This window comes from Ahaetulla prasina, chromosome 3 (assembly GCF_028640845.1).
Source record: "Ahaetulla prasina isolate Xishuangbanna chromosome 3, ASM2864084v1, whole genome shotgun sequence".
Classification (NCBI taxonomy): domain Eukaryota; kingdom Metazoa; phylum Chordata; class Lepidosauria; order Squamata; family Colubridae; genus Ahaetulla; species Ahaetulla prasina.
Window position 1 is genome coordinate 179300792 of NC_080541.1, and position 72089 is coordinate 179372880.

At 40.4% G+C, this 72089-nt stretch overlaps 1 protein-coding gene and 1 long non-coding RNA gene across 2 annotated transcripts; one reads left to right on the plus strand and one right to left on the minus strand.

Annotated features, from left to right (window-relative positions):
* Positions 1-6829: 6829 nt before the first annotated feature.
* On the minus strand, positions 6830-28950 carry CSF1 (colony stimulating factor 1). Its single transcript, XM_058175114.1, has 9 exons — positions 28203-28950; positions 23401-23537; positions 15128-15190; positions 14120-14284; positions 13046-13211; positions 10238-11238; positions 8753-8814; positions 8386-8441; positions 6830-7769 (listed from the first exon to the last, which is right to left on the minus strand). Exons 2-8 carry the CDS (start codon positions 23524-23526, stop codon positions 8387-8389), a joined length of 1638 nt encoding a protein of 545 aa, XP_058031097.1. The 5' UTR covers positions 23527-23537; positions 28203-28950; the 3' UTR covers positions 6830-7769; position 8386.
* Positions 28951-50963: 22013 nt separating this feature from the next.
* LOC131194755 (uncharacterized) lies at positions 50964-54852 on the plus strand. The gene is made up of 3 exons (XR_009154299.1): positions 50964-51083; positions 52775-52832; positions 54737-54852. It is a non-coding gene; the product is annotated as an uncharacterized LOC131194755 (long non-coding RNA).
* The last annotated feature ends 17237 nt before the right edge of the window (positions 54853-72089 follow it).

Consider the following 72089-nt stretch of genomic DNA (forward strand, 5'->3'; position numbering starts at 1 on the left):
ACCGCAGGCTACTTCTGCAGTCTGCAGTTTGGCAGTTCGATTCTCACCGGCTCAAGGTTGACTCAGCCTTCCATCCTTCCATAGTGGGTCAAATGAAGACCCAGATTGTTGGGGGCAGTATCAGTGGTGGGTTTCTACCAGTTCACCCGAATTCAGGTGAACTGGTAGTGGTGGCGGTGGGAGGCTCCACCCCCCCACCTGGATGTCCTCACGGACACTCTATACATGTGCAGAAGGTTCTGTGTATGCGCAGAAGTGCCACGCATGAGCTCACAGTTCTGAACCGGTAGTGAAGATAAGTGGAACTCACTACTGGGCACTATGCTGACTCTGTAAACTGCTTAGAGAGGGCTGTAAAGCACTGTGAAGCAGTATATAAGTCTAAGTGCTATTGCTATTGTTAATTAGGGGACTGGAGGCTAAAACATAAAAAATGGCTGCTGGAATTAGGTATGTCTAGGTTAATGGAAAGAAAGAATAGGGGGTGACATGATAGCAGTGATCCATTATCTCAGAGGTTGCCACAAAGAAGAGGGAGTCAAGCTATTGTCCAAAGCACTTGAGGATAGAACAAGGAGCAATGGATGGAAACTAATCAAGGAGAGAGGCAACCTAGAACTAAGAAGAATTTTCCTGACAGTGGAAATCAGTGGAACAACTTGCCTCCAAAAGTTATGAATGAGATTGGACAATAATTTGTCTGAAATTGTATAACTTTTCCTGCCTGAGCAGGGGGTTGGACTAGAAGACCTCCAAGATCCCTGCAAATCTGTTTATTCTATTCTATTCTATTCTATTCTATTCTATTCTATTCTATTCTATTCTATTCTATTCTATTCTATTCTATTCACTCTGCTCTCCGCTCCACTCCACTCCACTCCACTCCATTCCATTCTTTTGTTCTTGGAAGTATGGAAACAATATGCTGTTATTGCTAAAGTAGCTGTAAAACAGATTGAATAAGATAGGATCTCTTTGTCATAGCGGACACAATTTTAAAGGCATGTGGGAATTACCTTGGAAGTGGGGGTGGGGAGATGCCACCAAGATAATGATCAGATAAGTGGACATAGTCCGGCAGCTGCATAATAGGCAGAGAAAAAAACATAGAAATGAACCTCCCTTATTTCACAGGCTGTAAACGAGACAGCAAGATATTTTACTATCAGACTTGCAAGTTTCTATTCATGATAAATTCTGAAATAATTCTGAATAAATAGAATATAAATTCTATTCTGTGATGTGCCTTACAATAGAGAAGAATTAACTCATCAGGTCATGTCTGGTTCATCTGGGAAGACTGAACCAATCTTTCTTCTCTCCAAGAAGATGATGGAAGATGGAAGAGTCAAGCTTTCAGGCTCTTTTCTATATTTTGTCTCATATAAGAGGAGACTAGTAACAGTAACAGAGTTGGAAGAGACCTTGGAGGTCATCTAGTCCAACCCCCTGCTGACTCAGGAGAACTGTACTAGGGATTCGAACCACCAAACTGCCGACCTTTCTGATCGACAAGCTCAGTATCTTAGCCACTGAGCCACTTAGTCGAGTTTTAAACTTTAAAACTGAATTTAGGATTACTTTTATAATCCCAGGCCAAGCCTCAGTTCTTGGTCATGCCAGAATACATAAAAGAGAGGAGATATAAGATTTTTTATACATGTTGAAGATTATAATGTATGGTGAGATGAATCAACCTCAGAAATATCCAACATTAGAGTTGATAGCTCCAACAGACAAGAGTCCATTGTACAGTATTACATTTTAATTCACTGGAAGGGTTCTTGTGGACCAGGCCAAACCATTCAGGATGTTTATAAATATGGGCTGAACGCTGATAGTTTACCTCCACTTTTATATTTTAGGACTTTGGATTTAAAATATGTAGCCCATGATTTCAATTTGTATCCCACCGTTTTACTCTGATCTATGAGCCAATATGGTTCAGCAGTTGCTTCAACTAAGGAACCTTGAAAGTATTTGCTGGGAATCATTGCGCGTTCTACCTGCAGTTATCAAGTCCCTTACCAGCAACTTTTTTGTAAACCAACATATCTTTTCTGGGGAATATATTGCAACTCCAGAGGGTAAATACAAAATCCCAGGAAAAAAGCAGTGTGTTTTAAGGAGTTTCCAACAGATACCTCGTGAGGGCTTCAGCATGTTTCAAAGCATCTTTGACCTTTGAATCTGAGGCACAGCATAGCTTTGGCGTATATATGTGTATAAGAGAGAAATGAAGAGAAAATATAAAAATCACACATTTCTTTCAAATTCCCTGAGGTCTTTTAGATCAGGAGTCTCCAGCCTTGGCAACGTTAAGCCTGGAGGACTTCAACTCCCAGAATTCCCCAGGCAGCAAGCTGGCTGGGGAATTCTGGCAGTTGAAGTCCTCCAGGCTTAACGTTGCCAAGATTGGAGACCCCTGTTTTAGACCATCTTGTAGAATCATCCAACTATAATAGTGCCAAAAGAATAGTAATGAAGTCAGGTTTTGTACCACTGAAGTGTTGGTTGACACTGTGAAGATGCTGTATGTCACTGCTGGAGAAATGGCCAAGCACCTTCATCTGAACATTATTAAAACATTTTTCTCTTCCGCAACTCATCTTTGCAACCTCTGACAGAGTTGTGAGAATCATTTCTATATACTGCAGACGATGTGGAATTGCTGATGCTTACCAGTGAAGAAAAGAGAAATATCAGAAGACGTTTCCTTTCCCATTTATTTACTAGATGGGTTGATTTTGTTTCCTTCCTACAGAGCTCCTGTCTGAGAAAACCCTCTTTTATCTGTTTGATTTTTTAAAAAGAAAAGTTTACAATATCCTGCAGATTTCCATAGTTTGAGGCTTTTCAAAAACTAAATCTAAGCAGTTACCGGTACTTTATATTGTTCCTATTCTGCCCAAATCCCTAAAGGCTTCTCTGCATCAGACTTGTGGCCTGCATCAAATCGACTTCACCAGCTTCACATGTTTAGGTTGAATTTTACTATAGGTTTATTTTTCATGGTAGAAGCAGCTATGCATCTTCTAGTGCTGTCAAAATACAGTTCCCAAAAGTCTGAGCCAGAACAGATTTGTAATCAGCAACATTTAGAGGATTGCACCTTCCTTATGGTACGTCTCAATATTAAATATCCCACTTGTATATGCTACCCTCCTAGGGTCTAAAAATGTATCCTCCACTGATTAACAGTGCTCTGAGCTGCTGCACTAAATAGTAAATAAAGACCATCTATGAGTAGGACAATCTAGTATCTTAAGCGAAGATTATCATCTGAAGTGTGCTGACATTTCTCCCCAAGTAAATATGTAGAAGGCTGAGATAGTATCTCTTTTCTGTTGCAGCTTTTTCTGAGCAATTGATTAGATTTTTTTTTTTGAAAAAATGGCAGACCACACATAGAATCTGTCAGTCTTATCAAGTAAGTTGATAAAACCTTGACCAACACTTCACCCAATCGGAAGGGCAAGAATCCAGCCTATAAATACAGAACTAATCTTATCAAGGGCCTGTGTGTGTCAAAACAAAGGCGATAAAACACCTGCCCTCTTGTCACACGACAATCTAGATATTCAGTGTTTGTGGCCGATATCTGATATCGGAAAAAGAATAAACAGTTTGTATAGAAAACATTTTTCACAGGGGGGAGGGGAGAGATGAAATGGCCTAAGAAGTTGGCAAGTGGGAGCTGAATTGAGGAGAAAAATAAAAATGGCTAGCAAACAAAGGTGGAATTAAGTCATATTGGACTGTAGAACAGGTGCTGGTTCCAGGATGATTCAAGACCACTGATGAGGAATTGGCATAAGGAATTGCCATGCAAACAGTATGACAGTGTGTGATCTATCTATCCTGCAGACTTAACCAGAAGAAAAAGATTAAATATTTTTTTCTTTGCGCAGATATATAGAGGGATAGAAAGAAGCAAAGACATAAGAAAAAATAATTAAGCACTCTTAATGTCAGCTGTCTACAAAATGTTGCTGAACTCTTGATTAATTTTTTGGGGAATTTAGTAGTTACTGTTATGATGCACACATGGTTCTTATAGCACTAGCAGTACTATTGCCAGCAGACAAGTCTGTAATTGTACACATTGGATCACAACTTTCTCAGTTTCCTTTGAAAGAAGACAAGAGGGAGGACAGAATTGTAGGCCCACCTGTTATTTGTCGAAATCCGTTTATTACCAAGAATAAAAGGTTCACAATGATTCACCCTGTGTGCTATATTTTGTCTGATTTTGTCTGAAGAGAATATTGTATTTATTTATTTATTTTTATTTTATTTTATTAAATTTCTATACCGCCCTTCTCCCGAAGGACTCAGGGCGGTGTACAGCCAAAATAAAACACAGAATATATACAATTAAAAGAATTTAAAATGAACTATTACTATGCGGCCGATAATTAAAACATTTAAAAATTTAAAATATTATTAAAACCCCAATTTAAAAACAACTATTTATGCCAGTCCTGTAGTGCGGTACAGCTTGGCTTACCAATTGCCTGGGTAGCTGAATTGGACATCCAGTTATGAGATCACTGCTACAACCCCATAGAACTTTTACTTATAATTACGTGGACTGTGTATATATGTTTACTTCTCTTCTGTCTTGTTCTCAACATACGCTAAATAAATAATAATGTGTAAAAGATTATCTACACTGCAGAAGAAGAAATGAGTATGCTGTGAATATAGGGTCAGTTAACATTAGAGCTCAAAGAAATTTGTTTTCTTTAGTCTCACGTTGCACTGATCAGGGTTTTATTTTTAGACTCAGCAGTCTACTTTTCTGTCCATTAGAAATCTCAATTCTAAATGGCTAGGAATCACCTGTAAGTCATCACAAAATCCCATAATTTGTATAAATATAGTCCTAGGTACATCTAAAACATCATACAGATTTTTAACAAAAAACATAGAAAGTTTTTAAAAGTGTTTATTAAATACATCATTTTCTATTTTTAAATAAACATTTGACATTAAAAAATTATATAAAATATTTGTTTGTAATATATATATATATTAAAAAGAACACAGTTTGAACCAGAATTGCAATTCTCTTAAAAAGCAACTTTAAAAAAAGACATGGGAATGTGGTTCTTAGGATCTGACTTTAATACTAAACATTTACTGTGCCAGCAAGCAAGTGCTTAAGATGGAGCAATTCAATTGCTGCATCCAAGCACAATGATAAACCTGGCTCAAAGTTGAGAGGGTGTGGGGGACACTGATCTTCCTTGGAAGCAAGCCAGAGCTGATCCTGTGCTATGGCTCAATGACCTATATAAAGCCCCTGCTAATGCTTAAACCTCAAAACCTCCGTTAAGTCCTACTGCAATAAAATTAAAAAGGAAACTGAGGCCTGCTCACGTCAATAAAGCAACTTACAATGCATTGTTTAGCAATTGTTCCTCACAGAGCCTGATTTGTTATATCCACATCCTCCTCTTTTTTAAAAAAATGTCTATCAACATTGATCTGGTTCATTAACTTTCAAGCAGCAAAGGCAGCAGCATTCCCAGAGACCAGCTCAGAACCATCACCTACCTTGCCAAAACAGGGAAGGGCAAAATGTCAGCTACAAAAGACAAAAAAAAAGCACATGGGTTGAAATGAAGCATGAGGCCAGAATGACTATCCCTTGAAGAGCTGGAATGTTCTCAAAAACAAAACAAAACAAAACAAAAAACCTCTTAAGCATAGAAAGTGCAACATTTTGCTTTGCTTCACTTCAAAATATGGCTGTAAATATGCAGCTCCCATTTGCTTGTTATAGCTCAACTCTCCACTACAACATGGAAAAACAGAATGAAGGGGTTTACATCCTGGGCAAATCCTTATCTATGAGATTCTGGGTCTAAAGCTTAAGAGGCAGAGCTACTTATTTCAAGACAAACACACAAAGCTCTCAACCTCACAGTTTTGTTGCTCTACTAAAGAAAATGCCTAGCCTTTGCAGGTACAAGCAATGGATAGGAAACCATGCTGCCTCCTTTAAAGACTAGGGATAGATTTACAACAAAGAATCTGAGTTTGTTTCTGCAGCCAAGTTCTAATACTGAAGGACATAGCCAGGCAACATACTTGCAGGAAAGAATCAGCAAAGAAGGGGGTTAAGGCACCCCAATCTTAGTCTGTGTCTTCCATGCAAGCACATTCTTAGTTTACATCTGCTGAGCAAAATATTATGGGAACACAGATCTACTGAAGTAAAAAGTAGGTTTGAAAGTATTTTGAGGAAGGGACACCTTGACCTGATGGAAAAATATAAAGACAGATGCCCCAAAGGCACAGGATTTCAGCCATTCTAGGAACATGCCCATACTTGGACTTTTGCATGCCGGCATGTTCGTTTTGTTGAAGAATTTCATTGGTGTTGGTGAGGTTTGGAAGACAGAAAATCTAAACAGCAATTCAGCACAGTACATTTCAAACATGGTTCCACTTACACTTGAAACCATTTCAGAAGAAAAACGGTTCCCGGGCATCTCTTATCAGTTAACAGTGCCTCAGTAATACTTCCTATGATGTCAGGGGAAACAAAGGAAATAAGGCTAATTCTCAATACAACTTGAGTCTGTTCCATGAGTACATCAGCTGGTGACTTGTACCAGCGATAAAATATAAGGCTCAAAAAGTTAATACTCCATGGCTAAAGTCTGCTTACAAAAGGCCAGTTGCCTCATTCTACAGCTGCTAACTGGAAGGCTGTTAGGAAACCCCACAAGCCAGCCATGACAATGCTCCTTCATATTCTTTACACCTATCCAGCTATTGGCATTCAGAAGCACATTTGTTTGTTCTCTGAACAGGGAGCCTCCATTTATCACTGATTAAAACAGATTAATACACAAAAGGAAAAGCCACAGCTCTGTTTTAAAACCATCCTAACCAGTACCCAGCACATTATCTTGTGTAGTATGGAAAGGTACTTATTTATTGGCTTGTCCTAAAAACTAAATAAAATCCATTTTATTATTAAGTTATTTATTTATTTATTTATTTATTTATTTATTAAATTTAAAATTTAAGGCTAAAAACTTCTCTCATTTTGTACGATAGGGTTAAAACTGGATCCTGGGAATAAAACTGTAAGCTCCTGGAAAAGTAGATAGCAAGTTTCACTGAACAGTTTGTTATATTATGCGGAGTCCTAACTGGATGGTAGAACTGTACTTTACAACCTACAAAGCTTAATAGATGGACAAAGTGCCTTAAAAATGAATAGCTGGCATGAGGCTGAAGTCCTGAAGTCTTCAGCAGTTCGAGAGGCCAGAAGCTCTAAAAGAAGTAAGGAGGCAATTTTCATTCACGTTCTTCAGCATGGCTGTTGGAACTGCAGAATCCACATCTAATAGATCTGAAGAGGATGCCATTTGTTCCCTGTCAGAATGGAATAGGCACAGTAGTTCTTAGTAGACCATCTCCATCACACACAGGATTTTGCAGTCCAAGTGACTATCTTCCTTTTCTCAAGCTCCAGTTTGTTGGCTGAATGGCAGAAAAAAGGCAACTTGTATAATGAATACCAATCTTGGCTACCGGAAATAAATAGCGTCCATTTTCCTGATAAATTCCTTCCCATTAAAAAAAAAGTATAAAAACAGTCTTCCTGGAAAAGTACTGCTGTGGCTTCAGTTCCAGAGTTTCCTTTGTGCAATTTCTCCCAATAATAGCAACAGATCTGTACTTTGAAAGTGGGGCTTCCAGTCCAAAACCCCAGGCAGTTTCTCATTTCAGAGGGAACAGTGCAACTGGAAATAAGACGATATAAAGAGCCATCATGTTTAATTCAAACAGTGTCAATGAGTTAAGAGGCCATTATTTTATTACAAATCACATAAGTTAACTTTTGCTAAGGCATATGCAAGATCCAACTCGGATCTTCTCATGTTCTCTCTCAGTTCTCATGCATAACCTTTGACTTCACAGAAAATGCAGTCACATAAGAATGCAGATTTTTTTCCCCAGACTAAGAATGGTTGGTAATCTGCTGCTACTAACCCTAAGGACATAGCTACATTCCATAACACCTACTTACAGTTACAGGAAACATGTACCTACGTAGAAAGGAGGTAGCAGGTTGCATGTGCCCATCAGCATCCAGCTAATCACGAAGAATAATACATGATCCTTGGGCACCTGCTAAGGCTTGACCTGTTTCCAACAAGGTACCAAAATATATCTACAATTCTGGACAAGACAGTAGTATTCTCCTTTCTGGCTCTAGCATTTAGTATTCATAACAAACTGTATTCAAAACTGCCTATCAAGTTTATGCACATGTATGGTGTAACTGTTGTAAGACAGACAACATAAACTCCTCCAAAGACCTTATTTCTCTCTGAGAAAATTAAAAAGATAACCTACCTCATACTTCCCTTTGAATCTGCAACTCCAAGTATCCCTCCCCTCCACTCAATGACCTACAAAAAATTAACAGGAATCTTAAAAAACAAAGAGGAAGAACTGATGATTCATTATTCAATATTTTGTACAACATAGTTGGAAATCAACACATTGGCACATTCACACAGTAGCCCAACAGATTCTATCCCACAGGAGTACATTCAAGACTCTGAGGGGCATTTCAGTGAGTTTAAACATATGAATTTGAAATATGTAGTGAGAAAGAGAGGATCTATAAGTCAGGAATGATTAATCTAAAATAGAAAGAGGCTAACAGATGAAAATCTAGTTATACGCAGGCAGGCTTCATGATCTTCTAGTTTCTTACCTTTGTTCTTCTGTTCTTTCTACATTATTTCCCATCTGTTGTGTCCGCCTCTTTCTTAGGATCTGTATGAAATAAAATAAGAATTGGGTAGTGGAACAGAGAACCCTGATTTGAACCAACCATGAGTGGGCTGAATTGCTGGTATAATTGGTACTGGATTTCCAACTAAAAGCTGTGTCTATCTTAAGCGGAAATGGAGAAACAAACTGAAGACTACTCCAAGAAAACACTTCTACCAACAAATGTAACAGCTATCTTTGCATATGGATGGCCTCCGTACTATTAATCACGGACCGACTTTTAATCAAGTTTAATTTTGTTCAGCACACTTTCACAGTGTGGTTTCTTGACATGCCATTTAAAAGTAAAGAATGCCTTTCAGGCCGCATATCAAGCTCAAGCCCAACATTAGATTCTATCCTCACCACCTCCAGGCTTTTCAAGATTACTCCATTTCTTATTGCACAGTGATAAATTACAGCATTAACAAAAAGATAGCTATGACTCTTCCTGTGTAGTCAAAGTCATTCCTTGAATGTATCTCTTTTTTTAAAAAAATTATATAAACTGTTTGTGAAACAAGCAGGAACAGATTTCAGCCTTGGAAGACACTGTGCCAACCCCATAAATCAAGAGATAACTTGTTTCCTCTTCCTTCCTATGAAGCAGTTCTTCTAAAATAATGTATGACATGCAACATGTTTAATCCCAGTGCAGGCCGACATTGTCTCTAGCATGCAACTACATCTTGCCTTGTTCAACCTGGAAAGATATTTATTGTATTTATAATTTTTCTTCAACCCCATAAGACTTTCATTCAATCTACTTAGGAACATTTTCCAATCCTATCTTGATTCTAGGAATCAAAAGATGAATCACAGGATGCGCTTCCCACTCATCAGCGACATCAGTTCTAAGCACTATACTTTTACAGCCAAGTACTTTTAAGAAGTTGAGTGGTGGTGCTGGGCAGCATGGGAAGTACTTGATCTTAAGCAATGCTTGCATCTTGTGGTGTAGGAAGCTCTAGGATTTAAGGTGGCCCAGGCAATCCAAGATAGAATTACCACTGCAAGGCATGCATGAGATAAGATGCACTGCACAAACCTAGCTATTTTTTTTTTTTGGCGTCCCAACGAAAACAAAAGGAGAAGGAAGATATTTTACAACAGCAAACAAAACGTAAGACGAGTTGCAGGAAATATTTAATGGAAATGCAAGGAAAGTGTTTTTGCCCAGGGACACAAGAAACTATTTCGCATCTAATGTTGCTGCTCATACCAAGCACTATTGGTTTTCCAGACCTGTATTGAGGATGGCAGGTATTGAACCTGCAAAGTTTATATTTTGCCAAGAAGCTACACTTCTCTCTAAATGACAGTTCTATGTTAACATCTGCAGGAAACTCTACGCCTCAAATTTGCCACCAAGAGAAAGAGGAAAGGAATGTAGTTGTACGTTTGTTAAGGCAGGACTCAACCTTACCCTGGATTTATGCAAGTAGAACAGCAGGCCTCCCAGGGCTAGCAGGATTCCCAGGACACTGGGTATCACCACATATGTCACAGACGTCCCTTGGATATTTCTGGGCTCTGAATTCTTGATGCGCTTCTCTGCGTTCGGAGGAATGAAGTTCAGATCAAAGCTGGGTCCCAGCAGGCTATCCTCCAATTCCCTGTCCTTGTGGGCCAGACCCTCTTCTCGTCTCTCCCGCAGCTGAGTGTTTTGCAGTGCTTTGGAGTTTTTATCTCTGCTACTTTGCTCCCCCCAGGAGTAGCTTTCATGGGATATTTGTTTGGGGGGTGAGGAATTCTCTGTAGTGGCCACAAATCTAGAAGGATCTTGTGTTGAAGAGACAGGATCTTTGTGGCCCAGGACATGGGGACTGCCACTGGAGGGCACACTAGAGCTGTCTATTTGCTCCAAATTGGAAGATGATGTCAGAGTTAAGCTGAAAGCACTGCTGGCAACAGTGATATCCTGATCTGATGCGAGTCCTGGAATGGCCTCAGTTTTTTCTTTTATCTCAAACCATTGCTGATTGAGAAAGGATTTGGCTAAGTCAGAGAGAGGGAGATGCTGAGAAGCTAACTCATCAGTTCTTTCCTGGCTTTCACCAGTTCTGGAATCCAGGGAGGGGGATCTGGTCCCCATGGATTCCAACTGTTTCTGGATAGAAAGAGAAGGTGAGGATGGTGATGGTAATATGACATCAACGCCAGCACCGAAATCCATGCTTTCAGTGATTTCTTGGCTTTCGTCAGTGCTTCTAGTCACCCTAGACCTGATATTGCTCTCTAACCCACTATGAATTTGAGTAGTATCTGGAAGCCTTAGTAGATGGAGAATGCTGGCAGCTGTCTTCCTGCTGTCCAGCTGCTCTGCAATGGAAGAGAAAGACTCAGAAGTTGGAACGAGATATGTCGAGCCTTCTAAATTGATCGGGCCTGCAGATGAACAGTTGCAATCCAGGGCAGTAACAACACCTGAAAAGATCCAGATAGAGAGAATGGCCATAGAGTAATCAGCTTCTTAAGATGCAAGAAGAACCAAAGGGTTGCATTAGGCTCAAATTAGACACTTTCTTTAAGCTACCATCATGCCAACACCAGATTTCAGCCTTTTTTTTCAAATCATGGCGAAAAGCAACAGAAGAAACTGCAGGTTAAAACTGAAACAAAGCAAGGCAACCAGCAGCAGGATCCAGAAAGAACTTTGAGGATGAAAGATTAATGAATGACTTGATGGATGGAGGAAACAGTGTAAGATTAGCTTGGGGTAGCAACACCAAGAAAGAGCTCATGCAACTAAAGTTTATGGCGAAATCATATGCAATTGAGACCAAGCACTGGATCAGGATTCAATTGTCCAGAAAATCAAAGCAAAGGGAATAATAATTTCTCCATAGGAATGGCGATATAGGTATTCATGGCCATAACAAGTGGCCATATTAAGTGAATCTACAGTATACGTCACTATAGATGCTGCATGCACAGACATAAAACATAAACTGCCACAAGAATACAGATGGACTCAAGACAGATTTTCAGGTCAGACAGTGACTGCATTCTCCTTGGCAACCATTCAGAAGGACTGAAGGCTTCATTATCTCATTGGATCTCAGAGTAATAAAACTAAAAATGAGGTTTATCTGGAAGTAGATTTAAGAAGTGGAGAAAGACCCAGCTATAAAGATTCCATTCAGTTCTGCCTGAATAATGCTAGGACCATTAGGAATTGAAGCATTTTATATGGACCTTCCAAGCTGATTTTAAAAAACAGAAGGATGGGTATGTAGACACACAGAGACACAGAAACACCAGTTAGATAAGAATGCAATGTCTTCTCAACTTATTCCCATCTTTGCAGCTTAGCCTTTCCATCTATTTGAGGTCCACCTCAGGAATATATCTGAAATTCTCTGCCATAATATTAAAAGACCCCATTTCTGGTGGTCGGGCACCATTCTAGGATTCTTGCATCTTTAAGCAGAACTACTGCAGTTTTGAAATTGAAGTTGATTGTGAAGATACTTAGAACAAAAGTAATATCTATTACAAAGGGTTCCGTGGTAGGCTTTTAGGCAGTCTTTATACATACTGCTTGAAGTTTCTCGCAACGCTAACCTAAGCCAAATATGTGACAGAGGGCAAAACAAAAAACCAAAAAAACCAGAAATATTAAAGTTGATTAACACAGAACAATGGGTAATGGGGAAGAGAAGAACTTCAACTGACATTGTGTTAAAATCCACATCATCCTGCTGTATAGTACTAGCAATACCACTTATACTTATATAAATGCTTTACAGTCCTCTCTAAGCAGTTTATAGAGTCAGCATATTGCCCCCAACAATCTGGGTCCTCATTTTAGTGACCTCAGAAGGATGGAAGGCTAAGTCAACCTTAAGCCAGTAAGGATTGAATTCCTGGCAGTGGGCAAAGTCAGACTGCAATGCTGCATTTTAACCACTATGCCACCACAACTGTTATTTATGCACACAAGAGTCAGGAATCTGTAGCTACATCAGACTTAAAACAGATTCAGTGTTTTCCTCACTTCAAACTAAAGAGGCCCACTGCATTTCCATTCAAATGAGATGACTTCTAAGGCTTGCATTCCAGCAGACAATAGACAACACACATATAAATGCACAGAGAAGCCTGCTCCACAAACATAAATGCACATATATAAACGCCACAAAATGCTTCACTCAGTTAAAAACCCTCACTCCCCAACTCTGTGCCAAACAATTGGCGGGAAATGCACACCTAAAAATCTTGAATTGTTTACCTGGAGAAACAGTCTCCTTTTCCTGGGATTCTGAACACTTCTGGAAGACTCCGCTGCAATCATCTGTGAATGTTTCCTTGCTCAGAAACTGCTTGGTTAAGCTAAAGTATTTGTGCACCAGTTGCAAAGTCTCCTCTGCAGTATGGGAGAAGGTCTTGATGCACTTCTTTCAGAGTAAACAGAAAACATGAGGGGAAAAGAAACAAAATTAGCTGCTATTATATCTATGACAGCATCAAAAATTATCACCAGCCAATCAACTACAAAAATAGTTTCTCTACTTCTATAAGCAAGGCCTATTCTCAACTCTATACTGAAGATCCTACAAGGAATATCCAACATATCAATAGGATTTTAAAGGTCAGTGGGATAGAGCAAGTACTTCCTGATCTCAGTCCCTTAGGAATTTTTAGTCACTAAAGATTAAGTGTAATCAAATACAATATATTACATATTCAATCCACAAACTCTGTTTCCAGATTGTAGATCCCATTGGTTAAAACTGCTAACCTATTTGAGAGATTTTCCTACAACTTCTTTTTCTCATTTTGGGGACATTTTAATTGATGAAGCGTTCTGGAGAATTTAGAAGAGTGCATGCCTTTTTGAGTAATTTTGATTGCTCCTAAATGATACCGCCCAGATGATACATTTTGCATATTTTGTCCATGGGCCAGCATAAGATAAAACCAACCAAAAATATAGCTATAGCTGTTAAGTTGTAAGCATTTCCTTCCCATTGTAGATAGCAAGCACTTGGAGGAAGAAGCAGCTGGCTGAAACCTATCCATTGCTTCAAAGGCCCCAAAGTAACCCCCTTTCTGCCCTGTTTTTAGGTACTTTAAAATTATGTACCTGTATGTGAAATCTAAAAATGTGATTAAGGTTATATCTGGTTCAATCCCAGCTTCTCTAAAAACAAGGCACATTCAAGGAAAGACACATCAAAGCATTTTTTTTTCAATTCTCTCCTCAGCTTTAAAATTTAGATGTCAGTTGTCAATCAGCTTCTCAGTCTCATTAAATGTATTAACATTATTTCTGAGGATTGCAAAACTGATCAGTAAAACTTACCTTATTCTTATCATCGTGAGGCTTAATGCATCTTGCAAGGTTCACATATAAGCCCTTTATCAGATGGAGTTTCTCATAGTTTGCAGTATTACTCTTGAATGTAATATTATCAATGATACCTTTCAGGGGATTATAGGCTGCTTTGAGAAAGCATTCAGTATTATCCTAGAAGATAATAAATATAGATGTCAGCAATGAAAATATTCAGTTTCGATGTGAAAAAGTAAGCATTGTTCAGATCAAGTACTATTTTTTTTTCTTGTTGCTACCACCTGTCCTTTCCAAAAACGGACAAGGGTAAAAATAGCCTTGAAGATGATCAATATAATTGCTCTTCTTCAATTATAAAGGGTCCAAAGAGGTAAGTCAATCAAATTAACAACAGCATCAAAGGCTCTTTAACTCCTCTTGGGGTAGTTTGTCTATGAGTTCACCATGGACCAGATGAAAAACAAGATGCTAATGACCTCTCTAGCATCTTACAGGACTCAAGTCTACTCAGAAGACACTGACTGCTGATGCAAATTCTAATGGCATACCAATTAATAATTCAGGCAAGATTTAATTCTTTTAAACCTTTTAAGCCTTTAAAAACAATATATTTCAATTGGGTTCCAGAGACTCTTAGGGTTTTCTCATAAAAGTTTTGAAAGCTAACTAAGTAGAATGATAACCTTTCTTTGGTAATTGTGGGGAGGAAATAATCACGATCCAGTGATTTTGAGCAATCCACAGTTTCAAAACCAGCTGGAATTCTCAAGATTTAACATGATAGAAAATTCTGGTTTGGAATCTCCTAGTAGTGACCATGCTAGAGGAAAAGATACGCAGAAGCCCAAAGCTAAACCAAAGGTCAGCACTACACTCAGAATTCCTCGTAGTGGGGGAAAAAAATCTTAAAAAATACATTGAAATCCAGTGCTCCAAACTCTGGACACTAGAAGGTCTTATATAAACTCTAATTGGCAATGTGACAAACTGAATACAGGACAAGTTCTTGCAACTTACTAGTTCCCTTTCATCCACATATTCAAAAGATCGCAGGCAGGAAGTTTCCATCTGGCTATCAATCTGTAATGAAAAAATACAGGGTAAATGTCCGTTAATATTACTCTGTTTTAGCTTTATGAATCCAAAGAATGTTCCAAGGAAGCCAAGATATCTAGGGCAAATGTAAACACTAGTGGCAATATAACAAGGTTAGAGAACTGAATTCCTTGCATAAACCTAGAACTTGTTTTAGGGAGTTGCAAGAAAAGCGAGACATAAGTGTTTGGGATAATAAATAAATCAGGGAATGGTTTCAGAGTTAACCACAGCAATTGATCAGAGTTGGGATTGTCAAAAAGGCACATCCACAGCCCCACTAGCAATGGCAACAATCACCAGCAATATCACAGAGCAACTCAGGAAAAGGCAAGCAGGAAATCAATGAGGGAAAAAGCTTGGCTCACTATCCCAGGAATGATAAACAGTTTAAGAGCATCACTTTCGGTTTTGGGTTTATCATCTTCAACGTGTCCCCACTTGCCCTAAGTATGGGGGAGTTTTTGATTCTGCCAAAATGGCTTCTAAGCCAGCACAGCAACAACTAGGCACTAACCAGTTAACCAAATAAAACTCTGACAATCTGAACCACAGTTTCTGCTTTCTGGATACTCTGCTGGAAGACTCTTTAAGCAACATCACCAGGGAAGAAATTATATAATTTCCACTATTCTGGGAATCACATTATCGATTTCACAGCCGTTCTCTTCCCTGGGCATATTTGACTATGAATTTACAATTTGCAGTGGTAGTCCTTGACTTATGATGGCAATTGGGACCAAAATTTTGGTGGCAAGTCATGACAGTTGCAAGTTGAGGCACCCACATGACTGGATCTAATTTTATGACTATTTTTACAGTGGACATTAAGCTTATCACATGGTCGTAAGTCTGAATTTATTATCTCAGATGGGCAATTTTTTTTGCCAGAAACTGGCCAAAAAAATAAATAAATCACAGATTACAGTCATGTGACTGCAGGACACTGCAACCAGTTGTAAATGTGAGCTAGTTTGTAAGTGCTCAAATGCAGTCATGGAAGTGTGTGTGTGTGTGTGTGTGTGTGTGTGTGTGTGTAACATTTTATGACTGCCATAAATGCTTTATGGGCTGTAAACCATCCTTTCTGTGGTCTTGGTAACTCCAAATGATCATTAAAACAACAATTATATTTGTTGGTTTGATTTAATTCCACCATTAGGGCTATTGTTAGGTATAACAAAGAAAATCACACTAGAATGAAAAAAAACAGCTTTACAAAATCAGGTGTCTCAGCTTTTGAAACAACTACTGAAATAGATGATGCAATGGGATTTCTGAATAAACATTGTTAAAACACGACAAGCATCATTAAAATTGCTTGTTCTGTCAATCTTGCAACTTTCCACATGATTTAAAGGCATTCAACTAGGGAATTCCCAGAGTTTTAAATATACGTTTTGTGAATCCAATCCTTTTTCTAGATTTAACTGGCATGAAAATCCCACTCTCTGTTCCAAAATCTGCATTCTCTTTAGGAGTAGGGAAGGGAGATTTTTATGATAGTAATGTACCATATACTGGATATAAATAGTGCCAAATGAGTACACAGTACTTCCATATTATTTGAAATTGGAATTATTAAAATTTTAATAAGTAAAGATCTACCAATTTAGTCATGACTGCAAAATTAATCAGCAGTACATTTTATTCGAACAATAAACTCCGTTAAGGTGTGGCAGCATAATATTTGAGAAATAGTATGAGTTACAAATGACTCATTCTCCTTGGCTTAGAAAAGATACTGAAAAATAAGGGCACTTTTAATAAACAAAGTGAATAATGTATTATTCCTTTCAAAGGGAGATTTAAAATAAAATAAAAATAAAGTTAAAAATATAAATTATTTCTACCAATTCAGATTATATTATCTGTTACCTGTTATTAAACTAAGGCCCACTCTCAATTCCAATACCTATTATTTATTTATTTATTGCTTTGTTTTCAGGATTTACAGGCTGCTCCAACTCCTGACAATGAATGATAAACAGGTTCACAATATATAAATGTAATTTTAAAAAATTCAATCAAGTAATCAGTGACTAGAGATGTTCCTATGGAACCTGAAGCCGAGACTGAAAATATTAACAGCAAGGGAGGCTTACTCTCCCAACCAAGAGAGCATTACAGCAACCCAGTCTCCCTGGCTTGATGGAACAACCTTGTTTTCATCAGATTTCTAACATTCAGAAGGGAAGGGGTCGATCACATCTCAGACAATATATTATTCCAGAGGAGAAGGGCAGCAACTGAAAAAGTACTTCTGTTGATCCAAAAATGTCAGTCTCTAGTTCAGGGGTGTCAAACTCAAGGCCTGAGGGCCAGATCCGGCCCATGGGGTGCTTAGATCTGGCCCAAGGGGCCGCCCTGGAAACAGCAAAGGACCTGCCTGTGGTGCCTCTGCCAGCAAAAACAGAGCTCGGGAGTGCCGTCCTCAGTCCTCCAGAGCTCTGTTTTCACTGACAGAGGGTTGCAGGAGGCTGTCACAACTGAAAATGGAGTTTGGGAGCCCATTTTCACTGGCAGAGCACTTGGGCCACCACAGGCGCCCCCGACACAAGTGACATCGAGCTGGCCACACTCACCCCGGCCCACCGAGCTCAAACACAACTCTGATGCGGCCCTCAATGAAATCAAGTTTGATACCCCTGCTCTAGTTGACAAGGCACATCAGAATTCTACCCTGCTGGATCTTATTGAAATAGGCAGATATTGTAAAGCAGGGTTTCTTAAACCTGTTGCCATCACACACCCCTTTAGTGTACACACCTTCCCTAAAAATCCAAACACCAAAATGAACACATATAAGCAATGAAAACAATACAATGAAAGGAATATTTATTTTAATGACGAAACTAAAAGGTTCTTCGCACTTCTCTTGGACTCTTGCTTGCACCTCCCTAAAAGGAGGTATACTTCACAGTTTGGGAAACCTTATTATGGGAAAAAGGTGCATCCAAAGATATCCCCAAGCCAGGAAGCATAATTACGGTAATGCCTTGAACTACACTCAGAAACCAACTGGAACCGACTTCTTGGAATAAAAGTGTCACAATAAGCTCCTTCAAAAGGATCCACCACTACCCAAGCCACCTCACTCTTCACAGCTGCAATTTCTAAATGCTCCTCAAGGGCAGTGCTACATAGTACAATATTCCAAATGAAAGGTGACTGAGGCACGAATGGCAGTGAGTAATGTCTGCGGTTCCAGGAAGAGTTACAATTGGCACCCTGAGATGTAGCTCAGCAAAAGGCTTTTAGCCATAGCTGCCACCTGCTCTTCAAACAGAAATTGTGAATCTAAGAGGGCCCCCAAACTAAATTTGCACAGAGAAGTGTAACTCTGCTTGAAATTGATCATGGAGTCCCACTGGAAGTGGCCTGTCTTTACTACTCCTACTCCATCTTATTGGGATTGATCTCAACCGGTTTCACTCCCATTCATAACTGGATAAGCTCTAGATTACTGGACAAACTTCAGTTATATCAGTTATTTTCCAGTAGCCAAGCTATAGAGTTGGGCATTGTCAGCATACTGGTGAAACCTGACTCCAGACAGCCAGATGACATCACCTAGCAGTTTCAGGAAGATCTTGAAGAGGACTGGGAGAGTAGCAAGCTCTGGGGAATTTCCCCACTTAGGAGAGCTAAGATTTAATTTCTCACCAGCATTATTATTGACCAAAACCATCTCTTTGGAAAGGCTGTGCCCTTTATTCCTAACTATTGGAAATGGATCAGAAGACTGTTCAATGATATCCAAAGCTATTGAGAAATCAAGCAGGACAAGGATTACATTATCCCTATCCCAGTCCTATGAGAGATCATCCATGGACACAATCAATGCTGTGCCGTGATGAATCTAGGCCTGAAACCAGACTGGTCAGATCCTCTTATTTTTTTCAGGGCCCAATGCAATTCCAGCCCAACCATAACCTTCCCCCAAAAGGGAAATTTGGAAAATAGGCTGAAAATTGCTCAGGATGTACGAGTTGAGAAATGTTTCTTGAGAAAGGGGCACGCCACTGCCCCTTCAAACATATGGTAACACTTTCTCTCTGAAGGATGCATTTCCCACCACCAGCTTTCTGACAGCTCCCTGGAAACTTTCACAACAAGGAGGGGCAGACTGCAAGTAAAGGATTCTATTTCCTTAGGAATGACAGAAACAGAACTATCCCAAATACTATTGCAATGTGGAACCTCAGTCATCTTCACTAGGCTTGCCCAGTGACCTATAAACCTATACATTGGACCTATACATTATTAAAAGATTAGATATGATAGCAGCAGGGGTGGGTTTCGGCAGGTTCTGACCAGTTCTTGAGAATCGGTAGTGGAAATTCTGAATAGTTCAGAGAACTGGTAGTAAAAATTCTGACTGGCCCCGCCACCATTTATTCTCTGCCTCCTGAGTCCCAGTTGATCAGGAGGAAATGGAGATTTTACAGTATCCTTCCCCTGCCATGCCCAAGCCATGCCCACCAAGCCATGACACGCCCACCAAGCCACACCCACAGAACCGGTAGTAAAAAAATTTGAAACCCGCCACTGGATAGCAGCATACCTCTCTGTCTTTAAAATCCCCAAAGGAGACAAAGAATGAATCACAAATACATCACTTTCCTTGAATATTCTTTGGCAACTAATACATGTGAGAGATAGCAGGTGTTTCAGCACTGTTTAATAGAAATATTACAATCAAGATGTTTTCAGACAGGCAGGAATTTGCTTCCCTAGGGAGAGAACTGAACTCTAGAAGAGGAACACCAGCAACTCAATATTCCTTTTTTAGGAAGGTTTATCCCAAAGTCAAAACAATAAAAACAATTTATCCTTAGAGGATGTTGTTAATAGGGACTGTTTACAATAAATATGGATAATCAAAACACTGAAGTATTATTCATCTTATGTTGATGCTTTATTCGTTTTTGCAGAATGTAGTAGTATACGGCACAAAGATATTAAGGCAGAAAAGCCATCTTATTAACATTACAGAGAGCACACTTTGGATGAAAAACTAGCTTGCTTTAGGCAAGAACTATCCTCCATAACTTGGATGGTGTCTAAGTGTATTGACAAAACTCCCACAATTATCCAACTAACATGGCCATAATTGCCTGGAATTATGGGATGACTAGGAAAGTTTGAGTTAGATTTTCAGTACTGGTCAAGGAATGATGGAGAATAGAGAGGATTCAGGATGGCAAAAAGACTTTAATAAAGTCACATGACCAATTCAACATTTGAAATCCTCATAGAGGATGTTCATCCCAGAAATGCATCAAAAATGGACAAGATAGAAACAAGACAAGAGAAAGTGTCCCTAAAACAATGCTATTTACATAGCATTGCTCCTGGTTGTAGATAGTTTGTCTTCATATTTTTGTTAGCTAAATAATAATTCTTGTGAATCTTTCCTATCTGAATCAGAATTCTGTAAAGCCTCTGGGAATTTTGTAGGCAAGAAAAGTATTGAGATTTTTAAAAAGTTAGTTATGGAAACAATTCTTGCAGCAGAGATTTCCTAATGTTTATTAATGGTTTAGGCAAAACCAAGATTCCAGGAGACTTTGCTCCTAACATTTTGCAGCTCTAGATCACCCTGACCATTAACTTGTCAGTTATGTTAGCTTTAGAAAATCCAGCCTGCAACAATTAAGTATATAATCTCTGGGCTATTCCTCCAACTAAAAAGAATAAAGAAAGTATCTAGGATGGAGGAATAACCCAGAGTGACGATTAGATGAAGAAATAGCAGCAAAATATTCAAGAAGGTTTTGCCCTAATCTCAGTGCATTCCAAGCTATGCTCAACTTGTCTGGTGGCTGTGTTTTATGTCCTGGATTTTTAATGCTGTAAGCCATCCGAAGTCATCATATGTGGCTTGGGAGGCCATATACATTTGTTTCATAAAATAAATGATTATGGCATGTCAATGAAAAGATAGCAAGTTGGATTAAACTTCAGTCCTGCATACAGCCAATTGATCAGACCATTCCGAAGTGGCTTTAGACGGTAGGATGTTTGCTCTCAGAGGGACAGGGATGAAGGAACTTCATACAGTTCTTATAACAATAGTATATATTTGGCAATTTCATTTTCTTGCAGCATAGAAGAGGTAATGGGTAACATTGCTAAAATGACATAATCCCACCTCCCAAAAAAAAACCTAAAAAACTAAATGAAAGTAAAATAAGCTTCCCAATAACTTGACTTTAGTGTCCCATGTAGGCAGCAGTGTCCAGCTGATCTTGGGTTCGTTATTAGGGTGAGTGATCACAAAAATACTGGGTGTCATGCACATCTTGGACATTTTATCTTTCTTTTTCATAGTTTTTCCATCCCTTTTAAAATTTGCCAACAGAGATCTTAAACAAATCAAAGGTTATACATGTAATATAACCAATTCTTTGGGCAGAATTCTAAGTAAGTTTTATTTATGTACAAACTCTTTTTTTCTTTCTGGTTTGCATATTCATTCTTCAGTGGTTTGGTACAGTAATCAAAGAAACTAAGCTACAAATGACAGTCCTGAGAGTTAAAACAATTAATCTGTGGTAAAACGTGGCTCCAAAAATTGTGAATACTCCAACACTGGAAAATTTTAAGATGATATTGGATAACCAATATCCAATTGGGTGAGATCATCAGTGGCTTCGGTGTGAGGTACCAGCTGTACGCTGATGACACCCAGCTGTACTTTTCCACACCGGGCCACCCCAATGAAGCTATCGAAGTGCTGTCCCGGTGTTTGGAAGCCGTACGGGTCTGGATGGGGAGAAACAGGCTCAAGCTCAATCCCTCCAAGACGGAGTGGCTGTGGATGCCGGCATCCCGGTACAGTCAGCTGAGTCCGCGGCTGACTGTCGGGAGCGAGTCATTGGCCCCGATGGAGAGGGTGCGTAATTTGGGCGTTCTCCTGGATGCACGGCTGTCCTTTGAAGATCATTTGACGGCCGTCTCCAGGAGAGCTTTCCACCAGGTTCGCCTGGTGCGCCAGTTGCGCCTTTCTAGACCGGGATGCCTTGTGCACAGTCACCACGCCTTGTGACGCCTCGCCTGACTACTGCAATGCTCTCACATGGGGCTCCCCTGAAGGGCATCCGAGGCTGCAGTTGGTCCAGAATGCAGCTGCGCTGGTGATAGAGGGAGCCTCGTGGCTCCCGAGTGACACCTATCCTCGCAGGCTGCACTGGCTACCTGTGGCCTTCCGGTGCGCTTCAAGGTGTTGGTGAACGCCTTTAAAGCGCCCATGGCATAGGGCCGGGTTACTTACGGGACCGCCTGCTGCTACCAAATACCTCTCACCGACCCGTGCGCTCTCACAGAGAGGGACTCCTCAGGGTGCCGTCGGCGCGACAATGTCGTCTGGCGACACCCAGGGGACGGGCCTTCTCTGTGGGGGCCCCCGCCCTCTGGAACGAGCTCCCCCCAGGACTTCGTCAACTTCCGGACCTCCGAACCTTTCGCCGCGAGCTCAAAACTTACTTATTTATCTGCGCTGGACTGGGTTAGTTTTTTAAGTTATGGGTTTTTAAATGGGTTTTACTTCCAAATTTTAATTATGGCCAATTTAAATAAGTTTTTTATTAGTATTTTAATTGTATGTATTGTGCATTTTACTTGGCTGTGAACCGCCCTGAGTCCTTCGGGAGAAGGGCGGTATACAAATTTAAATAATAAATAAATAAATAAATAAATAATAAATAACCACTTGTCCGAAGTGGTGTAGGGTTTTCTGCCTAAGCAGGGGGTTGGACTAGAAAACCTCCGAGGTCCCTCCAATTCTATTATTCTATTCTATTCATAAATTAGGAAGACCCCAGCCAACCTCTGTAGGAATCTCTAGCAAGTTGCTCTCAATCAGAATCTACACTGGCACTAGGGATATAATTCAAAACCATTTTACAGGTTTGTTGTGTTGAGAATGGCCAAGCATTTGCAAACATGAGAAAAGTGGCAAGATAATTTCAGAGTCCACTCTGCTTTCTTGTTGCCTGATACCACTTACTGTAAAAAAGAATAACTTTTTTCCTGAATCTAATAATAGATGGACTGGGAACAACATAAAACATTGGAAATTAGATACTACCAAGCTACCATCAGCACAGATACCCAGTCCATATCATGTTACTTCTTCACATCATTATTCTTTTAATATCACGTTCTTACTATATAATTTTTAAACTCACCAGATCAGTCAGGTTCTTAAGGTGGGATGCCATGATGAGCCGGTGGCAACCCAAACGATTCTGTTCAGTTTCATGGATACCGCAGGTTGTGAGAAGGAACAAGGCTAATTGCATATAGGCAACCATGTTTTCCTGGGCTGTGGATGAAGAAATAGTCTCATATTAGAGCCTTGCATTTTCTGCATCTTATAGATAGGACTGTCCTTAGCAAGCCTTTACATTTCATTGTTTTTCCTTTCTAATGTAAATCAACATTATACTTCAAAAATATGTCCTAAACTCATCCATGTCTGGCTAATGCGATGCTGTGTCTTCCCTCACCCTCTTTTCTAAACAAGTAGCCATAGAATTTCCTCAGCTTATCTAGAGGATTCCTCACTTGTTTCTCTCCTCCTGTGGTTTGCCACACATCTTCCTTCCAAACCGCAAGTGCTGGGAAATCATTCTCTCTTCTCCCACTGCCCTTTGCTATAGCATCTTACTAGCAAAGGCTGTGGTACTGTCTCAGAATTACCATCCGTTATTGCACAGAGGTTTGGTTAAAAAAAACTGTAGTTTTTTTTAAAAAAAGTCAGTGCTAAAATATCACAGTAATATTTCCTTCTACTATTTGTACTTTCCCACCGGGCCTTTGCTTCAGACCAATTTGTGCTTGGAACGGACCATATCAAATTACCACATATTGGGCATGGCTCCAACAATAACTCTTTTCCATCCTGCTGGCATCCATGACTGCAGAAATCTCTGGACTATATCTATTTCTCAAGCCCGCCACATTTATTTAGGAAAGCATGGCAGCACTGCTGCTAAGGCATGAATTTCCCAAGAGTGCTTTAAAGTGCAATTGATGGAACAATCCAGGAACTTTTTCAGGAAGTTCTTAAGAACTAACTCTGGTTTGCAAGCAATCTTTTCTCCCTCCACCTCCATTCTTGTGTTCTTATTAGGAAAAGAAGAGGTCAGACAAGTAGCCAAGCTGGGAATTTCCCCCATTGTTACAGCTCACATGGATTGCACATTCCCTGCTGTTCTGTGACAAAGCTGGTTTTTCCCTTCGTTGTGCAGATGAAAATACTTGCTCCAACATAATAAAGTATTGCAGCTCTCAGCTCTATTTCCCTAAGTTCAGTTTTTAGATGCCTATTGCAGTCCTGCTTCCAAACCACATTTATTTATTTAGAAAATATACTATATATATGCAGCAGTGAAAGCAAATATACAGAAACCAGGAGATTGTGAGTTCTAGGCCTGCTTTAGGCCTGAAAGCTAGATGGGCAACTTTCGGCTAGTCATTCTCTCTCACACAGCTCAACCCATCTCAAAGGTTGCTGTGGGGAAAGTAAGAGGAGGAATATTATGTATCTTTGTTGCCTTGAATTACATATAAAAAGTGGGATTAAAAATATAATGAATAATAATGGCTGCAAACAACAAACAAAAATACTATCAAATCATTAAAAAAATCATATACGATCAATATGTAAAACATTAAGAACTAAGCAAATCCTTAACAATAGCATGTTTTAGCCCAGCCATAGAAAAAGACAGAATTAATCCTTTAAGTCACAAATATTCAAGGTATTTATTTATGTGTATTCTGCCTTTATTCTTTTTACATATAACTCAAACTCAAACATATCCAACATATCTACTTCCTCCTATTTTTTCCCCACAACAACCACCCTGTGAGGTGGGATGGGCTGAGTCGGTGTGACTGGCCCAAAGTCAACCAGTTCCTCCTCCTCCATTTCTTTTCATTCTCCTAATTTTTGTTATCCAAGGAAATTGCTCAAGTCCCACAGATCAATTTGGAATTTCCCCTTCAGTATCTTCTGAAACTGCTGTTGTTTCAAAACAGACTGCAGATGCTAAAAATGGGTATTTATCTTTTGTTGCTTCCCAAAGCATTGTGTTCCAAAATTCCTTGCTGTGAAAACCCCCAGAAGTTATAGTCTTAACAGGACACGAAATGGTTCCAGATAGAGGGCAAATCTACAGAACAGCAGCGTGGAAAAAAGAAGGCTAAGAATTAAACATTAGAAGACCACCAAGTTGCAGCAACCACCAACAGACAAGGCAGCTCCAGGCTTGCTTGAAAAAGCTGGCTCTACAAACCACAGCTTTTCCCACAGGAGTCAGTCTAGATGTTGAGACTAACCTCTAGGTCCCCACTTAAGTCTCCCTGCGATTTAAGGCAATGGAAGCAATGATCCAAGATAGCCACCATCGTCTCTAAAAAGTTCACTTGCACTAAATGATTGGGAATCTCTGCAGGACATTTGAGACTTTTTTAATGTTCTCAAATACTTTAATATATATTTGCAACTGAAGATATAAATTTTTTTTGACTATTCTGCAGAGGATTTCCAATCTATAAATCTATTATCCATTTATAAATACTAGAAATAACAGAGGAAAGTGGTCCAGAACACACATTATTCTTCACAGATCAAAACCAGTTATTTGGGCTTCTATATCCAGACTGCAAAAATATGGGCAGCTACTAGAGGGCAGCAAAGATTCGGAGAGGTTTCACATGCTTTTTTCATTAGTGCCATCTGATGGTCATTTTTAGGGCCCTATGGTAAACCTATTCTTAGGTCACTAAAAGTATTTATTTGCCTACCAATAAACCTGGCAGTACCTCTCTAGCATGCTTCATATCAACTTTCAAGTTTGGGTAATAACTATGAAAAAGAATATCAGAATTTTCTGCAACTTCAGCCACTTATTTAGTTTAGTCCTTCCAAATACACTGGAGCACAACTCCTGTCATCCCAATGTTAGACAAGATTAAGAAGGCTCAATTACACCTTCCAGCTGTTCTTTCTTGTTGGTTTTCATAACTTCACTTTCGGATCCTGCGCACAGCTCTCTTCTCCTCTTGGCTGATGCCACTGCATGCTCCTTCCCCTTGTCATTGGCATCTTGTTGTCCACAAGCCCTGTTCCTCCAGAACAATATAGGGGTTATTTTATGCCCTAGCATTCCAAAGATATTGTTCTACAACCTTGAGGAATCTTTCAAAAGGCTTTCAATCATTTGTTCACTGAGCTTAGCAAAAGAGTCCACAGGGAAGGAAGACGAGAAAAAAAAAACAAAGAGGAAAGATTTGGAAAAGATTTTGAATCATGCTTTGTGATTAATATGCCCACTTGGAAAGCCCTGGGAGGCCTTTAATGCTGTATGTTCAGCTTGAAAGTGAAATAGATTTATAGGATCTTAACATTAATAGAATTCTTTCAAGCCTTTTTTTTTTTTTTAGCTTAACAGCCTGCAAACAAGAGCTGGCTGAGTATAGTGGTTAGTGGCACCAGGCTTAGAACAGGGTGAATTCTAATTCTGCATCAAGACAAAAATTCTGGGATGACTTTGGGCCAGTCACCCACTTTCAGCCTAGGGAGAAGGCAATGGCAAATCACTTTCAAATTGGGAACAAAGGCCTAGGAGCACCATTTAACCAGGAGACATTAAAAGTACACCACTAAATCATAATTTGCTTAATTGTGTCAGAACATGTGAGTGTAGTCAATTCTTGTTAAGCCATAAACCAGAACAGTTGCATTCACACAACTGAAGTATTTAGTATACTCTGCAAGTCAGGCCTACAAATTTCAGTTTCCATACTACAGGGGTAGTACTCTTACTCAATACACCTAAGGATGCAGAAGACTATTAACCATGTGTTGTTGCAACTTATTAACTTCCAACCTGCCATACACTACTGTTGGCTTACTTTGATGGTTCCCATTCTGAGTGACTGCTTTATAGGGGCTTGGTCACTGTGTATTGTTAACCATGGTTTCTTTTTCAGCATGCTCCCTTTTATTTTGTGACTCAGAGCAAAAACCTAGTCAAAAACAAGCTCAAATTAAGCTCTGAGAAATCAGAAAGGCTATGCAGGAAGAAAAGTTTCAACACTAGACGGTTTATCTACTTGAGTACGGTACAACCGAAAAGTCCTATGATGCTCTAAAACTTCCATACCAGGAGAAAACTTTACCCCAACATTTGATGGGGTCCCTTATCTGAAGCTATGCAATCAAGCTCCACTATGCAACCAATATTTAAGTTCAAGTTTCATGCTGGCTACATGCTGGTAGCACTAATAAAGCAATGGGAGTGCATTACAGTGCAGCTGATTTCAAAAGAAAACAGCAACTTATTCAGGACCACAATGTGTTCATTCGAAAAATGCCCTTTGGGCCTTCCTTCCAAGCAGCTGGAGCCGGAGGAGCAGTTCCTCAAGGAGGACTTAAATTTTTCTTCAGATTTTTTTTCTGACCAGCTTTGTGCAACTTGACAGGAGAGGGCGTGAAAGATGAGGGTGAACGGGAGGGAGGAAAAAAAAAGGGGGGAGGGGAACAAGCCTGGAGCCACCTACAAGCAGAGGTCTGTAAATGCCCCAGAGGAGGAGGAAGCCAAAGGGCAACAAGACCACCCTGCACTGCCCGCCTCAACCCTGAAGGGATAAAGCCACGGGCAAGCGCCGTTTTATCTTCACCGTTTCGTACACAGCCTGTTTGCAACTGCGGCTCACTTTTTCATTCTTACTCGGCAGTAACTGCTAAGCGGAATGTTCCCCCGCTGCCGCCCAAGACAAAACGAGCCAACTGTCAGAGCAACTGGGCCGAAGCTTGAGCGCCTGGGACGGCTGCAAAAGGAATTGGGGTGCTTTGCGCAACTGCTTGAAAAGCAACTACTATGCCGAGACTCCGCCGGCCCGGAGAGACAAGCACTTGGCTTGCCAAGCCTCGGTTCCCTTTACAACAAACGCCGCCGACCCCCCGAAGGGCTCCTACCTTTGCCGCGTGCGCGCTTGCTATTCCGGGGACTGCACTGCAAAGGCTCCGTGGGGCTTCAAGTCCTGCTTCGCGAGGGCCAGAGGGCGCGCCTTTTTCTTGCAATTAGTCCCGCTCCCGTTGGTAGGCGGCCGGCAAGAGCGGGCTGGTACTTCCACTTCGACACAACAATCCCCAGGAAAGACTGCCTGTCGACTGTTGGCTGCCTGGAGGTCGCGCTTATAAAGAGCTGCGCCGAAGCATGTGGTTTACGGGAAAGCACCTTGGATCGGCGCCAGTTTTTTTAGCGTTCGTTCCCTTCTCGCCCCACTTTTCTCCTCCGTGGACTGCTGGCTGCTCTGCTTTCCCGAGACTGTGCTGTCAAAAGCGGGTAACTCTCGGGGACAGCTGTGGTCGATCCTTGCCGCCGAGCCTTGCGCCACTCACCTCTCGATCTTGCGCAGCGGTACACCTGACAACGCCTTTGCTCCTGTCCCCCTGACAGCCCGATTCGTAGAGGCCTCGGGGGACAGGTGTCAAATATCTGCGCAGTCATTGAGAAAAATCCCTCCAATTCCTCGTTGGACTCTGGGTCTATCAGCGCGATCCAATGGCAGAGTTCAGAAAACCTTAATATAAGCCATCCTAGTTTGATTAAGCCACGGGTGGCTGCTTTCACAAGATATGCTAACCATCATATGGCCATCATAGCAATGGCCATAAACCACAATAGCTGGATTCATACAACATAACGAGCTACAGTAATGTAGGATGGGTTTCATTGAGTTTACCACAACTATCTTACATCTCTGTAAATCACTTATTCTAAAATAGTTATTCTGAAGTTTTACTTTAGAACAAATATGCATTGTACTTTGCAGTCAATTATGCATTTATATAATAATAAAGCTTCACTGCCCAGGATTATATTTATTAATACTGGAGTCTCCAATATGTCTGCATGGACATTTAAGGACCTGATTCACCCACTACACTAAGCTATATCAACAGCATTCACATGGCACAAAAAAAGCATACTAACTATATAAGGTTTGCACAATATACTGAACCACAAAGTAATCACCATCCACATTTCAGCCAGGCATTCTATGTATACTACAGATGTACGTGTTGATATTATAACAATGCACTCAACATTTATATAGAGAAGAGGCAATATTCTTTGCCCCAGGCAGCTGCTTGGTCTTGCTATAGAAGAGACAATATAAAACATGGACATGGGAGATTTTAAAGAGCAGCCTGAAGGACTCAGAAACATGGGAGAAACCTAGCTATGTGTACTTGGTACTCTCTGAGCTTGGTTGTTTGAACACATTTTATTATCTAATGAGGTAAAAGCTAGTGGACCATGGAGAGCTGGAAAATTGATCAATATGGTCGCTAAAGGATCAACATCAACTTGACGGCATAATCAATGGAGAGCTGAAAGCAGGGACATCTACAATGGACATTAAAAGGGGCAGAATTTTGATTGCTTGGTCATAGTTATAATTTTTACTTTTTTGACCTCCCACCTCCTGTCGATGTCCCAGCTGAGAGCTTGTTTTGCTTTCCTATAGCAGGTCCTATTCCTCCTTCAGCCCCAAACACTATATTCTTAGTATTGGGAGCCAGGAAGGGAGCAAAAGACTCTGAAACATGATGATGATGGTGGTGACAATGATGATGGTGGTGGTAGAGGTGGAGAAGATAGTCAGGAACAGCATCAGTTCACACTTTTGCAAAACATTGCTGATTAAATTTTCACATTGTGTTAAACTATGGCATATTTAATCCATGGTTTGTTGACTACCCCACAGTGGTAGGATCATACAACACTTTAAGCCATGGTTTCATATCAGAATAGCTGAGTTCATACAACAAACTAAACCAAAAGCAAACAAATCCCATACAGTAATGTTTAACTGGATATAGCAGCACTGTCACTTTAAGAAGGGAAGGCAAGTAATTTGTAGGCAGCTGAATAATTTGATTGAGTGAATCTACTTAATTAATAGGGCTCTCAATTCTGAAAAACTAATCTAAACTAATTTCTAAAATTTAAATTTTCCTTAGTTTAACTGTCAAAATGCTTTGTTGTATAGATGTTTTTATGTAAGAAATAAGATTCAGAATGAGTTAGATTAACATTGTAGATTAATATAATATAAAGTAATATGGTCTGTGAGTAGTTCATGTTGTCACGCTATCTAACAAGCAATTCCAACCTGTAGCTTTTTTAAAAAAAATAGTCTACAGTTTTGTTACTTCATTTTTTTCTTTGTTTTAGTTGTTTATTTTTTTCTATTTTTTTCTATTTCACAAGTAAAAGTTTCCACGTAAGGGTTTTTTAGGGGGAGTAATGCAGATAGTTGGATTGCATTGTTCGTTTGCTATTTAAAATTTCTATTTTCTATTTGTTTTATTTCTATGGGTGGTTTTTACCAAACTTTATTAAATTTTGGTGTTTTTAAAGAAAATAACACACACACACACACAAACACACATACAATATAGCCTGTTGAATTTTATGGCCGGGTCACATAATTTGGCAGCTGGCCTTCTAACATTAACTTAACATTACTTTAGTTTAATTAATCCTGTTTTCTAGATTCATCTAACTCATACATTTACAAATCAATCAAAGACTGGCTCTTTTAACATTCTAGTTTAAAATGTGATTGGCTTTTTTTGTGGTTTTGTGCAATTGGTTTAATCCTATGGTGTATATATATCTACCAAGAAGGCTCCTGAATTTATAAATACTCTTAATGCAGAAAAGTTCAGCTTCCCGTTGCTTTTGTATGATTAAGCTATAAGTCTGATTCAAATTCATCTTCAGCCACTGACTGATTATAGGCTGGTCAGTTTCTCAGGCCACCCTAACTCATAGGGTTATGAGGTGAACCTGAAGGCACATTCTCAGGATACATTCAACATTTGCTGGAAAGGGCAAATATAAAACTAGCAGAATAATGTTTCAGTAGATTGCTAAGAACTATTAAAAGTGTATTTTCTTTAACGTATATGTTTTATATATTTATTTGGTACATCAGAATGAAGTTTTAAAAGACTGTCAGTTCTGAAAGAATTATAAAATGATTTGAGTTTGTTATTCTTCCAATCAAATACTGAACCTGGAAGAGTGGGATGGAAACTTTGCTGTTGAAGCTAGCTGCTTACTTCCTAGGTTTAGTGCTTGATGACAAAATAAATTACTATATTTCCGTTTGGGAAAAATAAAATAAAATCTTTTATTGAACATTGTAGTGTTGCATGATACAGGTATTTCTTGATTGGCAACCATTTTTAGTGACTATTCCGAAGTTACAATGGTACTAAAAAAATGTCTTATGACTGGTCCTTGCATTTATGACCATTCCCCTCAGTCACGTGATCAAAATTTGAGCACTTGGCATGTATTTATTATGGTTGCATCATCTCAGGGTCATATTATCGCCATTTGCAACCTTCCCAGCTGAATTCGGATAACCAGTCAATGGGGGAAGCTGGATTTGCTTAACAAATACACAATTTACGTAGTGCTCATGTGATTCACTTAATGACTGTGATAAAAAGGTCATAAAATTAGGCACAACTTGCTTAACAACTGCATCACTTAGCAACAGAAGTTATGGCCATAAGTCAAAGACTGCCTGTCCTCAGAAAATTCTGCTACATCTCATTGTATCACTAATGCTTGGAAGCCGTACGGGTCTGGATGGGGAGAAACAGGCTCAAGCTTAATCCCTCCAAGACGGAGTGGCTGTGGATGCCGGCACCCCGATTCAGTCAGCTGCAGCCGCAGCTGGCTGTTGGAGGCGAGTTATTGGCCCCAAAGGATAGGGTGCGCAACTTAGGTGTCCTCCTGGACGATCGGCTGTCGTTTGAAGATCATTTGACGGCCGTCTCCAGGGGGGCCTTCCACCAGGTCCGTCTGGTCCGGCAGTTGCGCCCCTTCCTTGATCGGGATACCTTATGCACGGTCACTCATGCGCTCGTTACCTCTCGCTTGGATTACTGTAATGCTCTCTACATGGGGCTCCCCCTGAAGTGCGCTCGGAGGCTTCAGTTAGTCCAGAATGCAGCTGCGCGGGTTATAGAGGGAGCTACACATAGCTCCCATGTAACACCGATCCTGCGCAGGCTGCACTGGCTGCCTGTGGCTTTCCGAGTGCACTTTAAGGTGTTGGTTATGACCTTTAAAGCGCTCCATGGCTTAGGACCTGGGTACTTACGGGACCGCCTGCTGCTACCACACGCCTCCCACCGACCCGTACGCTCCCATAGAGAGGGACTTCTCAGGGTGCCGTCCGCCAAACAATGCCGGCTGGCGGCCCCCAGGGGAAGGGCCTTCTCTGTGGGGGCGCCCACACTCTGGAATGAGCTTCCCCCGGGTTTACGTCAAATACCTGACCTTCGGACATTTCGTCGCGAACTAAAAACACATCTTTTTATCCGCGCGGGGCTGGCTTAAATTAGTTTTAAGGGGAAATTTTATTAATTTTAAGTGGGGTTTTTAGTATGGAAATTTTTTAATCTTAGGCTAATTTAAATAAGTTTCTTAATTGGTATTTTAATCTGTATATTGTATTGTTTTATTTTTGCCTGTAAACCGCCCTGAGTCCTTCGGGAGAAGGGCGGTATAAAAATTAAATAAAATAAATAAATAAATAAATAAATAATGGAAAGTCTTGCGCATAATGTGAACAGGGGTAACTTGAAGACACAAATATTCTGCGCTAAATTAACCTTTAAAGAATTATGCACTGAGTTCTGTTATATATAAAACTCCTCTTTGTAAAGATATTCATGTAATTTCTGCTTCCTAAAGCAATTGCTTTTTAGGCATTGCTTCAAGTGTTTTTTTCCAGGAGCAGGCCTCTTCCAGGGAACTCTCCTGCTGTGACCTTTAAATAGGGCATCTGGTGATAGAAACCTTGTTCTTGACATCATTACTAAGAAAGAGAAAGATGTCTGTTGCTACCAACATCCCTCTCACTCAGTGTCAGCTGAGTTGATGATGTGATGACAGGAAAAGGCAAAAAAAAAGGTGGGGAGAAAAAGCAAGATATGCCAAAATTAACACATGGAGGAAACCAAGTGAACAGATGAATTCATCTTGAGAAATCTGACTGAACGTAACCAAATGGACAGCCATTGATTGGGCACATGGCTCCCAATTCATTGCAGTTCAATGACCTCTAAAATACTATCAGAAGATCATTTTTGCTTAGATTTCAGTAAAGAACAAGTCTGTGATGACCTGCATGGCTAGATTCTTACATTATTCTAATTCATGATTTCTTTAACCACAATTGATTACAATGTTTATTGCCAAAGCCGTAAATCATTATTTATACATCTCTGTGAATGATCCCAAACCACATGTAATCCTAGCTAGCCAGAGAACAATTTTAAATAGAGAAAAAATATTTTCTCTAAAATAGAGAATAAACCTTTCTCTCTTGCTTCCCCATCTTCAGAAACAAAGCTGGCTTGTTGGAAACATCCCTCACTCCGTTCAGTTCCCTTCTCGGTCAATACAGGTAGTCCTTGACTTATGACCACAACAGAGCCCAGAATTCATGTTGCTAAGTGAAACATTTATTAAATGAGTTTTGCCCCATTTTACGACCTTACTTGCCATAGCTGTTAATCACTGCCGTTGTTAAGTTAGTAAGATGGATGTTAAGTGAATAAGCCTTCCCCATTGACTTTGCTTGTATCAAAGTTATAAAAGGTGATCACATGACCCCGGGATATTGCAGCCGTCATAAATATGAGTCAGTCACCAAGCGTCTGAATTTGGATCCCATCACCATGGGGTTGCTGCAGTGGTTGTAAATGTAAAAAATGGTCATAAGTCACTTTTTCCTGTGCCATTATAACTTTGAATGGTCACTAAAAGATCTTTTTCCTTTCCTGCTTGAACTTAACACAAAATCCACTCAAGACACAAAATTGCATAACTCTAGTTTAGAGGGACCTAAGACAAAAGCAACAGGGCCCTAACAGATAAGCTCTATTTTTCCCCTCCATGGTCAGCCTTTCTTGACCCGAGTTGCTTTTCCTTTCTTTCTTTTTTCTCCTTCCTAAAAAAGCCATCCGTGTTTATGCAAACGAATTGTCTGGGCATAGAATACATAGAACAGGGGTGTCCAAACTTGGTCCCTTTAAGACTTGTGGACTTCAACTCCCAGAGTTCCTCAGCCAGCTTTGCTGGCTGAGGGACTCTGGGAGTTGAAGTCCACAAGTCTTAAAGGGACCAAGTTTGGACACCCCTGACATAGAAAGAAAAATGCTAAAGACAGGCAACAATAACAAAGTAAAACCCAAGGTGAAAATTTAAAAAAAAAGGGAACAAACAAATAGAAAATACAGAATTGGACTGCTGTGAAAGAATGAGCACAAGAAAAGGTAATTAAAAATCTGCAAGGAGTCCTCGATTTACAACAGTTCATTTAGTGACCATTCAAACTTACAATAGTGACTTACGATTGTTTACATGACCATTGCAGCATCCCCATAGCCATGTGATCAAAATTCAGAGGCTTGGGCAATGACTCATGTTTGTGACCGTTGAGGTTTCCAGGGCGTCAATTGAACTCCTTTTGTGACTTTCTGACAAAGTCAAAGGGGAAGCCAGATTCACTTAAGAACTGTATTACTAATTTTAAAAATATAGTGATTCATTTAACTAGAAAGATCACACAATAGGGCAAAATTCATGTGACAAATGTCTCGCTTAGCAACAGAAATTTTGGACAACAGAAGTTGTCATAAGTCCCGGACTACCTGTATAGTACAAGAGATAACAATACCAAACCATTTTTTAAAGTCCAGGGATGCTACATAATCTCTTCTCTTTTGGCAAGGTGGGTGAGGGCAGGTAGCTAGTACCAAATAGCATGGGCTGAACCTTCCTGGAGGACAGAATGGAGCAGAATCAGGTTTACTTTTTGAGCGATGGGGATGAACCAGGGGTGAAATGCTTCCGGTTCGGACCGGATCACGCGATCCGGTAGCGATAGGAGCTGGTAGTTCGGAGAACCGGTAGCAAAAATCCCTGCCCCCCACCCCCAACTGCCCATGCCTCGCTGTTCCTCTTCTCTGTCCCTGAAGCTGTTGTGTCTGTGCCTCCCAAGCCAGCCCTGCTGCCAGAAAGTGACTTGGACAGTGAGGGAGAAGGGCCGTCAGGACTTACCATTGGAGCATTGGCTTCCCTGGCTCAGCTCCAGGAGCCTGAAACAGGCCAGGTGGAAGAGATAATGAAGCCACGGTCCCCTGACTCTTCCCCCCCCCCCAAGGCCACGCCTGCAGACCCAGCTGACGGCAATCAGGCTTGGTTAAACCCTAGGTTTCGTAGGCAGGAGAGGAGGGAACAACAGAAGCAAGGGTGGGGCAGGCCTAGGAAGTGCTGAGTCATGGAGCCACACCCCACAGAATATAAAAGGCAGTGAGAGCTGGTGTGTCTCTTTGTAACAGGCAAATCCACTGATTGAGCTGACGTTTGTTCCTGGGTGACTCACCAGCGTCGTGGAAGATAACGGAGGCTCTTGGCAGATGCTGGCTATTCTGCTGCCAGAGCTGATAGTGCCGGCTAATTAAGCCATCACTCGGATGGAGGCGTGGGAGGACAGAACAGAAGCTCTCGGTGGTGATATAGCTGCAAACGCCCTTAAATGACTGCCGTGGCACTTCAAAGGGCCGCACTGCAGCTGATCAGCGCTATAGGCAGGCAGCTAGTAGACCGGTGCCTCTATTTTTAAAGAAGGTAGACCGGTGCCTGCCAAAAAAAGGCACTTGGTAGACCAGTGCCTCTCAGTAAAACGCAATTGGTAGACCGGGGCCTCTATTTTTAAAGAAGGTAGACTGGAGCCTCTCAGTAAAAAGCAATTGGTAGACTGAAGCCTCTATTTTTAAAGTATTTGTATACTTTATTATTTTTATTATTTATTATTATTGACCATGCCCATTCAGTCACCTGATCACCAAGCCACACCCACCAATCAAGCCACGCCCACAGAACCGGTAGGGAAATTTTTTAGATTTCACCCCTGGGATGAACCTCCTTTCAAAACCCATCACTGGATATTTGGCATCACTTCCAACTGCTGGAAGTGTGAAAACCCTGTATACTTTTTGGCCAAAAAGCCAAAACAAACAAACAAAAAAACAACACTTCTGCATCCAGTTATTTCCTAAGATATGTCAAATTTAAACTTATTAAATTTAACTTATTGGAATATTGTATGAATTTGATAAATAAATAAGATTAAATAAATAAATGATACTGCTCTTTATTTGGGCTGCTGGATCTGGATAAGCAAACTCTCAAAGACCACTAGAGGGCAGAAATAGATACAGAAAACCAATGCTTTGCTGCCATTTGATGGCGATCCTGATTTCTGCACCCTGCTCTGGTAATCCTACTTTGAATATCCTAATGAGCCTCTAATTTTTGCATTTGTATTCTTATACCTTCTAAGCAGTAGCTTAATTCTTCTGGAAGCAGAGTAGCGATTTACATCAACCAAGCAACAGACTTGAATCTTGGCTATCTTTTTCCATTGGACAGATGAGGCCAGCCACAGCCCCTCTTAATACTGATGCACCTGCCTAAGTTCCCTTGAAGTGATTTATTACACTAGGGAGGAAGACAGATGAATAAGCATTCCTCAACTGCTTCACCAATCCTTATAAGCTTGACCAGATGAATTCTCCATGAATGAACAACGTTTCCATTTTGCCACAATTTATGAATCACCACACCTGTTACCAAATCATGGTTAAGTGTTTTGATTGGTTTAGGTTATTTGAAAAAAAGGAATAGATTGGGTCACCTAACCTGGTAAACATCGTAAAATGGGTTTGGCAAACCACAATTTAAGAGCTTATTATGTGTACATGCAATCACTTGTTTATAAATCATTATAAAACAAATTCATAGTTTTGTGTGAAGTTTGAACCAGGGACAGGACTTGGATGTAATTTAGTTGTAAATAACTCATCATCTGAAGGAGAAAGTCAATGGGTTCTTCTGGATGAAACTGCATGGGGAATTAAGTATAGTCCTAGAGGAGACCAAGTTGTAAATGCACAAATGTTAGCTCAGCCAAACAAAGCAAGTAGTGCTATTCATGGCCAATTTGGTCAGCCATTCCAGAAAATTACTGTACTATCAGTGATGGGATTCAGCCAGTTCGCATCACTTCGGGAGAACCGGTTGTTAACTTTCTGAGCATTTTGGCAAACTGGTTGTTGGAAGAAATCATTAGGGCAGAGAACTGGTTGTTAAATTACTTGAATCCCACCACTGTGTACTATGATTGATGTAGTAGAAGTTCAAAAGTATCATCACATTGACTCTGGTTGAGTTAAACCTTTTTAATCACTAGCAATTGCTTTTCAAATCTAAGCAATTAACACATTTTGCTAAACCCATACCAAACAAACTACAGTGAGGTTTAGCAAAACAGGTTGTCTGTGTTACAGCTAATAAGTTTTACATTTGGAAAAAGTGTTAGCAGCCATGATTCATTCAAACCTCTTGCCAAAGAGACAGTAGTGATTGGTCACTGATAAGGTCATATTTGTCTAAAAATGTGCATGAGTGTGTGTCTCATGATCATGCTACTACTTGAAGACTATTGCTTGACATAGTGTAAGCCGCCCTGAGTCTTCGGAGAAGGGCGGGATATAAATGCAAATAATAATAATAATAATAATAATTTGAAGAAGCTGAAATAAATTCTTATGAATTCTACCACCTAGAATAATTCAGATACTTCTTCCTTGCTAAATTGAAGCATGATAAAAGTCAAATTACACATCATTCATTAAAGTTGCGCATATTTTCATACCCTAAAAACTGGAAGTTTTAGAACAAAATAAGACTAGATTATGTACTAAATGCCTTCAATCATAAATCCTCATTAAAAACAGAATTCTCCTTATCATCATTTCTTAGTAATGGATCCTTACCTGCTATGATCTCGGAACATAGAATCCATTACAAGGTACAATGACATCATCTGCATCATGATGTCATCACACAGCTGATATTGTGACTCTTACGATGTCACTTCCACCCAGCCCTTCCTGCAAAAGCCCATTCTCTGAGCTTACTTCAGCATTCTCAGCTATCATGCCATGGCTTTCCACTAGGCAGGTGTAGTTATTCTGCAGAGACAGATGTTTGCTTTTCTCTGGATAAATTGTGTGAATCCAGTGATCCCATTTTGTAAATCGTGATCTATAGCTTAGCGTGAAGTAGAAAGCCATCCAGTGCTAAACTATTTAACAATCCAGAGTTACACAAATGAACATTCTTTTGTGATTTGGACGTCCATATAAATAGTCTCTGTATGTATGAAAAATCTCTCTATGTGTATGCAAACATATTTAGGAGATGACAGGAAGAAGAGATGTCAACCTGTTAAATTAGTTTCAGTCATTTTTCCAACAGAGAACAGTTACATTTAATGAAGATTTGAGAAAAAATGAAGTGACCAGGATTGTTATGCCTTCGTTTTCTTTTACTTTTTAAAATAACACTGCACTAGTTTCTACAGCTTCTCTTGGCAGCTCAGTTAGCTGTGTTTTTGGTATTCAATACCTTATATGTTGCTGTATCACAGCGAATAGACAAAACAAAACAAAACATACATTATTTTCCCAGCTAATCAACCTATATTATGACACTCATGATTTTTTCATTGACTTATTTATTATTAAATGCAAATATACACACACTGTGTAAACTATCAAGAAAATGTTGATTACTAGGAAGATTAAACATAAATAATAAATAAAATATGTCTATCTCTGGGGAATAATCAGGCAAGAATTTGTCTTATTTCAATGGATAATATTCAGCCATCTTGAAGTGGTACAGAAAGCAAGACTGTGAAGATAGCTCTCTCTTGAATGAAGGCAAATATACATGTCCCAGGATAATGTTGCATGATCCAATCTGAGTTGGTCACTGGAGCCAGAGTTTTGTTCTTCCAAAGTTTTGGATGTCCTTCAATTTCAATTTTGTACTTACTAAGATTGTTGGTCGAGCAGGGACAAAAATAGCCAGAGAAATGACTGAAGCCTGGGAAACAGCCCCTTATCAGTCAACAGGAATGCTGATTCATCACCATTTTACCAGGTATTTAGGAACCAGACAGCAAGACAGGAAATAACAATCTATGGTTAATAGTGGGCCATCAAAACCCCAATCAACAACTAAGGGCCACATACAACTAGGCATCATATAAATACTATGCATAAAGCAGCCCAATGCACATATCCTGGAGTTTGAGAGGTTCCCTGAGGATGGGCTCCAGCATGAGTCTGAAAGCTTGTAAAAACAAACTTCTAGTCCCAGTGACTAACTCAGATTGGATCTTGCAAAATATCTCTCAATCCCCCACCTCCCCCATCTTTCTTCAGGAAGTCAGTTTTAAGATAAGGCCAGGATTCTTTAAGTCTTCCAATAAAAGTAGCAATTCACCTAACAAACTTAAAGTCTGAATTGGAACAGAGAAAAGTTTAAAAAATTCTATTTTGTTTTGTTCCAGAAGCTAGAAAGAACATGGTGATGATTTTCTGCACCTGTTATTCACCTGAGACAGAAACAGTAGCTTTGTATAAGGCAGGGGTCTGCAAACTTGGCTCTTTTAAGACTTGTGGACTTCAACTCCCAGAGTTCCTCAGCCAGCAAAACTGGCTGAGGAACTCTGGGAGTTGAAGTCCATAAGTCTTAAAAAAGCCAAGTTTGCAGACCCCTGGTATAAGGGACCCAATATACTTTTGGTTTGTCAATGATCAATCCTACAGGTAGTCCTTCACTTACAACCATTCATTGTTAAAATTACAACGACACTGAAAAAAAGTGACCTATGACTGTTTTTCACACTTAGGACCATTGCAGTGTGATCAAAATTTGGGTGTTTGGTAACTGGCATGTACTTGTATCAGTTGCACTGACCCGGTGTGACGTGATCACCATTTGTAATTTTCACACTTGGCTTCCGACAAGCAAAGTCAATGGGGGAAGCTAGATTCGCTCAACAACTGCTTGATTTACTTAACAATTTTTGTGATTTGCTTAGCAACTGTGACAAAAAAAAGTTATAAAATGGGGTGCAACTCATTTTACCACTGTCTCACTTAGCAACAGAAATTTTGGGCTCAATATCTTAAGTTGAGAATTACCTCTAACTGAACTGATTTATTCCCCTGGAATAGTTTTTTGTCAAAGTACACCAAGTATGGCCATCAATGCTGGGACGTGATTTCAAAGTAAGATGCATCAGTCTTTGAAAAAGGCCTCCTGAGATGTTGAGATATAATTAGAACTGGCAAAATAGTATATGCAACGGTCGTAAGTGTCAAAACCAGTAATAAGTCATTTTTTCCAGTGCTGTTGTAATTTCAAGTGGTTACTAAAATGAATGGTTGTAAGTCAAAGACTACCTGTAGTTCTCATGCAGAACTGAAGAATTTGAAGGAAAAAGGAAGATCATGTTCTTCAGGAGGTATCACAAAACCCCGTCCTGGGTTCTCAATCAGTTTGCAAATTTATTTTTCCCCAGGCATATGTAATCTTGCATTTATATAGTGAGACAAAAAGGAAGTAAATCTGTGCTGCTTGCACTTTCGAATCCTTCTGAGGAACAGCTTGAAGCACACCTCCTTGAGAATAAGTACCATTATCCAAGAAGAAAGTAGATTTATGGGCAAGCCCAGGCAAGAATTATAGACTAAATCTGTCTGTACTTGAAAATGTAGAGCAAACCTTGGGGGCATTTGTGCTCATTATGCTGCTATAGACTTCTGTACTCATATAGCAGCTACAATAATTGTCATGCTATGTAGAAGCCAGCCGATCATAGAGTCTGCCACTCATGGTCTGAACCAGCAAAGAAATCCCTTGAGTTAGGGTAAGAAAAAAGGGGAGAAAGGAAATGATACAACTAAAAATCACATGGTTGGTTTGATAGGAAATAAATTCTTACTAAGTCCCAAGAGAACCAATTCCAAGTTGTATAATACTTCAGTTTAGAACTTTAGACGAACAGTTATATGCAATGAATAAAGTGATATAACTCACAGGAACAAAGCAGAGACGGGGAAGGGGGGTGTTAAAACACAGTTTTTAGAACTACTAACCAATGAGTCATGCTCAATAGTCATAGCGTTGGAAAGAATTCTGCTAGATGTAACATTCCTAGAAAATTTAAACTTTGAAAAAAGTCCATTTTTTAAAAACGGAATCTATTTGACAAATAGAATGCATCATTTAAAATTTAGTGTAAAATATTGTCCGGTGTAGAATAGGTATGATGTTTATGGTCAACCCTATTCAAGTTGTTCAAAACTTCTAGTTAAATGTAGTCCCGCTTCCTCTGTGAGTTGTTCAGTGTTATTTATCCCTAGAGTTTTGGTATTCCCAGCAAGTAATTCATCATGTCTGTTTATTCTTCCTCTGACCATGCTAACACAAGGCCTAACCCCTTATCCAGAGTCAATATGTTTTACATCTAACCTAGTTATTTTGACAGCTAAGGCAGAAAATTCCTCTCTTTGGCAGCAAAAAATGTCATTACAAATTAAACAAAGAACAATTTCAGGACACCCAGAATAAACTCCTGCTTATTTCTTAGAGTACTAGATTTCAATTCCTGCTTTCATTTAGAGCTCAAGGTGACATCATAGCCTGTTATGTTGAGAAAGAGGGTGGAAGGGAGAGAGGGAGAGGGAGAGGGGGGGGGGAGAGAGAGAGAGATCAGATCACGAAAGCCAGAAGGACAGAAGTGCAATCTTCCCAACTTGGGCATCAATGGACCAACATCTGGATTTTCCCATCAAGCATAATCTTTGCTGAGAATTCTAAGAGTGGAACCCCATGCATCTAAAATCCTCAGTGTTAGAGAAGACGGGCGGTAGAATCAGTCTGATTCTGAGTCAGTCTTTCTAGGTAGGCAAGGTTAGAAACAGAAGCAGCAGGCATTCCAAGAATGATCTTTATTGTTTAGGCTAGAGGAGTAGAAGAAACCTAAAAGCCCAAAAGAATTTATCTCTGCCCTACTGGGAAGGGCTTGCATACCTCCTGCAAAAGTTCTTTTTAGATTTTCACAGGACGGAAACCTTAAATCCATGTATCAATGTAATTTAATCGCAATAATCAATTAATTTTTAATCCCAATTGTATTTTATAGTCCTATTCTTAACAGCATTTTTTTTTCTCCAGATAGAAATCAGGAGAAATGTTTTCTTCAAGGGAATGGGACTGACTATGCATAATTCTACTGGTGCTGTATTTCTCTTCTTAATAATGTTTGCTTCAATTTATTAGAATGCCAGAGCTTGATTTTGTATAAACAATGATTTATGTTAATTTAATTCATGCTTATTTATTTTAGATTATTTAACTTTTATTAACTTTTATTAATATTTTATATCAGTCAAACCCATGTGACTCCTGTAGACCCTTTTTTAAAAGTATTGATCAGAGTGGGCATGCCATGGTATAGGGGCCATATGTAGATACAGTCCTACAGTGTTTTCCCAAAAATAAGACCCTGTCTTATATTTTTTGAACCCCGAAATAAGCACTTGGTCTTATTATCAGGGAGGTCTTATTATTTTGGGGCACATTGAGCAAGATGGGGTTCCTCTTGCTGTCTTACCTGATTTCCAGCTCTTCCTAACCCTAACCAGAAGAAATGGTGGGTACCAGCTGCACATGCATTTAAATATTTTTGGGGAGGGCTTATTTTTGGGGGGAGCTTATTTGGGGGGGGGCTTATTTTAGTGCATGCGCTCAAAAGCCCGATTGCTACTTTTAGAGATCCTGGCTGAAAAACTCTCAAATTTATGCCATTGACATTTGGTGATGAATGATAGGGTAATTTTTGTTTTAAAAAAAGGAAGAAAATGTTTTGATGGGTCCTTGGTGCTCTCTGAGCTTGTTTATATTCTCACAGACGTTTCATTACCCAGTCTGTTTTATGCATCTTTGCAGATCTTCTAACCTGAAAAAAACAGTTTGAAAATTTCAGCTGTTTTTCTTTGTCACTGTCACTGAATCTCTGAAACCCCTCCCCCCCACCGCCCCTTTTAAGCCTAATTAAGAACAAGAAGGGGAGGGGAAAATTAAAGTCCCCAGCCACAAAATGGTATAGTTTTGTCATATTGTTCTCTTTCTAGCGTCATATCCCTCAAAGTCATCAATAAAATAATAAATAAATTTTAAATACACGAAAAGAGATAGTACTACCCTTATATTTAAAAATACCTTCTCTGCACTGTTATTTCATTTGGGCCAAGTGAGTATGGATATCCGTTTTATCCTGTTGATATCTCTCTTTACCTTTATATTCTATCTTTTCTATAGTGTGTTGTTTTTGTTTTTTCCTTAAAATGTATGCTAACCACCTACCAGGTCTATTTGCATTACAAAAGGTATTATGTTTGGCATATTGTATATTTGTTGCCACCTGGTCAGCCATTATCATATTAAATTGTCTCTGTAATAACAAATGGATATCTGTTGAGTTGGTGGATGGGGGCAGCAATTAACACATGTATCATGACAACATCATACCAAAAACATCAATTATGTCATCTGTGCCATTTGTACAATTGGGTCATGATGCACATGATGTCACCATGGTTTCTACCAGACACCTATGAGAATGAGCATGCCCAGGAGATCAAATTCTGGCATAGCTGAAACATTGCTAACCACAAGTACTTTCCTAGCCTGAAAAACATATTCTTCCTCGATGCAATTTTGCTTGAGACAGCATGATATAACGGCTAAGGCATTGGTCTAAAATCTAGGATAGTGGCCCCCAACCTCTGGGGGCACCAGGGACCAGTTCTATGGAGAAAGGTTTTTCCGAGAACCAGAAGGGGCATGGTTTCGCAAGCTGCCTGCATCCCATGGATGGGGCTTCACTTGTTTGCGTGGCCCAGTTTCTGGCATGCCATAGCCTGGTGCCGGTTCACAGACTGGGGGTTGGGGACCCCTGATCTAGAAGACTTTGATTCAAATCCACAATGGAAGTTCATTGGATCACTTTTGGACTGTGTCAGTTTCACCTACCCCACCCCCCCATCCCACTCCATAGAGTCGGGGTGACAATGGAGGAGTGAGACTTAAATGTAACATCTTTATTTCTATGATCATGTAAAAGCACATTGTTTAGTCATCCAGACATCTCCTTTTACTCACTGTTAGATTCCAACAACTTGATGTTTATATATTCATTTCAGATTGATCAGAATCAGAATAGAGCCGGAAGGGACCTTGGAGATCTTCTAGTTCAGCCCCCTGTTCGAGCAGGAGACCCTATACCATTTCAGACAAGTGACTGTCCAGTCTCTTCTTAAAAACCTCCAGCGCTGAAGCACCCACAACTTCCGAAGGCAAGCTGTTCCACTGGTTAATTGTCCTGTTAGGAAATTTTCCCTTAATTCCAGGTTGCTTTTCAACTTGATTAATTTCCATCCATTGTTTCTTGTCCTGCCCTCTGGTGTTTTGGAAAATAAATAAATTTTCCAAAACCCTCCTCTTTGTGGCAGCCCCTCAAATATTGGAATACTGCTATCATCATGTCCCCCCTAGTCCTTCTTTTCTCTAGGCTAGCCAAACCCAAATCCTGCAACTGTTCTTCATATGTTTTAGCCTCCAGCCTTTTAATCATCTTAGTTGCTCTTCTTTGCACTTTTTCCAAGATCTCAATATCTTATTGTAATGTAGTGACCAAAACTGGATGCAGTATTCCAGGTCTGGTCTTACTAAGGCTTTATAAAGTGGTACTAATACTTCACATGATTTTGATTCTTTGCCTTTGTTTATACAACCAAGGATTGTATTAGCTTTCTTGGCTGCTGCTCATAAAGACTATATCCAGTATTTAGAATTTGCATTTTTTTAAAATCTAACCAAGACTACTTAATACTCACAAAATTCAAGCCATCACTAGATTGTCTCTTCCTCCACCTTCAATCCCAGCCTGCCCTGATTTCAACTACACGTAGTTCTTGCCTTATGACTGGTCACTTAGTGACTGGTGGAAGTTACAATGGACCTCCCCAGAGCTACCTCTGACCCAGTTTTGAAATTCTGATGTCTACTTCCCCCATCCCCATCATGTGACACATTTTGGGTGCTTGGCAACAACTGTTTGTAGTGTATTGCTGTGACATGACAGATTTATGACTTTTTTTGCAGGAAACCCAGAACAGAACTGGATTCAGAAAAGGTTGCATCTAATGGCACTGCTGCATAAAATTAATATTTAGTGTAATTAAAAAGACAAAGCACTAGCAGATGTAAGGTTTTCTATAGTAATAATTTAACTTATTTGCTATGCACGTTTTTGTTTTATTTCATTGTTTTTAGTAGCTTGTGCCTTTGGTCACAATAAAGTGTCCTGTTCTTTTCTAGCTCAGTAACCAGTTGCCGCTTAACTCTGAGAACGCACCATTTTCCTCTGCGGTTGGAAGAGTGGTTGGGATGGTCGACTTCAGACCCATGCAGCTCCTGAACCCTTTTTTTGGCAATCCTCTGAGACACCTTCCAGACCACAGTTGTTCAACAATTATGGCACAAATTTTTGCAGTATTTATTTATTTATTATTTATTTATTTATTTGATTTTTATACCGCCCTTCTCCCGAAGGACTCAGGGCGGTGTACAGGCAAGATAAAACAATACAATATACAAATTAAAATACCATTTAAAAAACTTATTTAAATTAGCCTAACATTAAAAAATTTCCATACTAAAAACCCCGTTTAAAAATTGATAAAAGATAAAATTCAAGACAGCCCCGCGCAAATAAAAAGATGCGTCTTCAGTTCGCGACGGAATGTCCGAAGGTCAGGTATTTGGCGTAAACCCGGGGGAAGTTCGTTCCAGAGTGTGGGGGCCCCCACAGAGAAGGACCTTCCCCTGGGGGCCGCCAGCCGACATTGCTTGGCGGACGGCACCCTGAGAAGTCCCTCTCTGTGAGAGCGTACGGGTCGGTGGGAGGCATGTGGTAACAGCAGGCGGTCCCGTAAGTACCCAGGCCCTAAGCCATGGGGCGCCTTAAAGGTCGTAACCAACACCTTAAAGCGCACTCGAAAGGCCACAGGCAGCCAGTGCAGTCTGCGCAGGAGCGGTGTTATATGGGAGCTACGCGGAGCTCCCTCTATCACCCGCGCAGCTGCATTCTGGACTAACTGAAGCCTCCGAGTGCACTTCAAGGGGAGCCCCATGTAGAGAGCATTACAATAATCCAGGCGAGAGGTAACGAGCGCATGAGTGACCGTGCACAAGGCATCCCGATCAAGGAAGGGGCGCAACTGCTGAACCAGGCGAACCTGGTGGAAGGCCCCCCTGGAGACGGCCGTCAAATGATCTTCAAACGACAGTCGTTCATCCAGGAGGACACCTAAGTTGCGCACCCTATCCTTTGGGGCCAATAACTCGCCTCCAACAGTCAGCCGCGGCTGCAGCTGACTGAATCGGGGTGCCGGCATCCACAGCCACTCCGTCTTGGAGGGATTAAGCTTGAGCCTGTTTCTCCCTTATACTTTTTGCAGTATAAGGTAGAAACATATACAAATTCTAAGGTAGAAACATATACAAATTCCACATCGTATTTTTGTAAAGGAAAACAAAATCTGTAAATTATCCTCCACTGAAAAAAGAGGAAAATCTGGTTCTATCCACATGCAAAAGGCTTTGCATCTTTGCCTCGGTCACAGTCACTCTTGCCTCAGAATATTTCAAGTTAGCCGTGACTATCGGAAGTTGCCTACTTCTATTCTAAGAACAAGAAGAATCATGTGAACTTACTCAAGGAACAGGAATTCACGAGGAGTTCCTTAAAGCAGGAGATGGAGGAGCAGAAGCAAAGCTTCGGAGACAATAAGACTGCTGCAACAACACAATCCTGGCCTGCTAATTGCTAATATGGAAATAAATCAACCATCAGTCCAATCAGTTTCTGAATGTGGGAAAATGAATCGGGTCATTTTTCTCAAGCAATACAATATATTGGACTATTTGCACGCAGACTTTTCTAAATATGATGAGCCCAATGGAGGTGGCTATGGGGTTGCAATTGAGTTAAAAGCTAAACCTCCACTGTGGGCCATTGACTGAATGGGCTTTGACAAGCCTCAAAGTACTGGAGATGGCTCCTAGGGAAAACTGAGGATATTGATGAAGGATAAAAAAGATCATTTCTAATAAAGATACTATTACCTCTTGCTGGTTTTTGGTTTTGTTTCTTGTTGTTATCTATAAGAAATACAGCATAACAACACAATTTGATCAAGAAGAAAATTACTAATAAGACTTTATTTCAGATTTACAGCTGAGTCACCAAAGATATTTTCAGAATGAAATACGTTTTTGGCCAAGCATTTCAATATTGAGAAATAGCTTTTAATTTATTCTATGTAGATTAATCTCTTCTATGTTGTCATTTTCGGTTGTTTTTCCAAACTTCACATTGCCAAAATATTTTGGTTGTATTCCTCTGCAGTTTTTCCATCACATATTTTATTTTTATAAATTCTTTTTCCTAGTGTGCAGGTGCAGGATCTGCTTTTCAGATCAACAAATGCCATTTAAGTGTCCTGCCATGACATTGTATAGGGTTGTTGATCCATTGGTTGTGACAGAAATTGAGCAATCAGTTTATCACCTGAGCCTGATACTGGTCGGTCTGCACCAACCTTGTGGGAGGGCAATTTCCAGTGACACCAACAAGGAGGGACGGACCATGCTGCCATTATATCTTTACAAATAAATATACAGAATTTGTTGACTGTTTAAACCTAACTGGGATAGCTTTTGTTTCATATTTCCTAGCAATAAGAGACTTCTAAGTAGGAGACTATTTTAGGAATGTTCTTGTTCTAGGGTACGACAGCATTGTTCACCACCTCCATCTGGTAGATCTTTCTTAATATATACCTATCTCTTGAGCCTAATTGAGCCAAAATTCTGCTAAGCCATGGGCTTACTTAGCAAATCAAACCTATTACAGCTTGGTATAATGACCTGGTTGATAAAATATACTAAAACAATGGCTCTGTTTCCATAACATATTGAACCACAAACCTCCCAACCACACTGCAAGCTGATCTTATATGTTGTGCAAATCCAGCCAGAGAAAAACAGACAAGAAGAAAGTTATCTAAGCATATGCAGAATATTCTCCCCTTGTCATTAAAAAGCCACAGTGAATCTGGCAACTTGTGATAGTCACAGCATCACTCATCTTATCCTGATGAATGCCGTGCCTAAAATCAGGATTGTGAACATCTTCCAACCACAGAGGACTTGCTGTGCAGAGAGGCCTTTGCTAGAGCAAGCTGAACTTACTGGCTTCTTGTTTCTTTCAAAAAGAAGTGAGAGCAGAGCCTGAAGGATAGATTGATTAGTCTGTCCTTGGCATTATTGCCCCACCCACAGTGCACATCTAGAGACAGGAATTCAATCCAACGTTCTAATGCAGTGACTGGGGAATTCTGGGAGTTGGAGTCCACACATCTTGAAGTTGCTGAGGTTGAGATACACTGTTCTAATGAGCTGATGCTCAGGGATTTGCCTTGGTGACCTCTACATTATCCCTATGGTAGCTTTGTTTGTAGTATAAAAGGCAGCCATGCAAAACCCGAGAACCCATGCTCTCACTGGGACATTGCCTCATCAGCCCATCAGCTCCCAAGACTGCCATTCTCTCCGCTTGATTGTGTTTATTTTGACATTCTTGGTTTTCTTCAATTGCTTCTCTCTATTGTTTCGAGAATGGCATTTTGCTGAGCCAGTCATACAGAGAGTCTCCTGGGGCAATCAGGACTGCACCTCCTTGTCTCAATAGAGCAACCATCTAATAGAGGCAATGAGTGGGAAATGGACATTGACTTCCTGATCATTCTTAGTTCTTAGTTTGCTTCACCTACACCCCTGGCCATTTATCTATCCCCCTCTTTCTTATCAGCTTGTTTAAACAAACCAATAAATCCAGAGGTGTGTTTCAATAAGCACTAGCAGCTAACTGATCTTATCTGGGCTTAGAAGCTAATAAGGGTTAGTGGCAAGTATTTGAACAGAAGACCATCCAGGAATTTACTGGGCTGCAGGATTTATTGGGAAGAAGTAAAAAAACCTCCAAAACACACCCTCATCCATATTGCTCCAGCAAAATTCCTCGGATGTATCTGTGAAGTTGCCAGCAATCAGGATCCAACTGAAGGAGTCTTTATTTTCAAAAGCCAGGTCTTGCTAATTAGTGGGACTTCATTTTTATTTTGCAGCATGCAAAAGAGAACTCAACTCAAGAGAGGATCTTACAGGAAAAGACTTGAAGAAACTTCTCTAATGGTATTGAAATTCTTGGCATAAAAAATGAGAAAGGGTTGACAGCAATACTGTTAGTGCAATCTTACATGCTTCTGTTCTGAAGAAAATCCCATTTAATTCAGTAGGATTTATTGCAAGTTAAGAGTATTCAGAATAGCAGGAACCTGACAATAATTACTGTTGGACAATTCAAGCCTGTATCTGTTTTGTTAAGATTTTCACTGCCAAATACTTGGCCATTGAATATTTTTAATGTTTTAATAAGCAGGCATTTTTAGGCATCACCACATTTCCCAAAGGCAATCCAGATGACAGGAAAATCTTTTGGATATAAGTACAGAATGTACTTCTAACTTTCATGGTGCAATAGTAAATCTGTCTTGAACTGAATAATGTCAGTCAGTAGCAAGAGAAAATGTTTTACAAAGCAAACAATGAATAAAATGTGATTGAAATCTATATGTAGCTCCTGCATTATTTGTTTACCAGTAATCATTCCAGAACTAATCCACTTTATGAAATATTCATCACATTTGTTTGACATGACTGGCCTTTCTTCCATTACAGAGCTGAAGGTAGATTCTGTAGTGATTCTAACCACGGTATTTATTTACATTTGTATACTGCTTGCTATAATAACTCCAGTCAGCATAAAATGCATGAAACTTACTATAAAACAATTCACAGTCAATAAAACTGTAATAGAATCATTATAAGAGAAAAGAAAGTATCTTTTCTTTTATGTACACTGAGAACATATGCACCAAGACAAATTCCTTGTGTGTCCAATCACACTTGGCCAATAAAAAATCTATCTGCCTGCCTGCCTGCCTATCTAGCTAGCTAGCTAGCTAGGATCATTATGATTAATAAAAATGTTTGCTACTAGCACAAAGGCCCTCTGATGCCAAATGCCCTCTGAAAAAATATTAACATTATCTTTTTTTTTTTAAAGCAAGGTGTGGAGGGAGGTGTTGTTCCAGAGAGAGGGCGCTGCAACTAAGAATGTCGTTTTCCAAGTTCCAACTTGGGCAATCTGATACTGTCTTTCTCTGCTAGATGATATAGGGTGGGCAGATTCTGCATGGAGAAGATGGTCCCAAAGATTACAAGGACTTAAATCATAAAGTAGTCACCGACATCTTAAACTGGTCCTGGAAAACTATTGGCAACTAAAGCAGTTGACAAAAGTACAGTTTTTCTGCTGTATGAATTAATGCCAATCTGCAGGTAGGTACTGTAACTTCATTCTATGCCAACTGTAATTTGTTTTTGTTTTTTTGTTTTTTTTGCAGGGTTGCCCCACATGAAATAAATTGCAGTAGTCAATTGCTTTCCATAGCTTCTGGTACAGGGAATGATACAAGTACTGCACTGCCAAACTAGGCAAAAGACTTTTCTGGCCAGAACTTCCACCAGGAGCTGTGAGTACAGGAGAATTCCCAGACTGTCTTCCAGCAAATTTGGGTGAGGTATAATCCCATTTAGAGGAACTGAAGCATCCATTGAACCAGATTTCTGAATCAATGGTAAGGCCATCTTTGCAGGAATTTGACCATCTGTTTTATCCCATATACGGGTAGTCCTTGACTTACAACCATTCATTTAGTGACCATTTGAAGTTACAATGTCATTGAAAACAGTGATTTATGACTATTTTTCATACTTATGACCATTGCAGAATTCCCGTGGTCATGAGATCAAAATTTGGATGCTTAGCAGCTGGTATGTATTTATGACGATTGCAGTGTCCCAGGGTCATGTGATCATCTTTGCAACTTTGACAAGCAAAGTCACTAGGGAAGTCAGATGCACTTAACAAACTTGTTACTAACTTAACAATTGCAGTGATTCCCTTAACAACTATGTCAAGAAAGGTCATAACATGGAACAAAACTCATTTAGCTGTCTTGCCTTAGCAACAGAAATTTTGGGCTCCTCAACTGTGGTCATAAATCAAGGACTACCCTCTAGTTCCTCAAAGCCTTGAGGCAGCATATCGAGATTTCTACAAAGTCTCTGTTTGGTCTAGAGTAGGGCTGAGCCCTCACATAAGTGTTCAAAGATTCAACCTCTCTTCCTCCATCAATTCCAGCTGATGGAGGCAGAAAGAGGCAGAACCACTGCAAAACAGTGCCTCCAATTTCTAATACTTGCATTTGGTCCAAAATTGTGCCAGGATTAATGGTCACAAACATTAGTGAGAAAGCTCACAGGACAAGGATTATAAATGCAGTCTCTATTGAAAGAGACCTAATATTGAAACTCAACAAAAAGAGATCAGATAATAGTCTCATCCAAGATTTTTGAAATACAGCTTTCTTCTTCCATAACTTTCCAAGAAATGGAGACTGGCCTGTAATTATGTATGACTGTTGGGTAAAGAGATTAAAAAAAAATCACTAATTTGTCATGCGCAGGATATTTTAGATAATGGCCTGGGTTCTCTTGACAGACACTGTAGTGATATGGATCTTTCTCAGATGTTGAGGAGATTTGGTGAAGACAATTTCTTTCCAGAGATTAGATGTCAGGTAATTATAAATCTCAGAGAAGGCATCAAAGGTGGTTTTAGCAATATCCCAGCAATGCAGTTTCCCAGATTATCAGTTGTTGATGAAACCATCATCAGTTACTTCTTGGGAAGTAGGGCAGCCAAAATCCCATATTATCATTAGAGCTTTTTAACTAAGGACCAAGATGATCATTGTAACCTCCAATGTTAACAAACACCTCGAATCTGGTGCAATGCCAGCACATCTTTGCCTTTGGTCTCTTAGATTTTTTTTTAATGTCTCCTCTCAAATATCAGCCATCCTTCCTAGCTTCGTAATTTCTGTAAATTTTGTAAGCATTCCCTAGATTCCCTCATCCGTATCATTTATAAAAATGTGGAACTGCACTAGCACCCTAACCCTGTGGCACTCCACTCAAATTGATTTAGCAATCTGAGTTAAGTTAAGCTCTTACTAAATTATTGATTTAAATATTCAATTAAAATCAACTGATTTGAATGATTGCATGAAAGTGAAAGTGGTTTTCAAACTTATTTGTCAACTTGAGGTGTGTTTTCCCTGATTTGCCTTGGCATATTTTCAAGCAGAAGTCACAAGTTGAAACAAGCTGTTTTACAGTAATTTTAAAAAAAATCAAGATACCAAGATGAGTTCAAAATTTAAACTATTATTTCAGAGTTGACATACAACATCTTTTCATTTAGACCTGTTCACAGGGAACAAACAGAGACTTCCTCAATTTGAGGAGAGATATCTACAGAGGTCAGTAAGTTTCGATTGTTTTACTGTGTTGTGTGTGTATGTGTGCTTTCAAGTCAGTGTTGACTCCTAGCAACTGCCTGGACAAGTTCCTGTAGTTTTCTTGGCAAGATTGCAGAAGTGGTTTGCCATTGCCTCCTTCCTAGGGTTAAGAGAGAATGACTGGGTCAGGGTCACCTAGCAGGCTCTATGGACTATGGACTTTACTCCTAAGGCAGGACTAGAACACATGGTTTCATGGTTTCTAGTCCAGTGTCTTCACCAGTATACAAAACTGGCATTCTGATTTACCTAGGTGGCAGTAATTAAATCAGATATCCCTTCCTCCTTTATCTAACAGCCAGGATATTTCTAACCAATTATTCCACACTTTCCACCAACCAACCCCCTGAAGACTACAAATACTACAAGGCAACCCCATTTCTAAACCATTGCATTGAGGAAGCCTTGCTGGGAGACAGGGTGAAATATTTGCAGAAAACCTGATGAACCTTTTTGGCACTAACCTGCCAAAGTCTGGCAAATCCAGCAATTCAATATATGTTTCAACTACTTCAGTCCATTTTGGAGTCAAAAACATTTACTCATAAGTCTCTGATTCTCAGATGAAACTTTTATAAACAAATCAGTGTAATAAATATAATCTGTAAGAAAACCTCATTATGGAACTTGTCTTTCACTCTTGCCTAACGTATCTGGCAGCCTTCCAGTTGCTTGCTTATGCACCTGTCTTAGTGAATTCACAAACATGTATTGTAAAATTATACATCCTCCTTTAACAGTGAGTCAGTTCTACTGGTGAGCCAATGTTTGCGGATGCAAAACAATGACACCATTGAGATTTCCTTACTCTTGCCTGACAGAGAGAGGAGTGAAGCAGAGGCTTTCACTGGTGCTGCGAAAGGATGTCTGGACCATTCCAAAAATAGCGCAGTGCTGAGTCATGCTCAGCTCTGCATTAACCAGCAAGGAAAAATGGAGGGGAAGGAGGGAAGTAAAGCCATTGATCAAACAGGTCCTCCTACACATGGTCAATCTCATGGCACGAAATACTTTTTTTTAATTGTAAGGATACTTGAAAGAATGAATATTTGTTCTTACTTAGGGAACCCAGTGTAAAACGATGCGGTTAAGGCCCATAAATCTAAGTGACTGGTTGGAGGCATTAAATACTTGATTATAATAATATTTTTTTTTAAAAAAATGGTCAAAACCTTTTGAAGAAAAAGAAAAATTCCTGATGTGCACCAGGGTGTAACATAGGCAACTTCCACATCATTGTTTTCACACCCTATTTCCTCAGAAGAAATTTGAGAATAACCCCCAGTTGTCTTCATTTCTGATGACAGAGAACCAGGGCAAAAATCACTGTTTACACTGTGTCTCCCCAGTTCCTACAGCCATGAAAATCCTTTTACTCCACACAAAAGAGATGGAAGTGAAATAAATCAAGAAGAACCCAAGCAGCTGGGCACTTGGCATCCTCCTTGCTGGCTAGGAAAAAGCTGCCAGGAGCTTTTTGATTCAATTTTTGTTCTTTTCAGCCTCCTGTTAAGGAAAGCTGCACAGTTCTGAAACCACCTTTCCCCCAAACCCTGCCAGTTAGAATCATAGAGTGGGAAGGGATTTTGGAGGTCTTCTACTGTCCAAGGCAGGAGATTCTGTATGGTTCTGGACAAAAAAGCTTTAAGAGTTGTAAACCTAATCTTGCGTAGCTTCTTCTCCAAAAACATTACACTACTAACCAGAGCATATAAAACATTTGGTAGACCAATTCTTGAATACAGCTCGATTGTCTGGAACCCATACCACATTTCTGACATCAATACAATTGAACGTGTCCAGAAATATTTTACAAGAAGAGTTCTCCACTCCTCTGAATATAACAAAATATCTTATGCCACCAGACTTGAAATCCTGGGTTTAGAAAACTTAGAACTACGCCGTCTTCGACATGACTTGAGTTTAACTCATAGAATCATCTATTACAATGTCCTTCCTGTCAAAGACTACTTCAGCTTCAATTGCAACAATACACAAGCACACAATAGATTTAAGCTTAATGTTAACTGCTCCAATCTTGATTGCAGAAAATATGACTTCAGTAACAGAGTTGTTAATGCCTGGAATACACTACCTGACTCTGTGGTCTCTTCCCAAAATCTCCAGATCTTCAACCAAAAACTGTCTACTATTGACCTCACCCCATTCCTAAGAGGTCTATAAGGGGCGTGCATAAGAACACAAACGTGCCTACCGTTCCCTGTCCTATTGTTTCCTTTCTTTATATTCAATTAATTTAGTTATTACATACTCATACTTATATATATACTTATATACTGTATAGTTATTTCATGCTTACGCTCATATATACTGTGTGACAAAATAAATAAAATAAAATAAAGAAATAAAATTGCTGTCCATAGTTTTCTTGAAAACCTCTAGTGATAAAGCACCATAACTCTGGGAGGAAGCTATTCCATTGATTGTGCTGAATGTCAGGAAATTTCTCAGTTCCAGGCTGGATCTCTCTTTAATGAGCTTCCATTCATTGATTCTTGTCTTGTCCTCAGGTGCTTTGGAGAATAAATCAACCCCCTCTTCTGTGAGACTGCCCTTCATGTACTGGAAGATAACTATCATGTCCTCCCTAAACCTTCTCTTCGATAAGCTAGACATACCTCCCTCAACCATTCATCATATGAATTATCCTGCAGACTCCTAATCATCTTTTTTGCTTTCCACTGGACTCTTTTCTATGTCTCAGCATTTTTTTGTTTTGTATCGTGGTATCCAGAACTATACTCAGTATTCCAAGCATGGTCTTCTCACCAGTGCAGTATAAAGCAGTATTCCCTTCTCATTACCTTGATTATATCCCTCTATTAATGCAGCCTAGGAGTGCATTGGCTTTTTTGTGACTGCTGGCTCATATTTAAATGATTGTCTACCTCCTGCTGAGGAAAACTGCAGAGTTCTGAAAGTATCCTTTCCTGAACCATGGAAGTTAGGATGAGGGAAAAGAATTCAATCCCCCAAACTCTGCCAGAACTCTAATAGTTGCAGCTATGATCAGTTGCAGAAAGGGGTAACTTGCACTGCAGCTGAGCTATTGATATATCAGTCCAGTTCTTGAAGACAGTGTCTTGGGATCCAATCTAGCACGATTGCAAACACATGTGTGCAAGTACCATATTTTTCAGAATATAAGACACACCTTTTTCCCCCCAAAAAGAGGGTGAAAATCTGGGTGCGTCTTATACTCCAAATGTCGCCTCGCCCAGCTTCTCAAACAGAGGTTTCAGAGACTGAAAAAAGCATCAGAAATGGAGCTTCAGAAAAGAAACTCCCAGACAGAGCTTCAGAAAAAAAGCTCCCAAACAGAGCTTCAGAGGCTTTTTTTCTGAAGCTGTTTTGGAGGCTTTCACAGGCAGAAAAAAGTTTTTTCTGAAACAAAGTTTCAGAAGTTTCAGTGGCAGAAAAAAAAAAAAAAAGGCAAGGCACAGAGTTCACAACCAAGGAACCTATTGCTAAAATTCACCTCTGGGAACAGCTGATTGGGGGTATTCCAGGAGGCCAATTCACCTGCCAATCAGCTTTTTTCTTATTTTCCTCCCCAAAAACTAAGGCGCGTCTTATACTCCGAAAAATACGGTAGTTATGTTTGCCATTTTAACTGGAACACTACCCTTTGATTATATGCTGAGATTAATTTAGTCATTATGATGTTAGGAAGGAAAGAGAGCAAATCAGGTAATGAGCCAGGCCAAAAATATTTTACAGCAGTTCTGCTCTTTCCTGATCACTCAAAAATAAGTGATTAAGCCTCTGTCTCCTAGCCACTCATTTATGGGGTGGTGCATGGCTCACCTTTTTCCTCACAGCTGTCCAATAACTATCTGAAGCTGGAGCCGGTTCATCCATTGGTTCAATAGGAGGTTCCTATCCAGTTGTATTTGTTTACCCCAGACCATACAGAGATTGCAGCAGAAATGCCTGCCCAGTGTTTGAAGATTGTGAAGGACCAAACAGGCTGGAACAAAGTCCTAGCAAGATATAGTTTTCATTTATCATAGAATCATAGGGCTGGAAACAGTGATGGGTTTCCAATTTTTTTACTACCGTGTGTGGCTTGGTGGGCATGGCATGGCTTGGGGGGGGGCTTGGGGGGGGTGGCAGGGGAAGAATACTGTAAAATCTCCATTCCCTCCCCAATCCAGGAAAGGATATTGCAAAATCCCCATTTCCTCCCAATCAGCTGGGAATTCGGAGGCAGAGAATAGATGGGGGCGGGGCCAGTCAGAATTTTTAATGCGGGTTATCCAAATTATTCAAAATTTCCACTACCGATTCTCTAGAACTGATCAGAACCTGCTGAAACCCACCTCTGGCTGGAAGGGACCTTTTAGAAACCATCTGGTTCTTTGGGGACTCCTACTTCAGCTCTGATAGTGCATATCTGTGAGACTGTGGGATACTCTTGGATTCGGCTTCATTAACAGGTGAAAACTCTATCCAGGCAGGTTTTTAATCTGATTTATTGGTTGCAGTCCTTTTTGGAGCAGGGGCCTTGATGACGGTTACTTCTGTCTTCATTACCTTGAAATATGATTACAGATTGAAGATAACTCAGAAGCTACAGCTGGTGCAAAATACAATTGCTTGCTCGCTATGTATGATAGCAGTTGTTGCAGAGAAACCCCTATGTTGTGGCAACTTCACTGGGCAATAGCTTTGCTCCCAGAGTAGATTCAAGATGCTGCTGCTTATTAAATCCTTTATGCCTTGGGTCCTTGTGATCCATGAGTCATCTTTAACCACAGTTTGTCCATCCTGGGCTTTCAACATAAGAGATACTTTGGATGCCTCCGGAATGTCAGGACCAAGAAACCAAAAACATGCTTATTGAACTGGCAGCTTTGGCCTTGTGAAACAGTTTCCTCATCCCAGTGTTTATATGACCTCCACATTATTAGCTTTTAGAAAGGCAGGATTTTTTTCCCCCTGGATGCTTGGAGTTTAAGTAACAATTGCTAGATTGCTGTTCATTTTTAAATGGTTTCATTTTTAATTTAAATTCAGTATGAATGATTAATTAGTTATGATTTAAGTCAGGGGTGAAATGCTACCGGTTCGGATCAGATCGGGAGAATGGTAGCAGAGATTGGGGATGGTTCGCCATACCAGTAGCAATTGCTAGCTGACCACGCCCCTAAACTGGTCCACGGCCTGCAGCCCTGCCATGCTTCTCTGCCTTCCATGCTGCCAAACTCATTGTTCGGAGCATCTAAGGAAACGTCTTCCAACTCCTCAAGATCGACTTTAAGAGCTCCGAGAAGCCGACAGCAAAAGTAGTGGCAGCAGGGGCGACAGGGGTGTGTGTGTGTGTGTCCCTCCTGGGTCCTCCTCTCCCAGGTGACAGCCAGGGCTTCGCCGCCTCCTCTTTTCCTAAGAAGGGTGGTGTCTGCCTCCAAGTCCTTGCAGAGGGGCACACACACACACACGCCCCTGTCACCCCCGCTGCCACTACTTTTGCTCTCGGCTTCTTAAAGTTGATCTTGAAAAGCTGGAAGATGTTTCCTTAGATCACCAAACATCAGCAATCCAAGGAAATGTCTTCTTACACCTTCTCCTCCCCGTTCCCCCCCTGTTTTTCCATTTCTGTGTCCGGATTCTGCTTCTGTAAGAGAAAGCTCCGATATTCGCTTGGGTGGCGGAGGGAAACTCAAAGCGTTGGGGGCCTCAGAAGGGCAGAATATGTTTCAAAATGTGCAGCTCCTGGCTCTAACAGTGAGTGACGTCAAGTTGGCCACACCCACACGGTCACATGACCACCAAGCCACGCCCACCAAGCCACGCCCATAGAACTAGTAGCAAACATTTTTATATTTCGCCCCTGGTTTAAATGTTTTCCAATTTTGTAAGCCACCCTGAGCATCTCCTAAGGTTGAAAACATATTTTGTGTGTAACCTGCCCCAACCTGTTGCTTCCCAGATGTGTTGGGATTACAACTTCCAGAATTCCCAGTCCGCCTTGTCTCTCCTGTTACCTAAACCAGAATGCTCCTTGGGGATTATGGGCAAGTGCGAGTAGAAAAAGCTCACAGAAGATATTTGATTGAGGAACATCTCAGGCTAATATTTAGAAGAAAAAGACAAATTACTTTTTAAGTTTGCAGCTATTTTTCATTTTTTTTGTTAAGATCCTGTATTATTTTAAAGTACTGCTTTCCATCTGCTGCTGCTTGATTAATAAAGAGATTTTTCCCAACTGATTCACTAAATTGATTCATTAATTAAACACTGCAGACCTGTCATTAAGGCTGGTCTAGTCAGAATGCAGAAAGGTGGAAATGTATGAAAAGAGAAACATGACTACATGTCAGGGGATACCAGTTAGTATGGCACAATTGTGTGCTCTCCAAGAAATTGTCTAAGGGAAACCTCAATAATGGTTAGATCATGACTGATGACTTATTGGTTCCCTCCAAAAAGCAGAAGTTGTCTGCAGGGTCGCCCTAGGATATTTATAGTACAAGAAAGCCTAGCCTGGTTGCTAAGTGACTTGCTCTCCTTACCAACTTTCTATGGCTGAAGTTCTAAGATGGGGTCAAAGCACATGGAGTCCAAGGAAGAACTGTCATCTTTTTCATGACAACCGGTTTAGTTGGATTTTGTTAACGAACTAAAATATAAAAAGAGAAGTTCAATAAGGCTTTCTGCCATCAGGTTTCTTAGTGTTGGGGAAGCTGTACTCATTGAGCTGTACTGTCAAGCAATGATAAACCAGGTAAGGTAATAGGATGAGATATGCAGCCCCCCAAATGCAAAGATCTGATACATTTAGGGCACCAATTAAAAATATCTCTCTCTTAATAAAGAAGTCTTGATGTTCCAGAAAACTGATCTTGACCCATTTCAGTCTGACTTCAAGCCACAGATTGATACTGGAATAATTTTAATTGCCTTTTTGGATGACTGTTCAAAATGACAATTGAGATATTCATTATTGGTGCATTCTCTGAATGTCTTCATAGCTTTTGATATCTTTGACTTCATATTTTGATGGATCTAGTCTGGGGATTAAAAGCGTGATAAATTTAAACAATAGTTAAAACAAACCATGGCTTAGTGTGATGTGTAAACTCAGCCAATGTCTACATTAGCTTTTCCTAACCTGGCTACATTAGCTTTTCCTAACCTCCTGCCGGTATTCTAGGACAGGTGTCTCCAACCTTGGTCCCTTTAAGACTTGTGGACTTCAACTCCCGGAGTCCCTCAGCCAGCAAAGCTGGCTGAGGAACTCTAGGAGTTGGAGTCCAAAAGTCTTAAAGGGACCAAGGTTAGAGACCCCTGTTCTAGGACTATAACTCTAAAATTCCCTTGTTAATCAAAATGTAGGGAGCATCCTATGTGCTGAGGATGGAGAGGAAGAAACCACTATCACCAGTTTGCTTCCCGGTAAATTAGTATTTTATGATTGGCAATACATTGACAGACATTTTTAATGGGGCTTCCTAATTTGCTCTCAAAATCTTAACTGTACAGCTCAAGTTTTCCTTATCATTGCATCTCTTCTATTCATTTTCTTCTTGCAAGGATTTTTTATGACTGTATATCTTTTCAAACTATAAACGTTATAAGACAGCTGTTGGGATAGAAGGAATGAGAAGAAAACTCTCCTACACAGAGCCCCTTGTGGATCTGATAAGAAGCTAAACCACTGTTTGTCAGTCTGAACAAAGGTGAGATAGGTGAACTAGGGTAGGGGTCTCCAACCTTGGTTCCTTTAAGACTTCAATTCCCAGAGTTCCTCAGCCAGCTTTGCTGACTGAGGGACTCTGGAAGTTGAAGTCCACAAGTCTTAAAGGGACCAAGGTTGGAGACCCCTGAACTAGGGAATTCTGGCAGTTGAAGTCCACCCATCTCACAATTGCTGTGATTGAGAAACACTGCTCTGAACAAAGAAGGCCTGTTTTCCTTGGTTTCCCAAACTGTTTGTTTATGCGCAAACAAAGAGGTTTGTACTTGCCATCTGTACTCTGTCAGGGTCTGGCCTTCTCTCCTCCCAGCGCCATGGCTGGGCAGGGCAAACACAGTGGCATCTTTCAGACTGCAGCCAGAATATTCCAGTCTGTTCTGGATGCCTTCAACTGTATGGGACTTCTCCAAGGAAAGTAAGCTATTATTCATTCACCGTTTAACAACTCTGCCTGCCCTTGGACGGCAATCCTTGTGACAACAGTTTGTACAAGAACATGATTAAAAAGAAAAATATTCAAATGACTGCAAACATGGCCATGAAAATATATAGAAAGTAAAGCCATAATCCAGTGAAAACAATAGCCTATAGCTTCTTTGTTGGTTTCAGTTTCAGGCTCCCCATCCTGATAAAGGACCCTTTTTGCTAGTTGGGATGAGAGCATGCTTAGAAAGTGAAAGAGATTGAAACAATAGCTTGTGAGGTCCCGAATTCTGAGCCCATTGTAGCCAATATACTCTGTATCCATAGCTGTTGCTGTAGCTCAGCTTTTGCAAGCATCTGTTTTCAATATGGGGTGAAAAGACATAACATGACTGCTACTTTTAGAAGCTCATTGCCAATTAACATAGTAAATACCCAGGATATAAAAAGAATACTTATCAGACCATGTTAGTTTGGACCATGTTACTTTTAATTTATTGAAAGGGAACAACAATCTATCCTCGAGCCAACTTTAGCCTTGAGTTCAGCACCCCACCCTGCAAGTCTTTTCTGCCCTTTTATTGAACAGCTGGGATGAGGTCACCAGCCTGAAATTTGAGCAATAGTTAATGTGCAGGGCTAGTGTGAGCTGCAGACAGTCTTGGGCTCATTTGCATAGTCTTTCACTGCTTCTTTGGGTCATGGGGGCAATTGGTGATCTTTGCAGGAATCAAAAGAAAGGACCTCTATGCTCAAGAGAGTGAAATTATTATTCTTAATTTGATACTATTTGTTTACGAATGGCCCCGGAATGGAACAAACATGCTGCCTCAATGAAGAACTGAAATGCGGCTTTTCTTTTCCCTAAATGATGTTTGAAAGGTCTTAAATATAATTTGTGTCCATGTAATTTATTTATTTATTTAAGGCTTTCCATGAAAATAATATTGAAAAGTCCCTACTTTAAGTTTTTTTTAATCTACAAGGCATTATTATTATTATTATTATTTGCATTTATATCCCGCCCTTCTCCGAAGACTCAGGGCGGCTTACACTATGTCAGGCAATAGTCTTCATCCATTTCTATACTATATACAAAGTCAACTTATTGCCCCCCAACAATCTGGGTCCTCATTTTACCTACCTTATAAAGGATGGAAGGCTGAGTCAACCTTGGGCCTGGTGGGACTTGAACCTGCAATATTGCAAGCAGTTGCTGTTAATAACAGGCTGCATTAGCCTGTTGAGCCACCAGAGGCATGATAAGACAAATAAAATGAATAAGGAGGAAGAGAGTAAAAAGCAAACTACCCCTGCTTAAATTTACCATTTGCTCAGATCTTTTTTTCATCACAAGATGAAAATGATTTAAGAACTCTTTAAGGCTGTTGGGTAGGTAACATGGTGGTCCCAAAGGAAAATAGAATACAGGCAGTCCTCACTTAATGATTGCAATTAGGACAGGCATGACATGCCTGACTTACAATATCAGTCCCGCTATGGTCATTAAGCAGATCACCAGCTGTTAAATATGATATAATGTGATTTTACTACCAGCAAGTTCAAGTTATTGTACTATACTGTATGTTCAAGAAATTATATATTTACTTTTTCAGAGCTATCATAAGTTGATCAATCACTGGATAGACACTCATTAACTGAGGACTTCCTTCCTTCCCTCCTCCCTCCCTCCTTCCCTCCCTCCCTCCCTTCCTTCCAAATTTACTAATTTGCAGTCTATTGCAATGGTTACTGTAAGCTGACAACTTAGCCAGACCTAAGACAACAGAAGTTCTCTGATGGTACTTCCAGTTGACCAATATTTCTTCCACTCAAATCATCTGATTTCACACTAAAAATGATGTAGAGGACTTGTTATGACCGTTGGAGATAGTTCAAGGTTGGATCTCTCTTTGATTAGCTTCCATCTGTTGTTTCTTGTCCCGCCTTTTGGTGCTTTGGTAAATCGGTCAATCCCCTCTTCTTTGGGGCAGCCCCTCAGATATTGGAACACTGCTATCATGTCACCCCTGGTCCTTCTTTTCACTAGACTAGCCATACGCAATTCATACAACCATAACCAATTCCTGCAAGATAATGGATAGCAAATTTTTACAAAATAATAAAACACGACTTTTATACTACTACAGCTATCAGTAATGGTAACTTTTGCTTAGTTTCGCTCATGGGATAGGGATGGGATAAAAGCAATGCCATTGAGGTGAAAGGGGGAAATTAATTGGGTTATGTATGCTATTGTTAAATGAAGCAGGGATAGGGCTTAAGACAACTGAATAACTGCTAGCACCTGAATCTTTGCAGTGAGTGATGTGAGAGCCAAAGGTTGTAAAAATGTTTGTGATCTCTGCTCTGTTGTTTTTAATAAAAAAGTTGATCTACTTTTATTAAGAAGTCAAAACTGGTTACCTCCGATCCACAAATACGTTAGTTTCTCATTTCAGCAGTTTAATCTATTGTTAAAAGCCCAGGACCATTTCATTTTCACTCACTTTCCAGTTCATCCTTTGCTTTACCACTGCACTTTGTGCAAAATCATTCAGTATTCTGTGAAAATTTCAATAATAGGACAAATCATATAAATATCCAGAAAACAGGAAAATGCTGGGTTTGGAAATGGTGTTCCTTAGAGCTAAACCAATATGTTTTAAAATTATTGTTCTTGGCAGAAAGTAGTTCCAGACTTCAGCTTAGGCAATAGGCTTACCCATCCCAGACATGTTTAACCCAGTCTACAGGAAATAGATTTCTGCTTCTTCACTCTTTTCCCTCCACAGGATAATTCCATATTGTATGGTCCATCTACATATAATATTCAGCAACTAGGAGCTGGGCGTGAAGCATAGAGAAAATATTTTATCTTTTCAAGCCTAAAAGGGCAAATCCCATTCCAAAATACCTCCCAACATAGAAATGGTAAGGATAATATTAGCATTGGAAAGAAGGGTTCCTTCAGGAACTATGATCAGATAGCGAGATAGCAGTGCATGCTGACAGTGGTTTCTGAAAATCTAACATTTGCCTTTCTCAAATCTGATATCCAACTCCCCAAATTCCCTATCAGCCCTTGAAATCTGACTGTAACAACAAACATCTGGAGGGTTCTAGATTGTCGAATATTTTTCTAGATTGTGGACATTTTAGAGTTTCCCTTCACTGTACTGGCTTGGAACCAGAGAAGATTGCACATTGTGATCAGTGCAGGTAAACTTAACATGGTCAGATCAGAAGTTCCAATTAGCTCAATATTTTGCTTGCAGAGAGAAATTTCCACCCAGAAAAACAGACAGCCTGGTTCTATACCTGGAACCCAAGAAGCATCACAGCTCATTGGGACAACTGTAGAGACATATCTGATTCTGGAGCAATGGACAAGAATAATGATAAAATACACTATCTCACTTCTGGCTCAAGTAAAGATAACTGCAATAAGATTCAAAGCTTCTATATAATTGCTAATTGCTATATAGCAATATCTCAAAAAGAACAGGGAATTGTACTTTGGGTTCCTTTTAAGTACATCACATAAAGAACCTTGCTTTGAAAACCACTTGTGACGTTATCCCATCTAATTAACTGGTTCAAGAACTTTTGTACTAATCAGGACACAATTTAAAAAAACCAACCAGCTCCATGTGGTCATAAAAACCTTCCAAAATAAATTTCTCTGAGGTATCCTCTGAACACATGACAGGGTCATGCCACATGCTGCTTCCTAACCAGTGTGACTCTTGTTTTGTCTGTACATCCCCCTTGTATGTCAATCCTTTCCATCTGACCATTGCTACATTTTCTTTTTAGGGACATAAATAGCTAAATGACAGAGAAATGTTATCACCCAATAGAGTTAAAAATAAACCGTGTGACATATCACACTTATCATGTGGTATTATTTCTCAAAGTTTCCTGTGTGGATAGAATGTAATTCTAATTATGCAGAAATCTGTTACACTAAACATGCAACTTTTCCAAAAAGCGGGTGGGAAATATATTATCATGTAAAGGTTACTGTTATTCTTACGTCCTCCATAATTCAGTATACAGAGAGCAAGCCATACTGAGGACATCTGTAGTTTCCTGTGGTTAGATGCATTCAGATGGACTTCTGATATCTACGGTATATCTATGCTTACATCTACCAGAGTAGATTGAAAGGATCCTCCGCAAAAGTTGAACAGAAGTTTGCAGGACTAGCTTATTTGATTGGAAATACAAGATAGGGAAAAGAGTGCAGCAAGGTTGCAATCTTTCATCTTTTTCAACCTGTGCTTATGAAAAACTTGAGGAATCAAAAATCAGATCAAAGAATGGAAGAAGGAACATCAACAATTTTCAACATGCTGATGACACAAACCAAAACAGGCCTGAAATATTTGATTCAAAGGATTAAAGACAGAAGTGAGAAATTTGGTCTCTTCCAAACATCAAAAAGGCCAAGCTCATGATCACTGTGAGGAATGGAAATGTCAAAATAACAACTGATGGTGAAGAGACCAAATGCATGCAAGATTTCATTTTCCTAGAATCATGTACTGATCAAAGCAGTAAATGTAGTCCAGAAATAAAATATTCAATCATGGTGGGTCACACCACAATGATGAGCAGGAAAAAGCAAGGATGTCAGGCCAGCAATTAAATGCACATTAGTTTGCACTATCGTGTTTCCCATAGCTATCTACAATTGTGAAAGCTGGACCATGAAAAAACTAGACAGGAGGAAAATCTATTCATTTAAGCTGTCAGGCGTTTCTTGAACAGCAAAGCTGTCAAAAAAAAAAAAAAACCATAAAGCAAACAAACAAGTATTGGAGCATATAAATCCAGACATATTCCTGGAAGACAAAAGTACAAAATTCCGTCTTAGTTATTTCAGCCATGTGATGTGATCAAATTCACTGGAAAAGACAGTTATACTTGGAACAGTGGTGGGTTCGCCCTGGTTTGGACTGGTTCTTGTGAACGGTAGTAAAACTGGGGGTAGGCTCCGGTCACCGACCCCGACGTCATCAGGAAGCTTCTGGGCATGCACAGAAGCAAGTGCGTGCCCGAGATCCCACTGCGAACTGGTAGTAAAGGTAAGTAGAACCCACCCCTGGCTTGGAATGATCAGTGATAAAAGGAAACAAGGCAGGGGTGAAATGCTTCCGGTTCGGACTGGATTGGCTGATCCGGTAGTGATGGCAGTGGGTGGTTCGGAGAACCGGTAGCAAAAATCTCTGCCCCCCCACCCATGCACGCCCAATCGCCTGGTCGCCTGCTTCCCCGCTTGCTGCTTCTTTTAAAAAATGCTTTTAAAAAAATGCTTACAAAAGGTTGTAAAAAAATGCTTTTAAAAGGTAAAAAAAAAAGGCTCTGATGATCACAGCTGAGCTGCACGATTGTCAGAGCCTTTTTTTTTACTTTTAAAGCATTTTTTTACAATCTATTTGGCTGAATAGGTTGTAAAAAAATGCTTTTAAAAGTAAAAAAAAAGTTTGCGCGCCGCAACTGATCACCCCCCCCGTGCGCTGTTCTACTTACCCCATGCCTCCTTTTGGCGTGCACTGCATGCACGCACCTTGCATTTGGTGCATGGGGCACACTGCACATGCGCGTGCGCAGTGTGCATTCATAGCCAGTGAACCAGTAGTAAACCGGTTCAGATTTCCCACTGAAACAAGGCTATCAAAAAACATGGTTACTAGCCACTATCAGAGCCAATTCTTACCAGACTATGAAAGCATGCCTAGAGTCACCTGTGGGACATGGGCAGTATGCTAGACAGATGATAGACCAGTGCCAGGGAACCTTTTCGGCACTGAGTGCGCGTGGGGGAGCACTGTAAACTGGAAGAGCAGCTCCCTGGCACACACTCGCAGGAGTGCCAGAAACCAGAAGAGTAGTTCCTTGGTGTACCGGGAAGCTGAGCTTCGAGTTTCCAGCAAGCACGCTGGTCACCTGATCTTCTGGTTTCTGGCACGCATGCGCACACAAAGACTAGCTGGCCAGCGTGCATGCACCTGCAAGAAACTAGAAGCTCAACTTCCCAGTGCCCACATGCATGCCGGGAAGTGTTCTTCTGGTTTCCAGCACTTCCAAGTGCGCAAAGACTAGCTGGGTGGTGCACATGTGCGCGCCAGAACCCGGAAGAGCAACAGGAGATGGCCGGCATGCCCAGAGAGATGGCTCTCCATGCTACTTCCAGCACGCGTGCCATAGGTTCGCCATCATGGTGATAGATAGATAGATAGATAGATAGATAGATAGATAGATAGATAGATAGATAGATGGATGGATGGATGGATGGATGGATGGGTACAACTGAAAGAAGCCATACAAGGTCAGAAAATGTGAAGAAACATGGTCCATAGAATTGGCAAGATTTGAATATGTTTGTTCGGATAGCGTTATCATCATCATAGGCATGCCTACTCCCCGTTGTCCCTAGTCAGCTTCTACTTTAGCCATTTCTCTGCTAATATTATTCCTTTTATTAGCAATTGGTTCAGTGGATTTCTACCGGTTCACCCTGGTTTGGGCAAACCGGTAGTGGCGGCGACGGAGGCTCTGCCCACCCGCCCAGATGTCATCACAGACGCTCTGCATGCGCAGTGTGCATTCATAGCCAGTGAACCAGTAGTAAACCGGTTCAGATTTCCCACTGAAACAAGGCTATCAAAAAACATGGTTACTAGCCACTATCAGAGCCAATTCTTACCAGACTATGAAAGCATGCCTAGAGTCACCTGTGGGACATGGGCAGTATGCTAGACAGATGATAGACCAGTGCCAGGGAACCTTTTCGGCACTGAGTGCTGAAACAGGAGCGTGTGCGCGTGGGGGAGCACTGTAAACTGGAAGAGCAGCTCCCTGGCACACACTCGCAGGAGTGCCAGAAACCAGAAGAGTAGTTCCTTGGTGTACCGGGAAGCTGAGCTTCGAGTTTCCAGCAAGCACGCTGGTCACCTGATCTTCTGGTTTCTGGCACGCATGCGCACACAAAGACTAGCTGGCCAGCGTGCATGCACCTGCAAGAAACTAGAAGCTCAGCTTCCCAGTGCCCACATGCATGCCGGGAAGTGTTCTTCTGGTTTCCAGCACTTCCAAGTGCGCAAAGACTAGCTGGGTGGTGCACATGTGCGCGCCAGAACCCGGAAGAGCAACAGGAGATGGCCAGCATGCCCAGAGAGATGGCTCTCCATGCTACTTCCAGCACGCGTGCCATAGGTTCGCCATCATGGTGATAGATAGATAGATAGATAGATAGATAGATAGATAGATAGATAGATAGATAGATAGATGGATGGATGGATGGATGGATGGGTACAACTGAAAGAAGCCATACAAGGTCAGAAAATGTGAAGAAACATGGTCCATAGAATTGGCAAGATTTGAATATGTTTGTTCGGATAGCGTTATCATCATCATAGGCATGCCTACTCCCCGTTGTCCCTAGTCAGCTTCTACTTTAGCCATTTCTCTGCTAATATTATTCCTTTTTATTAGCAATTGGTTCAGTGGTGGATTTCTACCGGTTCACCCTGGTTTGGGCAAACCGGTAGTGGCGGCGACGGGAGGCTCTGCCCACCCGCCCAGATGTCATCACAGACGCTCTGCGCATGCGCAAAAGGGTTTGCACATGCACAGAAATGCCACGCATGAGCAAAGCAAGCATGTGCACATGCGCGCTCACGGTTCCGAACCAGTAATGAAGGTAAGTGGAATCCACTACTGAATTGGTTCCCTGAGCTCCTTTCATATCTATTACTTCCTCTTCTCTTATTTATAACTTATAACACCAACATCTCTCCAGGCTTCCAAAAAGTGGACCTCAATTATTTGATTTATGGCAGAAAAGATTTTCCACTCTGAAAATATTCTGAAATGTATCTTTAGCTTATTGCAGTTTCCAAGGAATAATGAGCGAGTTGATCTGAGCTCTTTAGAGGTCAGTTTCTTTGTAGTTATTGCAGTTAGTTTCTAATCCTCTGAAAGTTTTAAGATCAGCATCTAGTCAATTTCACTTTGCACCTCTTCAGAAGCTAATTAGTTGCACAATCATAGCTCAGTTTGAGGGGTCCTTGGTACTCTCCAAGCTTAGTTGTTTTCTTGCTTAACCCTACTCCCTACTAGTTTGGGTAATGAAACCTCTACAAGAAAACAACCAAGCTCAGAAAGCACCCCTCATTTCAACCAGTTGTGAAATCCAATTTTTTTTACTACCGGTTCTGTGGGTGTGGCTTGGTGGGCGTGGTGTGGCTTGGTGGGTGTGGCTTGGTGTCAGGCCTGGAAACCATATTAGACTTTAGGGTTTCAGACGCTGCCACATTTTTCCCCTGAGGGGAGGAAGGGGGGCTGAGGGGTATGGTAACATTCTTCAAGCGGTCAAGGTCGGATGGTGTTCACATCTGCAGGAAGAGTGGCAAGAAGATATTCGAATGAACTGGGAGAACGTGGGACCATGTGACCATCAAAGGGGTCAGGGGGGTGGGACTCTTGGGGTTTGTATAACTGGGAAAAGAATCCGGAAATTCAGTTTTGGAATTTCACTCATCGTGTGCCAATTTCCTCATGCTAGTAAAGAACTCTGGAAAACAATGGCGTCTGAGTTTTTTTTATGCAGAAGAGGTTTTTCTGGAACCTTGACACTTGGTTGGTATGGCAGAGGAAGGATACTGCAAAATCTCCATTCCCTCCTCACTCCTGGGGAAGAATACTGCAAAATCCCCATTCCCACCCCACTCTTGGGGGAAGGATATTGCAAAATCCCCATTCCCACCCCACTCTGGGGCCAGCCAGAGGTAGTATTTGCTGGTTCTCCAAATTACTCAAAATTTCTGCTATGGTTCTCCAGAACCTGTCAGAACCTCCTGGATTTCACCCCTGATTTCAACCCTGAGTTAAAATATTCTCCTCTATTGATAGCTCACTCTGCCTCTTTCTCCTCTAGGGCTATTTCTACCTCGGTGTCTTCTCATATAATTGTTTATTTCACCCTACTTTAACTGGGAAGCCCAAATGGGGCATGCAAGAAGGATCAGGCAAGCCAGTGCAAGCAGGCTCTGGGAGCAACCCCCTTGATTGGTACAGAGAAATGAATAGGTAATCAACTATCTGTATACCAGGAACACCATTAAGCCACTTAATGTGGCTTACATCATCTAAGTCATGATTTAATAGTTTAATAGGTGAAATAGATATATAGCTTAATGTTAGTGCCTATATTTTCATTATTATATGTTTTATCAGCATTTTTATTTTGGTTTCATGTCGTTTGCTTTATTTTCCTAGAATGCTGCATTTTAATGATCTTCCCATTGTTGCTTCTTTGGGTTTTTCTTTGCTTGCTTATGCATCTAAGAGATTTCCATACCCTGATTTTGCATCATTTCCTTGCAAGTTTTTCAGAGATTCTGCAACATCCTCCATAACATTCACTTTGCAACTATGACTATCTCTGGACATGACTTTTGTACCTCATTTATTCTTAAGTTCCTTTTAAACAGTAAATTGAGTTGTGATGCTGTTGAAGTTCCGTGATTTTTGGCAGGATGGCCTCATAACAATTGGCAAATATATCTGGAAGCAAGTTCTGTAACACCATCATTACTGTAGTCCTCTGCTTGCAATTTAAATGGTGACTCTGCCGAGTTTAATTCCTTATTTGGTCATTACTCAGCTTGCATTACTCAGAAAAAAAACACCTGCTTCTATTTGGCAATTGGTTGATACCATGGCCATGTATTGATGTGATTGGTTTGATTTTTTTTTTTAAAAAAAAGAGGTATTCCATTTATTTGGGGGAAATGGTTTGCTTTAAAAAAAAATATATATTTGATTTATTTGGGGAAAGCACCTTAGATTATCAGATGCCATTACATATATCAGCCATAGTGGCGCAGTAGTTAGAATGCAGGACTACCGGCTACTTCTGCTGCCTGCCGGCTGCCTGCAATGTGGCCGATCAAATCTCACCAGGCTCAAGGTTGATTCAGTCTTCCATCCTTCCAAGGTGGGTAAAATAAGGACCCAGATTGTTGGGGGCAATATGCTAACTCTGTAAACCCTTAGAGAGAGCCAGGGGTGAAGTGCTACCAGATTGGACCAGATCGCGTGATCTGGTAGCAATTGCGGCTGGTAGTTCGGTGATTCAGTAGTGATGGCGGAGCAAAGCTCCGCCCCCCACCCAGGTGTCATTACTTCCTGGTTTTAAGGTCCGTGCATGGCGCATGCACTCCCGAGCTGGTAAGGAAGGTAAGTAGATTTCACCCCTGGAGAGAGCTGTAAAGCACTGTATAGCGGTATATAAGTCTAAGTGCTATTGCTGTCAGGTAAGAAAACCTCAGGACAATATGATAATAATTGATGATACATTATTTTTACATGCCACCGGACTGCCAGTGATTCTGGACTTCTTACAACATTAAAACCAACCAGCCAATGCGTTCCCCGCCGCCCCCCCCCACATATATATAATAAAAATCCAACAAACATATTTATACAGGTGTAACACAGGGGTGAAATGCTCCTGGTTTGGACCGGCTCACCCGATCCGGTAGCGATGGCGGTGTGTGGTTCGGAGAACTGGTAGCAAAAATCCCTGGCCCCGCCCCCTGCCTCTGCTTAACTGCACTTTCATCAGAGGTTTTTTCTTTTTACTTTTAAAAGCAGTTTCTCTTCAGCAAAAAACATGCCTTTAAAAGTAAAAAAAAGCCTTTGATGATTGGTGATGATTTGATGATTGGCTGACTGAGATGGTGTAGGGTTTCCTGCCTGGGCAGGGGGTTGGACTAGAAGGCCTCCAAGGTCCCTTCCAACTCTGTTGTTATGTTATGTTATGTTATGATTCCGCGGCTCAGCTGAGATTGTCAGAACCCTTTAAACTCTTTTTAAACAACCTCTTCGGCCAAGAGATTGTAAAAAAAAAAGTTTTAAAAGGCTCCTCTGGCGATCCCAGCTGAGTTCCTCATCACCAGAACCTTAAAAAACATGTTTTCTACAAGCTCTTCAGTCGAAGAACTTGTAGAAAACCTCATTTTAAGAGGTTCTGGGCTGCGATAAGGCACTTACCTAATTAA

Excerpts from the sequence above, each read along its gene's own strand:
- CSF1 (XM_058175114.1), bottom strand. The coding sequence starts at position 23,526 with ATGGTTGCCTATATGCAATTAGCCTTGTTCCTTCTCACAACCTGCGGT. Across the intron at positions 11,239-13,045 it reads AAAGGAGACTGTTTCTCCAG|GTGTTGTTACTGCCCTGGAT; the intron begins GTAAACAATTCA and ends GGATCTTTTCAG. Across the intron at positions 8,442-8,752 it reads GAAAGAACAGAAGAACAAAG|GTCATTGAGTGGAGGGGAGG; the intron begins GTAAGAAACTAG and ends AATTTTTTGTAG.